We start from the raw sequence: 72,089 nt of genomic DNA, 5'->3' as shown, positions 1-72,089 counted from the left end.
AATCAAGCTTCTGAAGCTCGATTACTTTCCAAAAATGTTTTCTTTGCGGTTTATTTAGCATTATTTTTCTCGAGAATAGATGACCTTAGAAGAAATCAGAACGAATAACATAAACACCCTCCACACCGATTTGCTGTCCTATCAAATGATGCAGGCACCAGCAAATTGAAGTAACGTTAATAAAAGCAATCATGTTGACAAGCCTTTCTCCCCACACTTCCGCCCCAATTTGCGCATACAAAGGTTTACATAAATTAGTCGACTGACATGAGTTAACTAATACCCTTCGTATGTATTCGGCTTTCACATCAGATGTAGTTCAATTTGTAAGACGCGTATTAAATCATAATAAATAATGATAGCTGCAAGCGTGGCTGCGAACGTGTAAGCGTTAAGAAGCTCGTTTCGCAGAAAATCCGATGTCGCCACGGTCGTTGACCTTGAGCGAAAAATCTATGAAAAATTCCTAGGAGAGAGGTGATTCACCTAGGCTACGTAACCTTGTGGCATCATCCCAACCTACCCACCGGATTGTGAGAAACCGCGCACCGTGGCAGGTGGGGTTAAATTAGTGATTGGCTGCCAGTGACCCACTAGTGGCATGCGCCTGTCATTGCAGGGCAATGACGCATTGCTTAATCGCTGCATCGAAATGGTATGAGGGATCTTTGAATGTTAACTAGAGGATAACCAATTCTGCATATATGGGCACCGACCCATTAAAGCTGTCACGTTACACCCTTAAGGACGAGCAAAGTGTCTCCTCCAGTTTTTTACGCCTCAATTTGAATGCCATTTTTCTCCATTAAAAGGCATGCTTTATAAGATGCTATTACAGCAGGAGTTGTTAAACGCTCTGTCCGTTTGATGCTCCTCTCATATTAAAGACTAATGCATTCACTAGAACTTGTATAGGTTCATGCAAGTCCCAGTGATGTCCTGTGGCTGTAGGAGTTCAAGGTGGTGCTTTTAGAAAAAGATGAGGGTTCTTATGGGCTATGTTACAATTTTTCGTCAACTTTCACTATATGCGAAATCTAGGGACCAGTAAATGTCCTTACATGTTGTGACCAAGCCGCGAAATTCGCTGCCACAGACGACAATCTCGCCTCCTGTTCATTCAGCCTCGTAGAAAAAAAACTGTCACAGAATAATTTTCACTAGTTCCATCACGATGTCATTTTATGGGAAGAAGCAATTTCTTTACCAAATACTTTTCCCCTCGTGTCAGTCTATAGGACTGGGCTAGAATTTAAGACATTTTTAAAACAAAATGTTCCTACCTTCGCCCTACCTTCGCGTTTTTTTATTTATAAGACACACCTTACTGAAGACAAAATTAATTAGTATTTTACGAGCCACTAACAACCATGAAGCTCACTGAAGTCTCTATTTAAAAAGGGACACCGTTTTCTTCGTAAAAATGGTAACTTTAATTTTATGTTGAATGAAATTGGTATTCGCAGTCGCATGCGAGGTTTCCCGAGACCACGGAAATAAAAAAAAACCTAAAAATCATCATATCAAATACGCCCTACTTTTCAACCTGAAAAAAAAAATGCATTTCAGGATATCCTCAACGCCGTAGAATTCGTGTTGTAACACAGTAAGGAGGCAGCCGAGCGTAGACTAAATCAGCCGCATGGCGAAAGTTTTTCCTGCAGTTGCTGGTTGCTTTTCCGTGTGATAGAAACGGAGTATTTCCTGTGCTCCTCTCGGGCTAGTTGCAGCGCACACGTCTGTGTGCTTCGATATGCAAGTTCAAAAAGTGGAAGTGCGGGTGCCATTCAAAACTTTAACGAATATCTCAGTCTTGGTGCAATACCCATCTCCTACAATGGATGCAACAAGTGAAGTAGGTTTGCGTTTCGCGGAAATCAAGCTGTTTCTTACATTAGTATCATGCTTCAGTGGGCTGCCTCGCAGTTGCGGAACTAGAACGAAACATGAAATGAAATTCAAGTATCTAAACGCATGCACTTCACTCTAGTGTGCCATGCGCATTAAGGACTGGGGTTTTCCTTATGCGAGATTCAAATGAAGAGGGTATGCTGGTGGTATGCTCTATCCATCCGTGTTCCAGCATTTCACTACTTCCTTGTCACTTCTTTCGCTTCCCACTTCGGTTTCCGGTTTGTTAATGATTGAAATGCGAAACATCTTTATTTTTGCGGGCTCAAACTAAACCCTAATGCGGAGCCATAAAGGAAATTTAAAGGATTTCGGTGACTCGCAAAGCAATGCACCTACTCAAAGAAAGGAACAAGGGCAGCTCACTGAATGATGAGGAAGACGAATGAATACAAGCCACGACGTGCATTTAAAGCGAAGTAAGCCGTGACGGCCTGTTATTCAAAGCTGTGTGCGTGCAGAGCGGACAAAAAGCGTTCGTTACATCACGAACGAGTATAGCAACGCGTAAAGTTCAAAATTATAGCGATAAAACTTAATTTTCTCTTTTATTCAGCGAGTAATCTGATCTTTCTCTTGACTGCACTCGTCGTTACGTCAGCTGTGACAATACATGTGCGTAAGGAGTTTATTAAGATACGTTTTATAGATGATAACAACTCGAAAGTATGTCTAGCCCCATAAATGCAAGGATAAAGTCTCTTCATTGACAGCACAGATACATAAGCTGCGTAGAAATTAATGTGAAACACGAATCAGTATTAGCCAATGTAGGTGAAGTGCCCGGGAAGTTGCAGCGGATGTGCGAGAGAGACGATAAAAATCTGTTATTGCTGACGGAAGTTTTTACTGTATTACAAGTTGCGAAACGAATCGTATTCTCTAAAGCTGCGTTGTAATTGTTATCATGCGATAGGAGTAATGCGTTTTTAAAGATGTGCAGTGTTTTTTACAGCTACTAGTGCTTGTACGGACCTTAGCCTTAATGGCCTTCAGTGATCCTTCGTCATGTGGCAGTCTCACTACGCTGGAGCTCCTCCTGCGCCTATAGCCGAGCAACATGTTCCGATTAATAACGCTTAAAAGATATTAAACATTAAAAAAGATACTGAACCAGGGAAAGGAAAAGGCATATAATGTATAAAAGAAGCAAGGCTAGGTACATAAAATATGACAAAGATCATGAAGAGCCGCCATAGGTTTAAGTTGAAGCTGGACGAACGACCTCTGGAAATTTCTTGATGTTCAGTTTTGTGACGATGACTTCCCGCAAACTGTTCCATTGAGTACAGTGTGGGGAATGAATGAATTGGTATAATGAGTGGAGTGGTAGGTTACTAGGTCAGCTTTGAAAGGAGGATCAAGTCAAGCAAGCAGGACATGGCATAAGTAAAAGCAATAATCTCGAAGTGATGGATGGTGATAAAGCTAATAGAAACGTTTTAAACAAGCACGCTTAGGACAATGTGATAACTTGTCCAACTTGGTGTGTTCTTTTTCGACTTTGACACTAGTAAAGCGTGAGCAGTCGGAGAACATAATTTGAGTTGTCCGGATCAGCAAGAAATCGATACAGGTGATGAGCAAGTAAGGGATTACGTCAACTTCGGGCAGGTAACGACTGTACATTCGGATCACAAGACTGAAACAACTACAAGAATAAAAGTGGTGTGGAGTGCATTTGGCAGGTTCTCTCAAATCATGAATGGCAGTTTACCAGTATCTCTCAAGAGAACACTATGCAAAAGCTGTATTTTACCGGTACTCACCTATGGGTAAGAAACGTGGAAGCTAACAAAGAGGGTTCAACTTAAGTTAAGGATAACGCAGCGAGCTATGGAAATAAAAATGATACGTGTAACTTTAAGGGGCACGAAGAGAGCAGAGTGGATCAGGGAACCAACACGCCTAGTTTTAACTGAGAAGGAATGGACTTGGGCATGGTGTGTAATGCGAAGGCAAGTTAACTGATGCACGTTAAGGGAAACGAACTAGATTCCAAGAAAAGGCAAGCGCAGCAGGGGCCGGCAGAAAGTTAGTTGGCAGATGGGAACACAAAGTTTACGAGAACATGGTGGCTGCAGCTGTCACAACAGAGTTAATTGGAGAGATATGGGAGAGGAGTTGGTCCTGAAGTAGGCGCAGTCAGCATGCTGTTGATAATAATGAGGTCGGCTTGATCAGGGTGCAAAATTTTACGATCTTAGGACCTCGTGTTGCTGAATATGATAAACAAGGAGGGCTACATCAGATCAAGTTTAGCGCTCTTTTTGTTTTCTATTTCTACGTTTCGCTATTTTCGCCGCTGCTTCATTAATCAATCGACATACGCTCCAATCTACCCTGTCTGTCATTACCGCTACCTTTCAAGTACTGGAGAGAGTCTGCTCCAAAAGAAGCTTGCTTTCGTTAACGGTGGATAAAGAGCAGGACTGGTTATATTATATCTCTCAATTAATTAAACATGCCCCCTCTATCATTTGATAAGGAAATACGCGTGCTGATGCCTAGGTGTGGCTGGCAACTAATGCTCCGAAAATCGCTCAGGATGTGACTGACGCGAAGCAGCAATCGACCTGGAAGAAGTCTCGTACTGACGATGCGGAAGTCAGCCACCAAGTGATCATAAAAACAATCCACGATTCATGACGGTCGAAGTTACGCAAGGAGTTCCGACAGCTCGGGCACTGTGCCGTAAGAAAAGCTCTCTTTATCTGTGTTACCGTTGAGATTACTGCTTGCGAAAAGGTGCACTGTCAAATATCCAGGCAGAGCAGACACTTGGGTAGGCTTTTTCGCTGCTGCCAAGCTAACGAGCTCTTTTCGTTGCATAATCAATGGCGCGTGCTACCAAGGGAAAAAAGTAAACAAGAACCTGTGCATAAAGCAGCTTCCGAAAATGGCGAACTCGGGCAGCACTCTTTTCTTTCCTTCTGAGAACAGGCGGGCGAAAATATTTTCTTATATAACTTCATCATTCATTTCGTGTGCGCTGAGAGAGAGAAAGAGCGGAATCAATAGGATGTGGCGCTTTGCTCGAACAGATCACCGCGTTTCTAAAGACAGACTTTTCCAGTAACCATCCGATATACGTTAAAAGGAATCTCTGAGACATAATTCGGACTTATGAAAGATGGTGAGGCTAAATTGGGAGTCTCTTCGTTCACTACAAAATGGCGGCTTATTTTACATATCTAGAGACACGAAACTGAGCGCTGCAAACAAATCATTTCGTCAGCATTTCGAGAAGTGTGAAGACCAAACGGCTCCAGTTTATTGTTAACACGGTGTCGCTTTCGACTTATGAATACCGAAGACACCTTGGAAATTCTGAAGTGCGCTTGGCGAAAGCCTTGTGGTCAACCCACTGCCGCTTCCCCGAACCGCTTGGCGCGAAATCACTGGGCCTCTTCGGAGCCATGCGTCTCACTCTGCAACGAGGCGTCTGGCGAAGGAGCGGCGCTGTGCAGCTGCCACCGCCGACGCGCGCGTGCTTGTTCTACCGCTACTATGTGACGTCACGGTTCCTATGCACAGCTGCGCCCTCCACTGGCGCGCCGGTTGCTAAGCAGGGGTAGAGGTTGCGCTTTTACTTTCTCCTTTCGAAGCTCCCGCTCCATCGCAGCTTAAAGGGTGTCCACTGCTGGTTACAACGGACAACGGCGACGGCAACGGCGACGACGACGCCGCGAAACGCAGAAATGGGCGCCTAAGAGCTGCGCCCTAAAATAAAAAAAAGGACAACTCTTGGCGCTCTCCACAATCTGATAGTCATGACGGCTTTCTTGTCTTTTTTGCACAGGCTGAATTTAAGCTCGACGCCAAGGCTCAATGGTTTTCATTTGATTTGCTGACGCCTCTGTCAGTGTACGGCTCCCACCATATTTGGACGAGTGGCCAGCACTGTAAACATGAAGAAATAATTATGAACGGGGATTTTAAATCGTACATACAGAATGCCTTCTGCAGAAACGCAGCCTTTAATGTAATCTAGTCGTAAAAAGTAACTGAGAGCTGCCCCACTTCTACTTTACGAGCCTTAATAATCAAGCAGCTGAAGGAATAACGGACTAAGCGTAACTGTATGCTTCGCTGACAAATGTATTCCTCCGAATCCATACACTACTAACAAGCACGTAAGTGTCGCAGGGACTGGACTGAAGTTGAATGAGCCAGCGGCTCGGGTTTCGACACGGTTCGAAGCACGGCTCGAGGTTGGTTGAGAAAGTACTCGTTATATGCCTTAATTTTGCTTAAGCTACTGTTGTCGAAAGAGGAGGAATACCGCGGAAAGAGGGTCAGAAGAAGGTATGACAGGAGGATCAAGCATAAAACAAGATTGCAGTCTTAAATTGTCATTGTCATTATGGTGGGTATAATCAGTAGCAAATAAAGCTCGTGCAATAGTTTATATAAAAAAGCAAGTGCTTTGTTAGCTTGGGTCGTGTCATTTTGGTAAAGTTGCTTATATGGGCAAATTACGAAAGCGCCCAACCTGAGTCCATTTTAACCCTTAGGCAGCGCTTGAAAATCTAGGCTTTTTTGGGGGTGATTCACCATACCTTGCACAAGATTTGTGCTCAATCCCTTCGTATGACGTTCGCGCTATTTTTGAAGAACATGACTACAACGAAATCTGCTCCAAGGAACACGCGCCAATAGTATAATTTCACAGAGTTAATCGCAATGCTTTCAGGGCTGCGACATTTCCTCCATTCTAGTCGCAAAGAAAAGGCAGGGAGCTTAAAAACGCTAAGTGTATTTCATAACCACCTCAATTTCTTCAGACCATTGAGTTTGACAGCCCCAGCTTTCTCGCTTTAATGAAAAATTATTGCGATGAAAATCGAGTTTTTGCATCGCCTAGAATTTAGAATTGTGCATGGCGTGTCCGGTTGAGTCGTGATTAGAAAGCAGGCGCTTCTCACAGCAAAATAGACTTGCGCTAATGTACTCAGTTGACACCATCTTTTCTTAATAATTCTCTCAAATCTTAGTTCAATCCTACTACGAAAATATGTTTGTTTGTTTGTTTGTTTGTTTGTTTGTTCGTTTGTTTGTTTGTTTGTTTGTTTGTTTGTTTGTTTGTTTGTTTGTTTGTTTGTTTGTCTAAAGCCTGCTTTGGAACAAGCTGCCCACCTGCTCACCGGGTTGTGGCTGCTTGGGACGACAGCACAAGGTCACGTGACCTGGGTGGCAGGTGGACGATAAACAATGAAAAACAACGGCTACCAGTCGCTAGTAGACCTCATTCAGATTGCACCTAACTACGCACATCGACCGTTATTTTTTCTTACAATATGTGGAAGCCGGCAGGGCGTCATTAAAATAACTTGAAGAAAAATGCTAAAATTATTTAATGATTCAGAAATTGCGCAAGTGGTGCCACCTAAACGCACTACATCTTCATCCACGAGTTTTGTTGTACATTGTGTTTACAAGTATACCTTCAACTTTCACCATCGAAAGCTTAGCTCAAAGTGCAGGTCATAGGGCTTTCTTGTTGCGTGCATGAGCTTTGTCAAAAATTTATCAGGTGCTGTTTGCAGAAGCGAGGTCGAAAAAAAGTTAACGCGAAAAAAGAATAAAGACTGGACACGCGAGAAAATTGCGGCCACCTTTCTCCCTTTTTATAGCAGCTTTCTGAGCATGCATTCGTAATGGCCTTAGGCGGAAGTGATTGCACAGGAAAGTACTGGAGATATAAAAACAGAATAAAATGTACAATTCACTGTTCATACATGAAGTATGCGATATGCGCACAGCCGGTGAATGCCTTTGACGAATTTTTAAGTTCACGCAGACGGATTCTTTTCTCTAAGTGGTGTCAGGGCGAAGAGTAGATTTCATTTTGTAGAATATAAAAAAAGCAAGAAATGAATTTCTTTGACAGCAATAGCAAAGGACTCAAGTTCTTTGGCACAATTTCTAGTCACGTATATGTTTCATTTGACACGGAGATGAACTGCGGCAGACAAAAATGTGTGAATATTTAAAGGCTTTCTTATCAGAATAAAAAAAAAGTACCCTGTGGACCAAGCAAAAAAAAACGAAACGATGCAAACTCAACTACTAAGCACCAGGGAAAATCCTTTAGATTGAACTGTCACGAACTTTTTCTCCCACCTTGTTTATTTTTATGAATCTATTGAAGGCCGGACTTCCAATCGGAATGACAATCTTCGTGAGTTGAAAGACGTCCACTGATTCTAGGGTGCAAAAGGAACTGACCCAACTGGCAGCTGCAGCATCACTTAGTGTTAGTCTAGTAGTAAATAAACCCCCTACTTCTCTCACGGAGGCCTGCATGCCGGGTTGGAGAGGATAGGTATTGGGCCCGATTGAAACAGTAAAGTTATTCTGAATCTGAAGGCGACCATTGGATCCCACAAAGCCTCAAGTCGGTAACATGTGACACGTGAACAAATATATATGTCAAGGGCGTATGACAGCAGCTTGGTTCATAGTGCAAGTTTTGCCATCCGCAGCCGAGTTCCAGCGGGCGCATGTTTCCATGGAAATTTTTTCAATGAGTTTATTTTTTGAGCTCTCTGAAAATTTGTTCATAACACACAGTCCTCTGAAAGAAACACAATCGAACGGGCTGATGCAACACGTGCAAACGCAATAAAAACTAAAAAAAAAGAGAAAATGTCCCTTCCCCCCTAATGAAAAGAAGAAAACCTCCCCGTGGCTTTTTCTTCCGTCGGCGTATACGTCCTCATGTCGCCTTGGCTTGCACAAAGGATTCTTCCCTTCATAACGATTGCTCAACAGAAGCGGGAGACGTGCTTCGTGTTCACTGGCTCTTGACAGTTACGCAAACAGACTACTTCACCGGAGACTTCAAAGCCAAGGACGTCCGTGATCCTACGTTTTAGACAAGTAGTAAAGGCGGTTACAAAAATCAGTACTCTGGTCAGTAGTCCTGAACTTGTTTCAAACTTGGTTAGCTTTGAACGCTCCCACCAAAACCGCTGCCTTTCGAAACAGGTTACGTTAGGGTTAGCTGAGCTTGGGCGAGGCGTATGTAAGGATAAAAGAAAGAGAACTGACGCACCACTGAGGGATAAATTCAAGTTTTTAATACGTGCACGTGTTTACATTTTAAGCAATAAAAGAAACGAGAATAGTTTTTTGACGTCATCTCCTAGTAACTGTTTGCTTTTATAGTAAGAAGTCTGTGCAAGAATCAATTTATGCTACGCTGTCGTAAATCGACTAACAGACTTTACTCTTGCGTTCAAAGGTCATCGTATAATTCTGCACCGACATCATTTTGATGGTGGCGTTTTCCGAGCATAGCGCGGCCGGTTAAGCTCAGAAACATGATGATACTTGTTTGGAAATTGATGGCGCTTCAAAGTGCACTAAAGACGGCGGCTTTGTTGGTACCGGACGCGTCTGTTTGATAACCATCCGAAGCTCTCGTGCCGGCGCATAATTGAGTACGGTCAATGCAAACAGGAACGCCCAATTTCCGGCCCTCATCTGTTCGCTTCGAGGAACACAACGCCTGCAGAGATGTGCAAGTGTTGTCCTATGCGACAGCGCAAACACCGAACGGTTGCGCAAAGAGCAGGCGGCTGCAAGAAGATCGACCCTCTCTGACTCCGCGTCCGATGTGTACATTTCGAACGACACGGGCCGTAGGTGCTCAAGTGTGAGACTCTTTCTCAGCATCTAAAGGATGAGAGAGAGAGACATAGAGAAAGGGTGCATTTACTGAATAGTACAAGCCAAGCGTTAAGTAGGTACTGCGCCTGGTTGACAATGGTGAGCTGGAGTAGAAGCTACGTCGATGACTCGTGGTTTGAAAGCAGTAGATATTATGAGAGGACAGGAGAAGAGACAATGCTGCATACTGGATTAGGGAACAAGGCAGTTGTTACAGAATGGGTCCGAAATTTGCCCGAGTGCAAGAGTAGGCCAGGTGTAATGAGGGGGATTTATTTGTTACCCCTTTGAGCTCAGTGTGGACAGAATGGAGGGGGCCGAACCTAGGTTTTCTCCATGAAATAAAGGTGACTAATTTCTACTAAGTGTGTGCGGTTAAGTACTGTATTTTAGGTATTAAGTTGTAGAATTTAACATCCCGAAGTGACACATGAGCCATGACGCTCTGAGTAGTGGAGGGCTCAGGATAAATTTAGATCCCCTTGGGCTCTAGAATGGGTAGTGGCATCGCGCAGTACAAGGCTTTTTTTTTTTCTATTTCGCCTTCATCGAAATACAAGCACCGCTGCCGGCGTCGAAACAACTACCTTGCGACCAGCTGCCGAACACTAATGATACTCAGCCGCCGCAGCAGGTGGCGTGACTAGTTCTGGTATAGCCGCAGCCAAAAAAGTTTCGTGAAGCATGAGTTCCCAATGATCAACAAAGGAGGCGTTGACGACAAACAACAGGTCGCCAGGTTCTAAGCACAAAGAGACAACTCCAGTCTAAAACGGAGCTTCCATAAGCTAGCAAAAACAAAAAACATAAATGTAGGAGTCGTCGTCACCGTGCGACTTTGCAAGTAACATGCGTGGTTCAACACTACTTTTCGCGGTGTAGATACCAGAGGCTGCGCTACCCCCCTCCTATTGACTTCAAATCGGTGGTAAATCGTCAGTTTCACCATAGACGTCACGACATCGAATCGACTGGCGGGAAGATTTTTAAATTCAATTTTCTCTGTCATAGATGCGTATATTGCTGCTTGACAAATGTGAGCATAGCGAGATGGAGCACTAGAATTGATTTTTACTAAGAACAGTTATTGTACAGAGTGATACTCAGCATCACGTTCCACTGTGGTTTTTCTACAGTTACACACAAAGGTGGGTTTGTGTCTCAAATACTGAGATAACGATAAACAATCATCAGCGATCTTTCGAACAAAAGAAAAAAAAAAGAATGAAGCGCTTCTTCAGACAGGATTTGTATCTTGTACCGCTAGCGATCCTGACAATATACCTGACTAAACATGGAGCTACCTGTCTCAGCCTTTGCTGCCGTTATGGCTTAACCCCGCCCTTATCAGTGCAAGCGGTAGATGGGAGGTCTTGCTGCTTTCGGGCGCTCTGTGCATGTCGACTAAGCAAAAAGAAATCTTCGTTCTTACCGGTGGGAAAGAGAGTTATTATGACGATGATCATACAATAGATGAATGACGATCGCCTTTGTGATTTCAACCGTTCCATGATTAAAGTCCATTGTCGACAATAGCACGGAGTGCGTATTTTCTTCTCTGGCGCCGAGTATGACTCGAGGCAAATGTACGAGTAATGAGCAAACATGAAGTATCAAGACTTTCCACAAGGACATCAAATTTTGACTTTATTTACACTGTGTAACTGCCAGAACTTTCTTTTTCTATTGCGACGATCCACGTGGCCTAAAAAACCAAGAAAAATGAGGAAATTGTGACCAAGGGCAAATCGATTTGAGAGAGTAAGTGAAAAATTTGCGCTAACGGAAGAAAAATACGAGCGCCTGCCAAATAAAATTTTGACAACATGTAAAGGCTCACGTGAAGAGGCGTGTGTAGTCCTCTTATTTATCACTGTCTAGTGGTTAGGGACAATGGTTAGTTCGTAGCCATGGACAAGACGATCCGATACAACCTTTTTAAACAAAAGTATTTCCCTTACTTCCTGAAGCAGGAATAATTCTGAAAATTTGTGACAGAGATGAAATTGGGTGGACATGGCGTGTAGAAATTGCAAAGCAAACAAGAGCCGGTTGGGGACGTTTTCAGCGCCAACGGGGTCCAATTCAAATTGCCTTCTATTGTATTTACCTCGGTATGTACTTTCCCTTCCGTCGTAGTTTTGCACAGGATAAACGATAGCCATGGCTACTTACTTTCTCGCCGTACAATACCTCGACCGGTTCGAATCGTGCCCCGTACGCACTCCAACACCTCACCAGTGGGCTTTGCGTTTTCACTGAACCTACCTCTGTGCTTTACTGAGTTTTGTGCTCAAACAAGCACCGGCATTTCTTCTTGGCCAGGGCATTAGCGTAAGACTCTTCGCTTCCCAATGTAGTACGGCATCGGTTTCTCCGTGGCTACAAACTTGCCATTCACCAGAACAGCAACTGGGCTAATTAAAAATATAATTGGCAAATTTTTTATTAATTATCAGCGATTTTTAATGCTTTTCAAAATTAATGACGACTGCGAAGGCTGACAATTAGCTCCTGGCGGATTTGTTATCTATTTCGACCACTGATTTTTTTTTTAAATCTTTAAGCATATTCCATGAAAAAAAAAACCTTATATCGGCTGTGCTGATTGGCAAATGATCTGCAGGTCACTCAATAGTAGCATGACTGCGCTAGACAGGGGTTTTAAACTCTGCACTTGGAAATCTCACTATAATATCGCTATATTATAGTCAGGTTATATGAAATATTTTTCTAATATTGCTCACTATAATGTCTCACTGTAATATATAATAGCGCCATGGAAATGTGTCAGCGCCATTATTTCTGCACCATGATCGTGTAAGCTGTGTGTTACCAATGCTGAATTAACACTGAAATGCCATCGAGGACATTTCCGAGAATTACGAGCCGATAAGTGACCCTTTTCCGCCTGGGTCGACTCATGCTCTTGTGCATGGAGTAGTAAGTGTAGAGCTCCAGCCCTACATAACATGTTAACAAAGCCGCGTTTTCTGCCCAAAACATCGTTTGCCGCTCCTCACAAGCCAGCGCAGAGAGCGCCTGAAATGAAAGTCAGACATACCTTTCAACACATAGAATACCGCAGCTTGATATTCCGAGTTAAGCAAATAAACGAAGTCGGAGAGACTCGCAATCAAGGCAGTGTACGCGCACAAGCGAACGCACACCAGAATGGTTCCGCCTGCAAATTCAATGGAATATTACTAATCTCAATTACCGCACTGGCACCGTACGCCCTTCCTCCCCGGCTAACGGCGCTTCACGCCTCATCGTGCGGACCGCAGGCCGAACCCAACGCCGCATTGAAGGCTGAAGCTGCCTGAATATCAAACTTATTTTTCGTTTTTGAGGATAATTCCTTCATAAAAGAGCTACATTATAAAGAACTACATTAATAAGAACTATATTACATAGAGATAATGTCACAGTGACTACTATCGTAGGGGTAGGATTGGTGGTGATGTTAAAGTGATCTTGTTATTAGCTTCGCAGTTGTGATGTCACGAATTATTTCACCCGTGTTTCAGGCTCAAAAACAAAGAAAAATATGTACCTCCTTTCACCGCCAGTGAACGACGTGTATTGTCCCCAGAAAGGTTTCGAGAAATCTGGGAAGTGCTACCGCAGGCATCCCGTTTGGTGGTAAGTTCATTTTCCTCTTCTCACTGAAATAAGCGAACAACTTCATAAAAACAAAATTTTTGCTTGAATGAAGAACGGGCTAGGTATTACGTGTGCAACATTTCGTTCCATTATATTTTTATGAGTCCTCTTCGGAGCCTTCCCAAAAATATGACGTAGGCTCCATTGAAAAGTATTCCTCTCTCAGACTTCGCACTTCGACAATTTTGTAGTCTTCCAGAAGAGGACAAATACGGGCTGGTTGGTACATGTTTTACGATGTTTTTTGTAGTCTTCCCCACTAAAATAGAGATAACGCCGACGAATTTGGGTCATACTTCTGAGCGCACAAAGACCTTTTCGAATAGTTGGCGCAGCATGCGAAGTGTAGGAAAGGGCTGCCAACCGGAACTGAGCCGGCGAGATGTGTCGCTCCCTTTCCAGCGTGAGGCGAAAGGGCGAGGAGCACGAGGGAGAAAATGGGGAAGATGGGAAGGAGAGACACACTGCGGTTGTAGCGCGACCGGCGCGGCGCTATCGGTCGGCCAACGCACGTCGCCCGCCGGCACACTTAGGGAGTTCTCCCTAGGCGAGGGAAGCGGCAGCACCGAGCGGCGTGCGCTCGCCGGCAACTCCGGATCGTCCTCCGGCGCACTTTCTCCCGCGTGGCGCGCGCGCGTGTGTGAGCCCTCCGGGCGTCATGCCCCGCGAAGAGTGTCGTGACAACCGGAATTCCTGGTACATTGTGAGCGAGACATGGCACTCCTCAGATCCTGCTGCTGCTGGCTCTCTCTGCGGAAAGGAAGCTTCGTCTGCGGCGTCTACACTCTCGTAAGTGACAGTTCTCGCTCGGTTCCACAAAGACCTGTGACTTAAATATTTGCAGGCGCTACCCTGCTCAAGTTTTTAAGTTGTTTAACAGATTATTGCGATATCGAAGCCAGAAAAGCCTGAATGTTGATTTAAATTGAGCACTTGACATCTAACTATTGTGAGGTGCATTTTGGGAACAGTTCCTTCGAGAGCTCTGAGGCTTAATCATTTGCTGCCTTTAACCCCAGATGTTCAGGGGATGTAGAGGATAATTGCGATTGTGCATGTGAACAAATGCGAATGATGATTGAAACTGAACCCATTCATTAAGTCTCCTTGCCTACAAGCGAAAATTGATCGACTTCCCATAAGCAAGGAAAGAAAGGACAAGTTCCACATATTTGCGCTTTCAAGTGGGTACTAACAATGGCAGTACTGCACTAGCTGAAATAAGTCTCTATATTGCTAGGCTTCTACTTGCTGGCATCGGACAATTCGAAACAAGCACTCACGAAAGCACGCGGCACAAACATCAGAAAGCCAGGCTAACAGCAAAGGAAACCTTCATTCCTGGTAGAGTTTGCGCGAACATGTCATTAATTTTTACGCGCAAATTCCAGGTACCCAAACTAGAGACTGGGAGATGTGTCATGGCGTCTTCGATATGATGTTTGCGACATACCACAATTGGTTCATCGCAAGGCAAATGTTTTGTGTGAAATTTCAATGGTAAAGCAACCTGCTAATAGCTTGTTTAGTTAGGAATGAAGCTCAGAATTTTTTGCTCTTAGCGGGACAATATGAACTTTCATATAACAGATTGGTGCAATGTGTACTTCATCCTCATGGAGAGCCTAAAGAGTGTGTCCTTTTTTCTAAAACTTTAGCTGCTTTACAAAAGAAGCACTTTTTCGTTTTGTCCATTGAACGAGAAAAATAAAAAATAAACGCATGCGTTTCATATTTTATCGTTTTGTCCATTTAACAAGAAAAATAAAAAAATAAACACATGCGTTTCATATTTTAATATTGTTTTTACTCGACAAGATAATGAACTGATATTAAATAGCCACTTCGCCGCCTTCCGAACCACATTTCATATTACATGAACAAAACCCGTTATAATAAGCTTATAGAAGGGTAGCGGATCGGGCTAGTTGGTGCAGATTTGACATTTTTCAAGCGCTAAGACAACAAGGACGATGAGGGAACAGACAAGGACGAGCGCTACTTGGAAGTAGCGCTCGTCCTTGTCTGTTCCCTCATCGTCATTGTTGTCTTAGCGCTCGAAAAATGTCAAATAAGCGTATATTTGCTCCTTTGCGTTTTAAGCCAAGTCGACCGGTAGCAGTGCTCTAATAAGCTCAGAGCTTATGCAAATGAGAGAAATCGATGCAGGATATGATCGCTAGAAGCTGCTGCAGGGGTGAAATCATACTTAGCGGCCACAGCTCCATCCGTGCTTTTCCTTACATTTTTAAAAGGTTTTTCACCCCTTAATATGAGAAGAAAAACAAATAAAAACAAGCTGCTATAGCTATGCAATGGTGGCTTCTACATTTAATCATTGACAATTTCCATGCATGGTGTGATGCATAGAGAGTTGTGTCTTCCCACTTCGGTTTGTGCTGAGCCTTTCAGACACTGCAGTGTTTAACACATCTTTGGAGGAGTTGTAGGAGGGTACACAATCCCGCACACAAATTTGTCTATCTATTCGCGATACGTTAAAGGCACAATAATTATGACCTCTCTTATAATTTTCCACATGCTGAAGTTCTGAGACAAAGGAAGATATGGGTTCACCTTGTAATCGTCGCCGAGACTACTTTTACACGATGATGATAACACTGAGCTCATATTTGGAGCAGAAATTATTTCAAATCTCGCCCTTAAGCCTTAATGAATATAACTTTGAAGAAAAGGTGAAACGAGAACAGGATGTTCACCCTGGACATAGTGGTACACTACTGACTGTCGCGGAGAATTGTCGATTGCTGAAAAAACAGAACAAGTTTGTGCCTCTGTCTAGCAAACCAGCTCGATGCGAAAACTGGGAGCTCGAGGGGACATCAATGCTTTTTTCGTGGGAAGGACTTCCAGCTGATTGGCTGGCATGGCTAATATGGCCTTCCAGTAATATTTTTCTCTCCGCGAACTGCGGAAACATGACCGTGGCCGTCCTGTCAGGAGCAAAGCAATTGTTAGCATGCTTAACTCTGCTGCGTGTCTCGCTACCCTTACGACACCTTTCAGCGTTTTCACTAAGCAAGAGCGTCATGGATCGAAACGAGCAGGGTGACAGGCTTCTGGATAAAAACTGTCACCTCCCTGCTCGACGGGGGACGCTTCCACAAAGCGACACGCTGATGCAGTTATCTCTGCAGTGCGCACGCTATAAAATGGCCCAGCAAGCATTACTTAAGGATGCATTCGTTGTCTTCTTTTGTGCAAGACGGGCTATTTTTCAGCATCGTGGCAGGGACACGCTCGAAGTGTGTCAGTGTGACTGAACGATGAGCGGTGTTCTTAACGACATAACTCCGTCTTCTGGATGCTGAAGCATCCAGAGGACGTGATTTTTATTAGTTTTTGTTGCCTACATTTTTCTGAAACTCATTTGGTTTTTCTGCATGTATCCTTTGTTTACGCATTAAAACCCGCAGCTTCAATCCAACGAATACATATCTCGTTTGCGCTGTTTCCAAGCCCAGTGAAGTCGAATAAAATTGCTTTGCTTTCTTGTTAGCTTCCCAGCAGTTCAACAGGGAGGCCCGCAGGCAGTGATTGCATTAGAGATTGCGCGGTTGCTTTGGGGAACCAAATCGACTTTTTGCACGCAGATTTTCGTGAGTTCAGATTGCGATGCGACGGCCAATGGCATCGAGTCTCCCTGGCTTCAACATTGATTGTGACAAAATTAGCACTCGTGAGGGCTATTTTCTGAACGAGTTCCTGGGTTCTGACACTGCCTCTGATTGCGCTCTCGCGCAAAGGGACGTTGTGTTAACAGTAAAGCTTTTTGACGGGCTAGTTGGTACATATTCATATTTAAAAATGGTAAGGCCATGCCTTACCTGCATGGCCTTTCGCACAATTTAAAGAAAGTTGCGTCTCGTCACGGGGTTAAGCTGGTTTTTTCGGCCCCTTGCAAACTGGCGAAATTATGTCCGATGGTGACGAGGAAGCGTGTTAAGAAGGCCTGTAATATCAAGCATCAAACCGTGTACACACAATGCACTGCCAATGTTGTGTACGAGATTCCCTTGACGTGCGGCAAAGTGTATGTGGGTCAAACCGGGAAATGTTTCATTGAGCGTGCCCACAGGCACAACGTCACCATGAAGAACAGATCTTGAGGTAACCTTCCGTTACAATGCAGCAGTTGCCAGAACTGCTAACCCAAGTTTAATGAAACCAAGTTTCTAGCTAAGGCTCAGGACAAGACAGAAAGAGAAGTAATTGAGGCCTTTTTTATTCACCTCAGGAAAGACAAGTGCGTTAGCACGCCTTCTATTAACCTTTCTAGAAATGAACTTACATTGAATTCAAACTCCATCACGCAGCTCATATCTGGTTATCAGCGGATATATAAGTGCGCCTGGCATCTTTTGTCGTCACTAAAGTGGAAAGTTGCGCTTCTTTCCTGTCGTCTCTATCTTTTTTTCCTGCGAACGTCTTTTTAGCGCACACCCTTTCAAATATGAATTGTGTTAACACTGCTGGGATGAAATTTCCACCGTGCCTCACTTCCAGATTGTATTTCGAAATTACTGTGCGAGCGTTCGCAGCAATGCGGGCTTTTGTTCTCGCCGGTGAGGGCCCGAGCGTAAATGCTGGTATGGCGTAGGCACGATACAGGAATGCTTCGAAGACCAGTGTGACAATAGCAGTGTTTGCCTAAGATCTGTCGTTGTGAAAAACGTCTACAATAGCGTCGCCTTGTTTTTGAGTAACCAACTATAAAATGAAGCCATGTTGGCAAGTTGATATTAAAGTTACACTAACATTGTTGCGACAACATGTTGCGATGCCGCACAGTTACTGCAGGCTCATGCGTGCGTGCGTGTGTGTGTGCGTATATACAGGGTGTTTCACCTAAGACTTTCTGCAATTTTTAAAAATAAGCTATTTGAATTAGATGCGCGCTTTTTCTGGCATACCATTGTAAGTGGTGTAGTACATCATAATTCAACTAAGACGTGCTATCTAGCAGGCTTGTTAACCAATATTTAATAGTTAACTTTTAAACTATTATCGTTGGGCTCCTTAATTATTGAGGGGCATGTAGCCCACCGTAAGTAATGTCCATATCCGTTTTTAGAATTTCGACAACGCGATTATCCTCGGCACTGTGGCCCAACAAATTTTGGCTATTTCGACGAGTTAGGCTCACTGGAGAGGTTGCTTTGCCTGCAAGCTTCTCAAACCGCATGTATGTTGGCGCGATATAGGCGAAATTTGTTGGGCCACAGCGTCGAGGATAATCGCGTTCTCGAAATTCTAAAAACGGATATGGACATTACTTACGGTGGGCTGCATGCCTCTCAATAATTAAGGAGCCCAATGGTAATAGTTTAAAAGCTAACTATTAAATATTGGTTAACAAGCCTGCTAGTTAGCACGTCTTAGTTGAATTATGATGTACACCACTGACAATGCTATGCCAGAAAAAACGCGCATCTAATTCAAAGAGCTTATTTTTAAAAATTGCAGAAAGTCTTAGGTGAAACACCCTATATATATATATATATATATATAGATATATATATATATATATATATATATATATATATATATATATATATATATATATATATATATATATATATATATATATATATATATATAAACGTAATTCGGTTGACACACGGTCGAAAAACAACAACTTTATTCTAACGTTTCGACCAGGGTCTGGCCTTCGTCAGACTCTGACGAAGGCCAGACCCTGGTCGCAACGTTAGAATAAAGTTGTTGTTTTTCGACCGTGTGTCAACCGAATTACGTTTATGTTCTACCGGATCCATCCGATCTTCACCCCCTTCTTATATATATATATATATATATATATATATATATATATATATATATATATGAAAAGCGCACTAGTAGATGCTAGTGCGGTTTTCATGCAAAAAAAAGTTTGTTCATTTCTTATAGGAAAAGAGCTATTACATTATCGTGGGCTGTGTTTACTTTTATTCCCACCTGTACCTGTCGCTCTTAGAACTACTATTTTAAGCAGCAGGGCTTTCACTAGAGACCAAAACTGGCATGGAACTAGCGGAGCGTGACATGTGAGGAAGCATCATGAGAAAAAGTGGGCAGGGACGAAATATCGGGCACAGTTCATTTACGGTTCATATCAGACAACTCAAGAAAAAGTATCGCAAGCTGATACTGGACCTTACTACCAGATTGCACGGATCGTAAAGCGTGTTTCTCGCGCATGCAGTTGTTATAGTGCATGTTCGTGAACATCACTCAACGCATTCGACAGCCTGCGTATAGGTTACGTCTTTCAGCCATTTTCTTCGTTGACATAAGTATGCTGGGAGAAGTAGGTGCCTAATTGTAGAGACTGTTTTTTTTTTTTTTTTTTTTACAGCTACGGACGAAAGATGGAAAAACACCTAATTGCATCCTTGAAGGAAAACGGGGAACTAACGGAAAAGCAGGAATTGCATAACGCGGGCAGAGTTCCTTACAAATCAAAAGGTTTAGAAGGACTAAAAAGCAACTAAACAGAGGACACGACGTCGTGAGGAATGTGCGGATGAAACAAGCATTAGTGACAAAAACACACAGGATCCAGGAAGAGCCGTAAAATTCAGGAGTAAAATTTCATTCAGGCACCTTTTTAAATTATCTGATGGCTGCTAACAGTTAGAAGATGAGAACAATTGTTGTGCTCGATAGGAAGGAACACGTTATGAAAAGTATCACATCTGGTACATATGTGCGCAGAAGGTAAATACGGACTCCTATTTTGTGGCATAACAGTGTAGTTCGTGAAAGCGCCGAAGTATGAATTTTCCACCGGCTTTTCAATTTTCCCATCGACAACTCTAGATTAGCCTTTCCTTCACGTAAAAATACGACATGTGCGACAATGCTGCCACGGTACACAACATTTTACAAGTATTCAAAATAAATCTTAGAGCAGGAACTATGATCGTCAGAGAGATTACCATCAATCAAAGGACTGCTAACATCTTTTACCAGCTAAATTACTAACAAGGTGGTTTAAGGCACCCAAGGTGAACCTTAAAGTGCCTTTCGCTCGTGACCGTTTAGCAGTCGTCACAGTGCACAGTACCATACCGTCCATAAGGGAGAACCGCATTGCAATGGAATCTGTACCTGCTTTTCAAGTATGCATGGAAACCATATATTCTGATCACCACTGTATCAGTGCTGCCTACGTTGTCTGGTCAACCTCGTAGCAGTCCTTCATGCTTTATAAAAAAGGGGAAAGCTGTGGGCCTTGTGAGGAAGCAAATTTGTAGCATTCATATCTTCTCACACTGCACCTATTTGCAGTTTGCGAAACCGTTGACAAGCAGATGCGGGCTACGCTAGTGGGGTGCCGCATCATGCCTGTTGTGGGAGTGTATTTAGATGCAATTGTTACCAGCCTACTGCGGTCTTACAGTGGTTCGGACTTGCGCGAATTACTGCTCCTTCGGGTCTTTAAGACATAATATCTTGAGCTGAAAGCGCGAACTAGTGTCTTTTGAACAGTTCCTCAAAAAAGACTCTGGGGAAGGTTTCGTTAGCAGTGACCTGTATGTACGGCCCTCCTCTGAGCGCTCAAATATTGTGCATCTAGAACTTGCCTGTTCATACTGAAAAGAATTCAAATAATGTTCATACCTCCCTACACGCCACAATTATGCACTTTATGGAAGCACGCTTACTCTGTCTTTCCTACGCTAGCTAATACAAAAAAAAAATAGGCCATGCACTTTCAGGAAGTGTCATTGTGGATCACGTTCCTATAGTTTCGGGGGAAGTAAAAAGCAGAGTGATGGCAGTCCGTCCGAATGAAGAATTTAGAATCTTCTAGACACGTGCCTGACAAAAGGCTCTCCATATACCGTCCTCGCGAAAAATAGCGAAATCTCCACATGGTCAAGCCGCCACGTACTGTCGGCCACAAAAGTGGTATGCGTTCCATTTGAGATTTTAAAAGACGTGCCACTTTCAGGCAGCCCACACTGTCAGAACAGGGGAGGAGCGGTGACCGCTTTTATCTCGAGGCGCTTCGTTGGCTCGTTTGATCTCTGGCGCTCCTACTTCGCGAAAATGCTGAAAGGCGTTGCAAAAGTAGCGAGCCACACAACAGTGCTTGCTGTACGGCGCCCTTCTGCACCCAGCAGTGAAAGGAAGATATAAGCACTTGATACATTTGGAGTGCACGCCAAGCCTTTGTCGAAAACATGACTGCCACCGTTTATGTTTCCTGTCCGTAAAACATGGCTCCCTCTGCATCGCTCCTAATATCTCAAGGAAGAGGAAAATAGCTGTCCTCACTAATCCAGAGTGGAAAAGTTCTGCAACAGTTAAAAGAGCCCGTCAAAACAGTAATCGATTAAGCCCTGCGGCCAGAATAATTTTCCCAAAATCTGTTAATTAAAATGGATTTGCGAAACGAAGGTTTGGACGCTACGAAGCGTGCAGCTTGGTAAGATGCTGTGAAAGAAAACAGAGAGAACTACTAGTTCCGGTACTTTACTGGCCTTTCACGACTTGAGCATGCGTTTTCACCTTTCCTTTTTCGTATAAAGCTATTGCGCCAGAAGAGAGCCTTCCTCTTCAAAGACTATAAATAAAGTTTATTCTCTCTCTCTCTCTCTCTCTCAACTTTCCAGATCTTCTATACCATGTTGGTTGCAACGGGTGGATCGCACCTCAGCTCTGTGCCTTACTCACCGGGTGAGTTAACGAAGCTTTTGTAGGAAGCAGTAAAGCAACAAATAATTATTTGTCTATGCAGGATCCCAACCATCCAGCACGCATAGAGAAAGCTTTCTAAGTTTCTACTTTTTTTTTCGCTCCCAGACAGCGTGAAATTCACGATCGTCGTGAGAAAGCAGAGGCATGGGACAGAAGGTAGCGTTCTTCCTGATAATTGCGCGGCCTGAGACCCTAATTGGAAATGGGCGGATAAGAGCGCAGCAGTAATTTATGAGGCTGCCGAGGGTAACAAATTACGCTGATGCCTATCAAATGCGTACACTTTTATGTAGCACTATTGAAAATACCTAGTACTTTTACGCACTCTCCAATGAGAAAACAATGATCAAAAAGTGGGGCTATGATTTATGGCTCTTAACGTGCTAAAAGAGCTCCACGAGCCTTTAATAACAACCTAGGGTAGTGCTCCGGGTCAACCTCAACCACGTGCTGCTTTTTGTTTTTAAATCTGCAGGAATTTCAGAACATTTCTGATTTCACGCTTCGGCTCGACAAATACGGATGTCGATTCATTGGCTGTCTTATTTTCTCGATATGTTTCTGAACCAGTGAAATGGAAATGAGTGTGATTTCTGACACGTAATGAGGACGGACGGCGAATAGACTAGAAAAATGTGACGAAGATTGATGCTGGAGAAAGAGAAGCAGAAAACAGCCTAGGTATAGCGGGCAAGTCAGTGGAAGAGGGTCTAGGGGGAACGACTCTAAGAAAGATTAAGCTCATTACTTACAGGGCTTATTAGAGACAGCGACGACGAAGAAAAAGAGGAGAGAATTTTAAGCAAAATTAAGGAACCGCTCTTCATCAATGAGCTTATATGAAAGGTTTAAAGGATAAGTGCCGGTCCCTGCTTTTATGTAAGAAGCAAACGCTGAAAAGAGGCAAAAAATGTTTAAAAATGAGAGATGAAAAATGCGAAATCAATTTACAGGACAAAGCGCGGTATGTTTCACGTGAACATTAACACAATAAAAATACCGTCTACGCTTAGGTATGGTAGTGGTAAACATATATTTATGTAAACAGCAATATACAGCCCAGTGGATGCATTTCAGACTGAAACAGTCAAACAAAATATTTAGCCTTTTTCGATGAAGCTAACACTAATACTGAATTCTCCTATTTCTTTCACAGTGGGCTTTTCACTGGTGCTCCTGCTTCTGACTTTGTCCGGTCTGTGCGTCATCTTCTCAGTGGTTCTCCTCCTGGGACTCGTGTTTGTAAGTCTCAGTATCAACGCAGACGTGTCCATATTTATTTCTTATTCGGGGCTTTGCTCATCGATGTCGGAGCTTCCGTAAGTTTATTTGCAGCATCAAAACACAGCGACAAAATGTTCGTCATTCGAACGACTTACACAGATGGTGTCAAATGTAAAATGACTTTGCCAAATTAGACACAAGCCTACGTCAGTGCTCCTGAAGAAGTGTTGAAAAAAAATCAACATTGAGATGAACAACTGTGCCTAATACACACACACACAAACACGCACGCATGCACACACGCAAGCGCTCACGCATACACACACAAAAAAAAGCAAAATGGCGCACCCACTCAGTATACTTGGGAATTCATAATATTCGGGTCATGTCATAATATTCGGGTCATATCAAGTTTCTCTGCAGTGATGCTCCAGTAATGAGGTCGTTGTTTCAAGTGCTTGAAACTTCAAGTTGTTTCAGAAAAAAATCCAGAGAAATGTTTTCTCGTTGCAAGTTCAAAGCGAAATTTTTACAGAATTTAGAGATAAGTGACCGGAACCTAAGGTTGTGGCGGTGGGTGCATGCAGTATAGGGATCAAATTATTACGGGACGCGCGCTCTCGTAAAAACGCTCATTGCACTTCTAGCTCGTGACCCAGTCGATAGGTATTGTAACAAGCGGATAGATCATGCAGGTGTCCTCATACCTTGACACATTACAGGCGTCTGCATTACGTCACTGGGGCAGAAAAAAAGACTTTTTCCCAAACATTTTCCTTCTCCAAACCTTGTATCGCGATAGTATATGAAAAATTCCATGCTTGGCCCCATTACGCTGCCCACTAGCTCTGCGCTGAAAATTTCATGCATCCACAATGTAAAAAAAAAAAAAACCTCAATGACGCGTTCTAATTTTGCCCAGAATTTCACGTGATTCCCTCACAAGTGTGACAAATAAGCTAGCAATAAATTAGTATGTAGAAAATGTGCGTGTTTGTTCTAGCAAAAAGGTTTAGCTCAAACAGACACTGACCACGAGAAAAACGACACACGCGCACACTCGCGCTAGCTGGCAACTGCTTTCATTGGCCGAAGTGTTGCGTGACAAAGATGGCAAAGATGGATAATAAGTGGTTATGACACAGCCAAGATAGCAAAATGCATGCGCAGGGAAGCAAGGGGCGTAGCACATTAATACAAATTTTCTTAAGTTTTTCTTTTTATTCGATCAACGTCGTCTTTATCGCGGTCGGTGCCTGCTTGCGCTAGAACTAATATCCATATGCACCAACTCGCCCTAAAAGAACTTGTAATGAAGCGCGCTTTTGTTCTTCAATTTTTTTCGGGATAAAATATGTCTGCAATTAAAAATTTTTTCCATGCTTTCAGCGGTTAAAAATCTAGTGTAGAATGCTAAATGGTTATCAGATTAGTGTTAACAGTACTCTTTTTCACGAGATGGATAACCGTACTGTCTGAGTGAGTGGCATATGGGACATGTACACCAGCTTTTGCCGAGGACACTGTGTATAGCAGTGGACAGCTTACTTTTTCGCTGAATTTTTCTGCTTTGAAGTTCATTCCTATCTTACTCTGCATCTTTGTTTTTATTAGCATTGCTTGACCGCTGCTACGACGAATTCATGTTCAGCACTAAAACTCTTCTGCATTCGCTTTTGCAGGATAACCGACTTCTGTTACTTCCTTGGCTGAGCTTCGTATCCATGACTACGCTTCTAGACGTCGTACTATCACTCTACTTCATCAGAAATTTCGTAAGCCCACCACTTTCTTCTTCTTTTTTTTCTTCTCCTTTGTTGCGCATTATCTACAAATTCGGCAACCCTATCCTTTTCCCAGCGCAGTTTGGAAGGGCCCACCTTAATGTCCCCCCCCCCCCCCCCCCTCCCACTTTCTCGCGCTTACACTCAGCGAAGACGTCGCCTTCACGACTGACATGACCGTTGGTTCGCGATCCGCTTAATTAAAATGTAATCCTCTTTCCCCTAAATCCCTGTTTACTAATTCGATTGTGTAATTACTGCTACGCATGCCCTACTACCGAAGACGATAACCCAGAAAGCGAACCTGTTTAATATTCATTTCGCAAAATCAAAGCTAGGGATCTTTACAGCGGTGGTCAAAGCGGGAACAAAATGGCGGCTATTTTTGTTCTCTCGCGCACAACCAACACAACGCCAACAGTGTGCGTGTTCAAAAAAGGGCACACATATTTTCTGGCTTAATCAACCTCCAGCATTCGTTCAGTTTTCTGACCTCTGAATAAAAACTGCCATCCACAAGACCACAACCACAGGCAAGGTGTGTCATAAGTTCTACGCTCACATGGTGCTGTTATTATAGTATACCGTTGCTTCAAATAAAAGCCCGATGTAACTATCTTGGACAGTTTTGCAAACAAAAGATTGATTTGAAACCTTGTTCAAATATTTTTTCATTTTGGCGGCGAAAGCTTCAAAATTCATGCATTTGGTACATTTATGATGATGTGCGCGTTTTGCAAGTATGTGTTATTAATCGAAAGCATAGGGGGGAAAGCGCTTTAGAAAACAACAATGTTTAAACTAAGCGTGGGCAAAATATTCCATCACAGGATAGCCCGCATGAGTATTTTCAACTCCCCTCATATTGAATGCCTTTCAGCTAAAAAAAATGTCTGATGTATAAGCGTTACAGAATAAGATGACAATACTTGACACCGCCTACACGTCCTACTGCGTGATCCGGCATTTCCCCGTTTTTTTTTTTAGCCTAACGCTCTCTTTCTGTAAAACACTGACTGTGTTCTCAACTCTTGATTATTTTTCAGAAACTCGAGAGTTTTGTGGTCGTCATGTACATCATTGACTACACCTTGTGTTCAATCAACGTAAGTTACTACAGTTTTCTGTCGTGGTATTATATTGCTGTCGTTAGGTTCTGTGGAGAGAAAATTAAGATCACCGCGTAAAAATGTCAAGTTTAAAGAGGGCTCGACAGATTTTTCTATTCGTTTAAGTACAGCCAGCTTGCTTTGTAAGCTGTGCGTATACTGGGATTTTTCAGGGAACGGGTGTGACTGTCAGTTTGTGGGGCATTCGTTTTTTTTTTTGTTCTTCACCCTTTCGATAGTAAAACTCAGAACAATAAGGGCGTTCATTTACAAGCATTGAGGAAGACAGCAGCGTCTGAGAGTCACGGCTGTGTCCTGCTTTCAAGAAACCATACCTAAACATGCGTTAAAAGGACGAGTGGCAGCGGGACATTGATTGGGCTTGTCAGTGAGGGCGGACGTTTCCTCTTTTATATTTTTCGGCACTGCTCTTCTGTCAAAAGAACATTGCGGAAACGAGCCCAATCTCAGGGTATGTCACTCTAAATAAAGCACCCTTTTCAAATTCTAAACCTCTGCATGAAGGAATGTTATGTATACTCGTACTGCTCGAGGGGTCGGGATCTGATTACCCCTCATTCCCCCTTACGTGATGCTGTCTTGCGAAAGAATACCAGATCGAATTTAGAGGACATTTTACGGTCGCAGTGTCACCAAAGTGCCTTCTGGCGGGTTTGTTGGCGCATGTCGTCCATTTTCAAACTGCACTTTTGTGTGTATATGTGTGTGTTTGCATTCGCGTGTGCGTGCGTGTGTGTGCATGTGTGTGCGTGCGCGTGGGTGTGTGAATGTGCGTGTCCTCTCACTTTGTGCTCGTTGTTCCTCGAAAGAATAAATAACAAGCTATAAGCTGACGAAAACAAGCTCTAGCGCTGTTCTGACGGGAGGTCACCGCAAGAACGGCAGAAAATGGAAAATGAATGGCTTTTCATATTACGGCGCTTGTAAAACCGCCATTCCAAACGCATTCGGAAGCGGCTTTTTAAAGGCGTATAAACGTATGCAACTCGTAAGACGTTGCATCAGCAAGCCTTTTTTTTTTCTCTTTAAAGTGGCTGTGTTATTTCAAATTCACTTTATTTTAACTCGCAAGCACGTAAGTCGAGCTTTGTGCTTTTAAACTGTAAACCGTGTGCGGGAATTCAAAGCATCCGCAACCAGGCAAAACAAAAAAGAAGCGCGGTTTCAGGTCGCAAGCCCGAAGGCATGGCTAGAATAAAACAACAGTCAGCGAAGTTCCTGAGTGCTGAACTTGAGCGTTTAGTCGATGCGCGGCGCAACGTTGACGGCAAAAGTCGGGGGATAAAATATGGTCCTTCCCTTGTACCGACATTTGGCGTTTCACTGCACTCCCCCCCCCCCCCCCCCCCCCTTTCTTCGACCGTTTCGGACTGGGGAGCAGCACCCGCTGTCACAAGCCCATGTCGTTTTGCTTTGTTACAGGCAATTGCGCAAGCCGTTTTCACTTATCTCGTAAAGTTTCTGTCTTCACAAAATGCAAAAATATCACGGACTGCTTGCCGACCCCGACCAATAGGAAACTTTATTCGTATTAGTATCGATTTCCGAAACTTGATTCGTATTGATTATTCGTAGGAGTGTAAAAAAAAATCAATACGAAACTAAGGTTTTTCTAGCCGGTTCCTCCATCGCTGGTTGCTATACACGTAACGTGTTCTAAGTTCTGTCTTACCATGATCTCAACGATGTCTCAAGTGAAGAGCAGTGCTAACTTCTACTGATTATATTGTCGAGCGCTTCATACGTTCCATTGTTTATACCCGCAAAACTCTCCATTCTTTTTATTTTCCTTTTTACTTGCATGCTTTATTCCTTGGAGAACGGAGCGTAGAAATTAGAACATAAATGGTGTGAGAGTTGTACTGATTTAAAACCATGCTTATAGCTAGTTCGGACAGTTTGTTAGAAAAGATAAAGCGAGGAAGAGTGCTTTATTCTTTTAGTCATCGTGATGACATAGTGCGGACCATGCTTTACATTATTTACCACATTATAACGCCTTCCCTTTGTGTTATATATATTATTGCCATAATAAGAAAAAAGACTTAAATATAATTGGAAGTAGAAGGCGCCACAACAAATAAAAAAAGAAACAGCGTTTGCTCTGCTCTAGGTAACTTGAATCCCAATTTATAATAAAGAGAATATCTGCCCGAGCTTTTATCAGAATATTACTGCTCTCAGAAGTAAATGGAGACACAGGCCATTGTTTGTAAGAGTTCTTTTCGCAATATATTTCTTGCCCCTTAGCCATTGGACGTCTGCGCCTTCAATTTCAGCGCCACCGCGAAAAAAATGGTGGACATTTCTGACCGCACAGCATCAGCTACCAGTGAGGAAGTAGTAAGAAAATGAAGCGGGAACTGAATGCTACAAAATATTGCCTACGAAATGCTTGACCAGGTTATAATGTAATGAAATAAAACTGAAGCAGTTTCTGCAGTTCCTCAACGAGAACAAAAAATGCCAAAAAACGGGCAATACCGATAGGTTTATCTAAGGGCGAAATACACAAAATTATGTCACAGTTACGCTTCGTCTGTAGTGTAAGAAAGCGCTGGAAAGAAAAAGCAAAAGAAATCGGTGAAAAATTTCACCTCCGATTATAAACTGATGCCTCCAGTCTGCCGTATGCAGCAGCTTCGGAGCACTGTGGGAAAATAAGCTTCCACCACGGCTCTGAGTTCGATTACAAGTGCAGCCAGGTACCCACCGGTGATACAATGGGCACAAGATTTCCCTGGCCTGGTACTCGGCTTCTCACGAGTGAAATGCTCTTAAAACGGGTCGTTTACCCAATCTTGTGAAAGGAAAAGACATTGTTCTTTGGCGCTTTTTGAAAAATGCTGCCCCTGTGCCAATAAAATTAATCATCATCGTCACCACCACCACCACCATCATCAACAGCGGCAGCCTCAGTCCTGCATTTTGCGTGGGCTTTTAAGCAATCTCAGCTTACAGAACTTCTGAGGCGCAGCAAATGCTTCTAAAATACCGTTTTTATACTTCACCGCTGCCGTCTGGACAATTTCTCAAAATTTATCATTAACGAGCCTAGCCATTATAAACTTTCTTAGCCTCCGTCCACTGAACGTATCTAATGTTTGAGCGCTTTTTGATCAATTATGGTTTAGAATGTGGTTTGCCCTACGCATTATTTCCTTCCATCTGCCTGTTTTCTGATATTCATTCAAGTTCACACCATTTTGTTATCTAATACCTCTCCCGAAGGCTGTACGAGAACAGTTATTAATGATGATGATGATGAGAATATAAAGACAGACGGATTGAATTGAATTGAAAGACATGGGAGATTTCTGGGAATTGTTGGCTACCGGAGGCCTAATGCTTGTCTTTTCTGCCACAGATATACTGCATACTCTGCGTGCTTTCCCAGTACCAACAGTGTGCACGAGAAAGGCGCACCATTGGCCTCGCAAGCAGCGCATCGGTGAGTCTCTGGGATACGCTACTGAGACATGCAAAATCCAATATCTGCGCGCCACATTGCTCAAGTGTTCGACGGCATCGCTCCCACGTGTACACTTCACAGGGTGCTTGATGTTTGGATAGGATTAATATTGCCGCGAATCTTTGTAGCGTTTGTTTGCAGTGTTTGTTCATGCTTCAAGGCTGCCGACACGCCGCTTTATCGCTTCGTTTGTGACGCAAGACGCGCCTAGACTTATCTCGATTGATCGCATCCAGGCGGAGCCGGTTCTAGTTTGTGCCAGAATGTTCTAGTACCTTACCAAGCTTTATGTCGAATGTTCGCTGTCAGCTTTAAAAAGAGCACGGCCGACAGCGGCGGTCATTCTGTTCGACGACCGCTGAGCACGCTTGTTGCTACGCCGCCGCCGAGTGATTCAGTTCTTTGCGGGCGCAAGTCAGCCCGAATAAAGAGTTCCGTTTCGAAGACATCCTCGTTGTTTTCCTGTTCGCCGGACTGCAGTCACCACTACGTGACAATATTCCATTTGCTTTCAAGAGTTTGTTTCGAGTCCCAGGTGGGTGCTTCGACTCGTTTGAAATCCCCCTCAGAATCACGACTGATGTGGCCCTATACGACTATCGTCAAAAGTAAACGGAACAACACCGTTCCGCGATATATTTGCACTGGCTTCCAAAGCATCAGGAATTCTGGGGCGAAGAATATTTGCGCACAGAATATCTGCATAACAGCATAATGCGATGCTTCACCGAATTTTGATGTCCGAGCCATATATTTTTTAACTGACACCGCTTCTACGATCGGACAAAGCAAATGGGGAACAAGAGGAATGAAATGCTAATAAAAACACAAAAAATTGCTTCTGGAACAAAAATGGCCGCAAGGTTGAATAACAGCACTAAAGGAAAGTATTCGCGTCTTCGCAGTGATATTAGCCTGTGCTAATATTGAGCTTCAACCGGCTAAGATGTTCCAGTTTTGTTTTTCTTGTTTGAGTTGTCTTGTTCGCATTTCATTTGTTTCTGATAGTAGGCCTGTGCGGAGGACACGTGTACCTAGCGGTAAAAAAACAAGTTCTCCTTACAGACTGGAAACGCTGCAAGCATTCATAATTTTTAAGCTTTTGCTTCTTGTTATCGATATGGAAAAGGTAGTAATATTTAGTATTTCTTTCAAATTACGAACTGCGATTCTGGTTCGCTTCCTAAAGCATGGCACTATGCCTCTAGTGTTCTGAGCTGTCTGTCTTGTAACATATCTGTGACGTGGCTGTGGCCATAATGTAGAGTCGAGAACAAAAGTATCTGGACCACGTTTTTCTCAAAGCTCATAGCTCTGCTATTAGCAAGCGTCTGGAGACCACACTTGTGGAGATGAAAGAACAGAATATTGACTTTCACCTCCACAAGTGTGGTGTCCAGCTGCAGGCTAACAGCAGAGCTATGGGCTTTGTTTGAGAAAGACGTGGTCCGGAGACTTTGTCCCCGACTTGACGCCGCATGCTTTTCAGGTTATACCATTGGGCTGTAGAGTTCAAGCGCCTCTTTATTTATAGCCAGATTCGTTATATCCGGCGTAACCCACTAAAATTCATTACACCTGAATTTAGCACACGAAAGTGCGTTTTATCCAAGGTTAACAAGCGAAAGTTCATTATATACGAGGTGGCATACTAAGGTTCGTTATAACCGATGTAGTGTGCTTAGTTCTTATAAATAGCACACTAAGTTTGGTATTAGCCCGGTGGGTAGCCTGCCACCTGCCATTGTCTAGTGACAGAAAGATTCCCACTGGCTACTGACAGCTCAAAGCGATGCTTTCAAAGCACTCAGTGGCGTCACTGTCGACTTTCCGGTCATAGAAAACTTTGCGCTATTGTCTACTCACTAATGTCAAGTGAACACAGAGTCCCTTGCTGCACACTCAAGTCTTCGTACTGCAAATTAAGGCGCTCCTTCATTAGGAAAGTCAGTGCAACTTCTGTTGGTTGGGCAACGCACTTTTGTAGCACACTATAGCGTTCCATCTTGAAAAGGTCTCTTAGACTCACATGGTCGTAACCTTGCTTTCCCTAGGAAGCACTCAGTGAGAATACGTTCACTGTATGCTGCTTTCTTTAAGCAACTGACTTGTTTTCTTGTGGAGATTGCAGTGTCTCCTGTTTCGGCTGCTTTCAACACCTGCATAGAATCAGTAATTTCTTTGCTTTCGAAGCCTTAAAAGCGCTCTTTACTTTATCATGGTCGGTCTACAGTCTTTGCAGCGCGCTCCCCAGAGAAACAGCATTCATTCTGAGCCGACTTCACTTGACTCGTCCAAAACAGGCGTGAGGGAGAAAGCAGTATGCCGTTGCTCGGCAACCAGCGCACAATTCTTGTTCGTTTCTAATCTTACTTCAAGAGCAAGTTTCTGATTGCCGCCTGAAAGGTGACTTGCGGTTACATTCGGGCTTTCTCTGGCCCTTTCACAATTGGCGAATGTGTTAGGAGCCTTACCATATACAGCGCGTTGAATGCGGCCGTTTCTTGCTTGCTTCGCATTTTCCTTTTTCCCGTATTGGGTAGTTAGGAAAACAATTGATCAAATCCTGAATCTTCAGCTTCGTGGGCTTCTTTTAGTGCTGTTCAGTAAAATGCAGTGAGCATAACAAAGATTTTTAACTTTGCTTCCATACCTTCCATACCTTTAATTTCACGCCGAACTCCTCACGCGAATTTTTTTTTTGTAAGCAACTGCTTTCTCACAAACACAGATGAACTCTAAGAATGGTGCGCGGCCAGTGTTCTCCTACGCCTTCACGAATGCGTTACGGCGCGAGCCTGTGTAACTATAGTGATGTTTCATTACCTAAACGACAATTTCCTCTAATAGTCTAAAAAATTCTATTTTATGACGATCTTCTCTGCAGCACCTTGAAAACTCCCGAAATTTTGTAAAAATGAGGCAATTTCAGTTCTTAAAATTTTATGTTTCCGCCAAAATTTTACTCCTCAAATTTCCTAAAAGAGAGAAACCTCTACGTATCAATCATTACAGTGTGCAGGTTCATCCCCAATCAGAGTTCGCTTTTTCTTTCTCATGAAAAAAAAGTTCTTGAGAAAAAATACGATATTGATGGATTTTCAATGTGGAGAAGTGTACATGATGTAAGTGATTACATCTAAAGCTCTTAATTTTCGCGATTCTTGCACCACAAACACATTTCTTAAAATATGGTTAAAACCCTATTTCTCCCCAAAATTGCCCACTATAGGTAACACGCAAGGGCAAGGGAATGAGGGGCTCGTCAAGATACACGTATACTGCAGGAAAGGGTACAGAGAACGTACGCTTCCATGAACAAAGCAGAAGACAACGCACGAAAACGGAGAGATATTCTGTGCTTATTCTAGAGGAATGGTCTTTCAGCTGGTGGCCTTAAACCCCTCTGAAGCTTAATATTAATGGCGTGACTTAATCTGAGCGCATGTTCGAAAAGTAACCTTTAAAAGCGATTCGTCATAAAACGGGTAGTGACTAGACGTTGATTAGGCATCATATATCAAGCGCTATCCACGTTAATACAGTCCCGTTACAGGGTAGTTGCCCGTTTAAATAGCCTCTGTGGTCTTTAACGACTGTTTTGTTTGTGTGAAAGGCAGGCAGGTCTTGCATGGACGCGAGGTGCTTCGTGAGAGACTGACAGCTCAAGCGACAAAATAGTTTTAACAGATGAGAAAAAAAAAATTGCCGAATGGTTTCTTTCTGCGCAACCTTTAATTTCTTTGTTGGTTGTGAGATACAGCGCAAAAAAACGGGGCAATTTGCGACCTACACAAAGACTAGCGCTTATAGTATTTATAGTATTCATAGCATTTATAGTATTTACAGTATTTTGCTGCAGAAAAAGGCCACCAAAAACCAAAATTAATAAACAACCCGGACAACCCGATTTGTACAACGCGATTTGTACCCAAATTTGAACTAAAAAAAATCTTGTGATATTTACCCCCTGAGTTCTGAAAATAAAAATAAAGTCCTAAGGACAAGGGCTCTTTTTAAAGCTAGCAATCAATGTCGTTGGCTGTTTTTGCTGCCATCGGTTGCGTGTGAAACTATTAAGTAGGCTAAAGTAATGGACCAGGAAAAACAGCTTTCTAGAGTGTGGCCCAAGACATTGGTTTCATCTCTTATCTGCTCTATTTTTTTTTTTAATGCGAGCGCATTATATGGCTATGTCGCGTCAGCAAAAAGTGCGCGCAAATTTGTCCGCATGATTACGCCGTTCCCTGAAGTTAATTAATTGTGTAAAAGTGTCATTGGGACAGGTAATGTATGATGAAATGTTGCCACGGGAAACATTTGCGTGACAATGCGCAATTAGTTAATTAATTAAACACGAACAAAACGCGAAAAAATACAATCAGATGTAAAATTAGCCATGGACGTCGACATAGTACATGGACGTCAGAACAGCTCACGTACGTCGATACAGTATGTGGACGCTCTGTTTTCGCATAGCTCCAAAGCGACTCACCGCAGTGATCTCTAAGATTGCTTTTTTTTTTTCGTTGTTCTCGTCAAGCCCAAGGACCCGGCGCCGGTGATACAACGCGACGGGCCAAAGCTCGCTGGCCTTCCTCGCATCGCCAGTGGCATCAGCAGCCACAGCAGCAACCGCTGCACTTTCAGCCGCATCGCGTCGTGGCCCGGCCGCAGGATCGGACGCAAGGCGGCGCCCTTCCCTCAGAATGGGGCACGCGTCTCGCCCTGCAGCTTCGTGTCCTTGGCCATCCCTGCCGTCACGTTGACGACCACGGCCACGGGTAAACGGCTTCTCTCTTGTGCTCACTTCGCGGCCATCCCGTATCAAGAAACCCGTTCAGAGCTGCTAATGATAGAGCTGGACTCAGCTTGTCAGGGGCTGCTATATTCATCAGGCATGCGACACAGCTGGTGAAGCGAGCGGAGGTGACCGCAACGATGAGGCAAGCGGTGTGACGTCATACCAAACGGCGGCGGCAGCTCCACAGCGAGACGCGCGGTGTGACGTCACGCCAGATGGCGCAGCGAGCGCGGCGTCCGCCAGCTGCGGCGGTTGCTAGGCAACGGCTCAAGGTCGCTCTCTGTGCCTCCTCAGAGCACCGCCACAGCGAAATCGCAAGTTCGTGGCCAATGTAGCTTTCGCTACAAAACTACTCCGAAACTTGTGCAGCCTACCCTGCCCCTAGAAGGGAGTGTGCTAGAGGACATCTTACTCCCTTTTTACTCCCTTATAGGCTTATTCGTGTTTAGAATGCAACGTATAGAGGCGCCGATTTCATTGAGCTGATGCGCCAAACTTTCGGTTGCGTGTTTTACTGTATGGAATGGTGTCTAGCACCTTCCGGTACACACTGATCACCACTTGAAATTCTCCTGCTTCCAGCAAATAATTTAAAATTTATTTAGTCTCTAATGCGTTCTGGTTTCGGTTTCAACAGGCGAAAGACGCCTAGATGCGAGAGTGGGCCCAGACTACGTGAGGCAGAAAAATAAAACCAATATAATCACTGTTTTTTTCTTTTTCATTCATTGCAAACATTAATGCTATCAAGGCCCAAGAGCCTAAATGATAATGAATAAAGAAACAGTTATATATAATGCGGCTTTTTCAGGCCTCAACTGCCCTCAAGTCCACCAACACGTCACGGGCCCCGCCCAGGCTGTGGAAACCAAAGAACCCGAGAGAAGACATTAAATTATAAACTATTTACCAGGCATAAACGAATTCTACCTATCAATTGTGTTAACTAATTTATTGCGCATCAATAAAAAGAGCGAACACAAAATTAAAGTTTGGAGTCTATTTGGAGGACAATTTGGGATCTTTGAAGAGGTCTTTTTTTTATATAGTGGATTTGGTCTGGATTGTAGCAAACAGCTAATGCCGGTCTGGCATATATAATGCAGCCATGCACTTTACGTAAAAGAATGAAGTAATTTGATGATTTGTGGTCAGTGCTACGAGTTAGAAGCCTATGCCGCATGGAGACTATGGTGACGGCGTTTTAAATGCGATAACTTTAAAACGGTCATCGGGGAAAAAAATGTGTCATCGATAATAACATTCGTCCATTGGCTAAAAGGGAGTGACGTCACCAGAGCGGATAACACCCATTGGCTGGTGTGAAGTGGCATCACTTCTGGTAAAAGCATTAATAGCTTCTCATTCTATCACCTTGCAAAAGTCAATACGAGCGCCTGTAAATTTTTTTTTACGCGGCTATTTCATCAGCTGATCTGTTTTACTGACGACCCAAGGCTAAGTATCCGCTGCGATGTTGGTTCTCATAATCCCTCGGAGAAGTGGGGTCGCTGTCTTTGTGGTACCACGGTAAATTGAATGTCATCGTTAGCTGCGACAACCAAACAACCTATTTGCTGAACAACCTGTTTGTTGGAACTGTAGTTTAAGCATTTAACGTGTAACGGGTCAGTGTTAACCATTATAGGCCACACAGGAGTTACACCTCTCGACGTAGTGTGTAAAGCCGTATAGCTGAGTACATTTCATACGTCGTTCTAAGTATTGTTGAATAAGAATGAAAGAAAAAAAAAGGTTATGAACAAGGCTCCCATGGGGCAGTCGAAACGTCATCCCATCCTTTCTTTTGGTCGGCGCCTTCTATTCGTCATAAGTCACAGTAAGAGTTAAGGTTTTGCATATACATGTTTTTTCACTTAAGACCTTACAGAAGTTTTAAATACACGCTTTTTGAATTCTAATGGCACTTTTTCACCATTGTGTTTTCAGTGGCGTAGCATATCAGAATACAGCTAAGATGTGCTAACTAGTGGGCTTGTTAACTAAGAATAAATAGTTAACTTTCTAGCTATTGCTCTTAGGCTCCTTAATTACCGAGAGAAGTTTTGCCCAATGTAAGTAACCGCCATAACAATTTTTATCAATTCGAAAACGCGGTTACCCTCCGTGCTGTGGCCCAACAAATTTTCGCTGTTTTGTCAAGTTATATGCACTAGAGGGGTTGCTTTGCCAGGAAGCTTCTCGAAAGTGCATGTATTTTGTCGTGGTGTATTTTGACGCGCAATCTCCTTTAACGCCTATAACTTTGTGGCCGAAAGCTTTTATCTCCTTCTGAAGCCGAAAATGTACTTCAGTTATTAGTCTCTGCAGTTAGCATCATGTAAGAGTACTCCTCTTTGTCTATAAAAACCTCAAAGAATCTTTGCTTACAAAGACCTTTACCAACATAGCTTCAAATTTATTTAGGTAGGCTACCATTTAAGTTCCTTCACGACTGATTTTTTCTAGACGTTTGAAGTATTCCTGCTCCTTTCATGTTAGATTCAACAAGAACGCGACATTTTGTGGTTTGACAAACGGGAATTGACGTAAATAACTGGGTTTGTCAATTTTTTTAGCTGTTATAAAGGACGTTACTACTGTAATCAATTTCACATCCACCTAAGCGCCACTATATGTCTACAGCATTTGTAAGCATGTTTCTGGGCTCAGGTACATCTTAGTGCTACTTATTTCCTCATTCAAGACTTTCTTTGCTTTGCTACACCAACGAAATGAAATCAACTGCATCGAACGATTTCACCTGATCAGATACGGGCTCAGCCTACTGTCGGTCAGCCATGGCGATTAATTCAATTCCAGAAACATCTGCTGTAATTGGTCAATGGCATTAGGTCTGTGTCGTGAGACAACGTCGCTCGCACTGTGTTCTCTGCGGGCGCACGAAGTGTGAGCTCGCGGTAGCATAATGACTCTTGCAGTTTTTCAAGGACACTGGCCGTCTGTGTTAGTGGCATGAGCTACCTTTTAGTTTCGAGACATAGGCAGAGTAATTGCCGGCATAGTGAATGCAATGCATGTTTGCCTGCACGCTAACAAAACCGCACCCCATATCTAGGGGGATTCTTCGGTTGTCAAGCAGGTTTTATCAGCCTTCATTCCTTACTATATGCCTGTAAACTATCATCCATCCAGGCAGCCGTGGCTAATGCCAGGATACTGCGAGCAAATTGCATTTAAAAGGCACTCGATAAAGAAGGTTCCCTGCTTCAAAATCGTCTCCACATTGAAAGTTTTGAAAAAAAAAATTGGCAATACCATTTGTAAACAAATTGAAATGGACCAAGAATCATAACTACGAACACACGTAATGCAAAAAGAAAATCACGCCATGCTTGAGTTAGTGGAAACGACCTCGCAGACCAGAAGCTGAGAAAGAAGCCGAAATTGTGGGTCTGTGCACTGATGCGTCCTAGCGTATGCGGCTCTGGGAAACGCTCACAAAGTTCGCGCACACTCACTAATTGCTGCTTCGCTATTGACGGCGAGAAGCTGAACTCAGCCTGAACTCCGACTGACGAGCTCTGACAAGACCCCGAGGGAGCTCAGCCGCAACTTGGAATAGTCTGACAGTTCCTCCGACTTGTTCCTGATGTCAGCTCGTTAGACAGCCGCTTGACTGGAAGAAACGAGTGGGCAGCGCCCGCCGGTATCCCGCAAGGCTTGTTAGGTCTCCTTTTAGAATCACTAGCGGGTCTGCCACGAGGTGTGCCTTTATCCGAGCCCCGCACTCCCTTGCGGTCAGCCTCAGCTGCCCTTGACTGTCTCTTGCGTGTCAGCGAAACGTTCCTCTACGTGCCGCGGTTGGCATCGTAAAAGCCCGCATTTTCCTGCCCTAATTACAGTCAGTAACCCATAAAAAAGAAGAAAAAGATTGAATGTTAGCAACGTAACGTAATCACTTGCTGCGAGGGTCTCTGAGCCGCATGTACAGCAAGAAAACAGCTAATCCAATAAGCTTATTTATGCGAAAGAGTGAAGTGGCAAAGCTGCCGCGGTTACCGAGCATTAACGACGAATGAAAATAATCCTAATGAGACGGGGTAATTACGGCCTATATGATGAAGCGAAAAGCAAGCAAAGTCACAATCATGATTAATGAGGAGTTCGTGGGCAGGAAAGGAGAGGTGAAAAAATAAGCCCGCATTTAAGATTTGTTTACAGAATTAGATTGTTGCAGGTATCACCGAGGAAGAAAGGAAAAAGAAAAGTTGAAATAAACCTCGTTTGTGCGCATTCGAGCATTATAATCACCTTGCTTCGCCACCTTCGACAAACTATTTATATCACATCCCGCAAGAAAAGGGCCGGGCGTATTTGTGCGTGCGAAAACCGACACTCCGTCAGATTTTATGTCCTGTGCTCCGCGCAAGTAATAAAGGCGTAAATCTCGTACTTCCCGCGTTCTCTCTCTCCACTGTGGCAGTTCCGGATGAGCGAGCCCATTTATCAGAACGATGTCAGTGGAGGCTTTTATTTCTTGTCTCATTTCGTATGCGCGACACGGGGTTCTCTGGACGCGGCTCTCGAAGCCTGCAATTTGGGTGACCGTTAAGAATGATCCGTCTTGCTTCGCCAGAATGATAGCGACGCCACATGCAACTCTCGCTTCCTTCTCCCATTTTTTCTTTTTCTTCTTCCTGCTTGGGCACTTGCAACGACGCGTCTTGTAATGCACCATGATCCTTTCATTTTTTTTTTCCTTTGGTACGTCAGAAAGTTGTTAGTACTTTGTGCCTTTAGTTTCTGGTGCGATTCACTGTCCAGCTGAATAATAATGGCATGAAAGGTTGATTGAGAGAGGTGGTCGTTGGCTTGATGATGATGGAGGGGGGGGGCAGGATATAAGCTTCAACTGGGCGGTTTCACCGCCATGAACATCTGAACATTTTACAGTGATATTTCATATTGTTTGGTTTGGTTCAATAGGTTCTATCCAGAATCGACTCTGGATAAGATTGACGCCGTAGTGGAGGGCTCCAGAAAACTTCGACCACTTGAGCTTCTTTAACGTGCACTGACATCGCACAGTACACGGGTCTCTACTAGAGCATTTCGCGTCCATCGAAATTCGACCGCTGCTGCTGGGACCTAACCAGCGTCTTTCGGGTCAACAGCCGAGCGCCACAACCACTGATCCACCGCGATGGCTTATAGTTTCGTGCGCTATGTTTTAGGCAATAAATGGCGTAGTATGTCTTATTATAAAATCCTGCGTTTACCCATCGGCCTATTATGATACTATTCGAAAGTGCAAAAGAGAGCAGGAGCTCTCCAGAATGTAAAGTCATCTGCCACATGCCCTAATATAAATTTATTTGGACAGTCTGTAAACTGTCTGCGGGCAAATTTATAAACAGTCTAAGACAGCTTGTAAATTTACGGTCGCAAATTTTTGTTAGTCCTTCCTCTGTAGAGCATTCTTGTAACGATGGTGTCGATGAACTGGCATACCGCAGTGACTAAGCAGGCGCTTGCATCGATAGAGGGTTGAGGGAGGTCGATGGCAAAACCATCGTCGTTCTTTCTTCCTCCCAGAGCGAAGCGGAGAGTGGTTATTTTATTCGGGCACAGAAAAACTATTGGACACAACTCTACGTTACATACCTGCTACCCGCGTATAGACCACACACAAGCTAGTACAAACTTTCTACATTTCCTTTCAATAATTACTTTCTCTCTCTCTCTCTAGTACAAACAAAACGAGGAAATTATATGTGTTGTCCCTTTGTGTAGTGTATGTTCCCGTTGGCGCCACAGAATTCGGTAATGTTGAAATGAATAGATATCATGTTTATCTTAGCGGCACTTATATTGAAATTGGTTAGTTCGCACTATGATTAAAAGAGCCAATGTTGCAAGAACGCATCATGGAGTTGATCACCCTGAATGCACTAATAATTCACGTGACCAAAAAAAAAAATAAACTGCAGAACACTTCACGGTCACTGAAAAGAAATCTACTACTCACAGAGATTTTAAACACCCTGTTATTCGCATCCTTCAAATCCGTAAAGCGATAACCGATGTGACTTTCAGGCACAGCAAAGCGAGCGAATTATTCCATGCTGCCTTTTCTACCTACTAATAGTTTATTCGATTCCTGTTGTTAATATCTTTTTCCGTTGTGTTTTTAGGCAAGACTGCGAACGGCGTGAGCCAACTTGTTCAGGAAAGCTCGTCGGCACCTGAATGCCCCTGCGCGGTGGCCTGCCATGAAGAAAACACTTCCAGCGGAGTTCGCCTCTGCACCGCGGAGGCGTCGCTGTAATCCTCAGCCGTGGAGGTCGAGAAGCCGGAGCGTTCCTATAACTGGTGAGACGCCAATGACTAGCGAGAGGCCAATAGTTGCTTCATACTAAAGCCTCCTGAATTACTTTTTATAACGAAGCGGAAACACTTTCAACATCGTTGCCTTGTGTATATGGGTTGTTACGCTTTATTTGGAGAAGCTTAATTAAGCAAAAATTAAGATTTGTTAAGTAAATCAAGCGGAAACAAATATGAGTAGACGAAGAATTCCTGCTGACCAGGTAGACCAACTTAGAAGCGGTCCTCTGTAGCCGTTGTAACAATTTTAGAAGACGTCCGTGCCTGAGAAGATTGAAGCACCCGCTGTATTGGTTTGTTTGCTTTTGTAATCATTCCCAAGATCTTCATTGGAGTACCATAACTATGATTACAACAACAAAAAAAAAAAGCGATGAAGGCACGAATTACATGGGAGCAAAAGTGCACATTTTAGGGCTGTCTGAAGCATGTTGTGCGTATCTACACACTTTCTTTTTTTTTAGCAAACAGTTCAGAATGGAAAGTTGTACAGAGGGGAAAAAAAAAACAAGCGGATAGTCCACGTGCAGGTGCAATTTGTTCGCTCAAGTATAAGCTTCTGTCTGCGCTCGCATATCTCGCTGAATGTGCGTATTATGACATTTGCTGCGGTAGTCTGGTCTGGAACGAGAGGAAACACGAGTGGTGCCGGGCTTTAATTAAATCATTTGCTGTTCCCACGCGCCGCAGACCCCAAGCACGTGCGGCCGGGATTGTATTGATCACCGTTGCTCTGGACGTCACGTCGCGAACACTCGCTGCACCGCGAAAGACTCGTATAACGCGAAGGCAGTGCCATCAGCATATGCCTGATTGCGCGGCGCGTATCTCGGCTGCGAAACGAAGCAGCGCGGCTCAATATTGGTTGCGGGGCGACCGGATGCAATTTCGTTGCCCGACGACCCATAGCTTCCCTGACTGCGCAAACCGACAGAGAGAAATTCGAATATTTCTCCCGCTTGGACGTGCGTCTCCACCTGGTATTCATTGGACTTACTCATATTTATTCAAATTAGGAACCTTATGGAAACGGAACGTTCTATCTCCAGATTCTTTCAAAATGTGCTCTTGATACCCAGTTCGAGCATTTTCCCTCGAAAGAAAAAAAAGTACGAAGGAAGGAAAAAATCGGCTGAAGTGATTCCTGTGAGTTATATGTGCCGAAAGAGAGAAAGGTGCCTGAATTCAACTCAGTAGTGTACACATTGTAAAAAAAAAAAAAACGAAAAAAACTGTCTTCCCTGTTCAAGCTCCGTATGGTGCAGAAGTGGGGGATATTGAGTCTGTTGTTTTTAGTCTAAGCAAAGCTTTATTCTTTCTTTTTCTACGACTACATTTTATCTTTATTTTGTTTTATTCATCCTCCGTTTTCAGCTTAGTAGAAGAAATAAGTGCAAATTATACTAGATTCCCCTCTGCGAACCTGAGGACAATGCCGCAATCCCCGCCGAAATGTGAACGTATGAATAGTTCCTTAACTCGGCCATTTATTCATGAGCATATTTTTTTTTTCAAACATTAGAAGTCAGAACTAAAAAAAATCTCGTTTCCAAAGTAGCGTTTTCAAAAAAAAAAAGCAAAGTTTGGGGCTAAAGAGATACATTAAAAGAACATTACAAGTAAACTTAAGACAAAGTACTTTAAAACAAAATCTACAACGTTGCGTTACCATTACACACCTTGAACATCTTTCGGTCTATGCATGCCTATAGTGATGTTATATTAGGCGCTATCTGAACACTTCGAAACTTGCTGTTATTTTGTGGTTTTTCATACCTTTTATATTCGTGAATTTTTACCACACAAGAAAGAACTGTCACCATTTTTCAGTCAATACCCTCGCGGCCACCAAAAGCTCTGCGTTGGATTCCTTATGGCAGGTTGACATGAGTGAAATGCAAAGGTCAGCCCCTTAGTATAACTTAAAAATTATGCGACACGTTAGTGAGTTATGTTTTGTCCCCCCTCCTTTTGTAATAAGAGCATTGAAGAAAGGTTGAGCGTTTTATTTCCGCATGCAAATAAAGATTTGCCACAAAGCTTTACGTCTAATTACGCTATTCTTAACATCACGTCCTTGCAAAAAAAGAAGCAAAGTCTCCTTTACATATCTTTGCTAAGTTGCATAAAAGTGTTTTTTTCTTTCTTTCTTTTCTTTCACATGTCACAGATCTGGCCTCCAGCGAGACATCTCAGGAAGTTCTATGAAGAAGAAAGTATTTCTTTGGACGTTTGTGGAAGTGGAAGATTTTAAAAAGTTCCAATGTGTGTCAACAGCGTGGTTGAAAAGTACTCTGACGATAGACTCATCAGCGTGTGGATCACCCGGACTTCTCCATGTACGTGGTCTGCCAAGGAACAAAGGCGGACGCATCATATACGCTGTTAGACTTGCGCCGAAGACTTAGAGGTCTTCCTTGGTTCCAGAATGTGTATATGGGATGTCGGTTGTGACGTGGTTGAAAACATCAACAATAACCGCGTTTCACGAATAACCACGTGTCGGCTCCTCGTTATAAGTGCCTACTAAAAATGTATACTACAGATTCTCGCGAACTTTCGACGCCCATCAGAAGAAAAAAAGAAGCAGCGTAAAGAAGTTTCGCTAAATTTTTTAGACTTTTTATGTACTTCGAATGCGTTTCTGCTTACAACATAATGGTACGGAACAGAATGTGTTGGAATACTAAAGTGTTTTTTGTTCTTGACAAATTTTTCACAAGGGACCTATTAACGTTACCTTGTCATGCCCTTAAGACGGAGCTTAAGTGTTCCCTCAAGTGTGTTTTTTTCCCTCTCCCTTGCCCATGAGTTTTATCATCTGTGCATCTCTTTACCTGTGGATGTCTGGCCGGCTCCCTGTCGTTTCTCTTCGCATGCTGACTAAGCCGACAGACGCGAATGAGTTCCCACCTTTGTTCCCTGTGGTGACAATTTCTCGTTATGACCAACGGAGGAGACAGTAAGAAGAGAGTAAGAATTAAACATGGGTCACTATATTTTTGCTAGTTCCTCTCACCAAAAAAGGTGCACCACTGGGGCGTGGTGCATGAGCGCTACGAGAGACCTCGTTGTCTTCTTGGTACGAACGATAACACATTTCCAGCGCAACGCAGATATGGATCCAAGAACGTACAATGACAAGCCTCCCACACCGTCACCGTTATCCAGCAAAGGATGTCATGTTTCCAGCTGCAGGTACTGAAGCTACTTGGACCTGTTCCTATGAAAAGAAACACAGCTTGTTCTACGTAATAAACAGGGCGTGCCAAACAGATATCATTCTACATATCAATTCTCGGATGCTTTTTGCCGTACCCGCATGGCATGTTTCTTGAGAACACAATTCAAGAAATGATTCACCGACCCTATTTTTCGACCCTGAACAAATAGAGATCGCAATTTGTATTGCGCCACTGTTGTAGATAAAGCACATCGATAGGTGAGACCCACCGATCGCAGCCTGTTCAAACGAGTGCTGTGGCACTCTTCGAAAGAAAACACTTGGTAAATAAACGTTTTTGTAGCATGTGCGCAAGTGTAAAATTTATTTCAAAGCGTTATGCTCCGAAGAAAGCCATGAAAATTAATTCCTTTTAATAAGCCTCTTATCACTGGGCAGTAAAGAAGCCTTAAAACCTGACAGCGATGCATGGAGCAAGTAATTTGAATGGTTGTATTACGGGAATAGCTATGCAATGGAGTAATCAACCTATTAATTAAACATCTCAAGTGAGCTCCTTTTATATTGTTAGGTGCCGGAAGGCTGAAGAACTAGACACGATGAACGAGACATGACATGAGAGAAGTGATGATATGATTTAATGGCTGGTGGCCTAGCGCGATTGCTCAGCCCACGGGTCTGCCCTCTTCTTTAGCTTCCTGGTCCATGACACGACCGGGGGCCACCAGGTCGTCGTCCCAATCATGAAGTAGAAAGAACGGCATGGCCAGTGAGACGTGGGACATAACGATGACGATGAGGACAGAAGAAGGTGAAGGGCTTGCCGCCATGATGAAGGAGGAGAGCACGGGAAGCCTAATCCGGGAAGGCTGCAGAGGCATCAATCACCAGAAGCAAAGGAGTGAGGTCCAAGAACGCATCCAGTGGCAGGTGTGGGGTTCTGTGTTCTCACGTGTGGCTGCAGGTCAGTGGAAACTCAGTTTAGGTGGCGGTAGCCTTAGGTAAGTGGAGTCGTCGTCTCGTCTGGTCGGGCCAGATATCGCAGGTTGAGGCTATGCCGGGAGGCGCGAACCAAAGGCACTTCACCCTAGACCCCAGTGTAACACGCTCCAAAGCTCTAAGGCCGTGACGCTTATGACCTCAAACGCCTCCGCCAAATATTACATGGCGGCAAGCCGAAGCATCAGACGTCATGACGGATAGTTATGATTTGTTTTCGTTGCTCTTGTTGTCGTTGTCCTCTCGAAATGTGGCCTTACCTGCGGAGAGAGACTGACAAGAATTCTTTAATTAAAGCAAAAAAAAATTGATTTAATGTATGCGGGCATAGGCGAACGCTGAGCTCTGCGCATCTCTTCGCTTCTTCATGTTCCTAGTTTGTGACAATATGATAGGGAGTGACAGTTCACAGTGCAGAGTGCCTTGTTAGTACATCGCTAAGAAACACTTTATCCTCGAAAATGCCTAGTTAACCTGTTCTGTGCTGCTCCCGTAATACCTTGTTAGGGTTTTGTTTTCATTGCTTTGAAGATGACCACTCGAGAGGTGAGAACAAATTTCCATCTCTGTGCGCCCAACAAGCCAGACGTACAAGGTTGAAGATGCATCATAAACCTGGCGCTCAATCCTATTTGTGTCCCTAAATACTTAAAATTCTACACCATTTGCAGGCATTTCATCGCCTAGGAGGAACCACTCAAATTTATGTTCTCTTCTCATAAAAAGAAGCTTGGGCGTCAATGCCCCAAAGAGTAGAAATACAACTTCTCGGACTAACTGGTTGAGTGCGGTGCTAGATTTCATCGACGCGACAAAGACGACGAACGAAGGAATATGTATTACCCGGGCGACGCCAGATTTAAAGCGTCAGCAATGGATGCCCAACGAGAAAAAAAAAAAAAGCAGCGTCATGTATGATGACAATTGGTGATTGCTCGAAGAGGTGTGACGTCATAATGACGTCACTATAACGCTAGAGACGTCACCTTCAGTAAATGCATCAGCAGTTTCTAATGCTACCGCATTGGCATGTAATTATGTCCTCCTGGGTTTTTCAGATTTATACGAACTAAGTATGAAAACAAGCATAAAAAAGTAGTCCCGTTCATTTGCAGAATGAAGCGAGCATCTCACAAAGACAGCGTCAGATAACCGCGTGTAAAGTAAGAGATCATGCACCGATTCGCCGAAGCTGTGCCTGGTGTATTTCGTATGTCATCGTCTTGGGGTTCTTTCACTCGAGAGCATGAACTCGTCTAACAGTCCGTCATTCTGAGGTTAAAAGAATGTTGCGACGTCACAAAAGGCAACTTACGTCTACTTCATTCGACCTTCTTCAGGACTAACGAGCAGGGACCAACGTAATAAGTGTCGCAAGGGTGCAAGCGAAGGGCTCAGAGCTAGGGAGAGACATTACAACTGGGGAATGTCAGGGTGACAAAAGGTAACGAAGTGCGATGATGTAGATTACTGGGGACGGGCGGCATAGCGACCGCCAAGGTCCACGTTTTCCGCTAGAAAAGAAAGACATAACACAACCGGGTGCGGATGCTCTCTGATTGCTTTTACCGGCGCCGTGATCAGAAGCCATTCATGGACCCTCCAGCTCATAATGCGATGACGAAATGATGGCTCTTTCATGAAAGACGGCGAGCTCCTGGATGCATGACCACTCTGCGCTAATGTCTCACGGCCACTGCCAGCGGCCGAAAGGGCGCCAAGGGCAGCAGTCGAACCCGGAGTCGACAAGAGTCCAAAAATGCGCCTATTTTTTCTCCCTTTATTGTTGTATTGCTATCAATCGTCACTCGGCCACGACGCATTAGTCAAGAAAGATTTCGCGGCAGCATTGTGTCGTGCTCTAGTCATACGATAGAGAGCTAGACAGAGCATTTCTGGCAGGGCGCAGTGATACACTAACGTCGGAAGCAAGAAGGCTAATTCTTTATCCCATTCATAGTTGTTCAGTGAGGCAAGCATAATTGTATATATATATAAAACTTGGAATGCATCATAACTGACATCGATAAGATTGTTTATCGGAACGATAAATATCAGGCGCTGGCAAGGATGGACAAAATTAAGACAGTGCAAATCTCCATAAGACCAATGTCACTGTAAATCTCTATTCGCACATGAAGCCAAGTCCTAGAGCAGTTCTTTTTTTTTTTTTTGCGTACGAGTTATTCTTCTCGTATAATTTATTCTCATCTAACATGTAGACGATCCGGCTCCGGGGGTTGCTGAGCAGACTATCGCGTATGTATATGGCCTGCTACTTGACTTCGGAACCAATTATTTCTGTTGTGGTCTCTCCGAAGTGCTAAAGTTATGACTGGACGTAGCAAGACAGACCGGACTTATTGGCGGAGGGGTTAAGTTCTGACGTCTAAAAAGAGCACTCAATTACCCTGATTGATTTTTGCTAATGGTTCCTTCCGGGTTATTACTAGCAATATTCATTCACGGCATTTATCAGTGACTACATATCATCAATTAATAACAAAATCGTGTCGTATTCGAAATCTGTGGGGCTTGTTATTCGCCTGCATCAGTTCCACGTAGCTTTGGCGAGTGTTCTAGGAGTGCTGAATTTTATTTTGCACTCAGAAGCGCCAGTGAACCGTTATGAAAAAGATGCGGCTTACCCACCATTTTACTTGAGCCTGTCTCCTCTCATTTGATTCGTTCTGCGCTTGCAGGACGAATAAATACTCAAGGAGAAATCACTGAGGAAGGGAAGGTAACAAATATAACCAGTTTTATTTTTACCGTGTTGGGGGATCCGCTCTCTGAATTGTCTAGAATAAAGGTGGTGTCTTTTTGCTTTTATAAGCAATTTTACTAATAACAGAAAATTACAGTACGAATATTTTTAGTCAGAATTCTTTTTGGGGCGAGTTGGTTCATCTCTGGTAAAGGTTTTTACTTGCGCGAATAAACAGGACAAAAATAAAGAAGCATTTTGTGTCTCTTACATGTCTATGGAGTTCTTCATTTTTGACCTTTTTTTTTTGCGCAAGTATACAACTTTACTAGAATATGTTCAGAAAATCGATGATCTGTCATTGATGCCTCGGTAAAAAAAAACACTCACCACATCATGCAATGAGTGCATTCCACGGCATTATTTACACGAAATAAGAACAGTGAATTCTTTACTGCCTTTATAGCCGCGGTTATTGCTAAGCGGAGAAAAAGGAAGAAAAATATTTTGCTGGCTCCAGTTGCCCCATTCTGGCTCTGTGAAATCCGGTACGCAAAGCCACGAGAGCCATACGTGAAGAATTCACTGCAGAATTAGTACAGGAATTACTGAGTTCGAATGTATGGTCAACATTATATTTGCTCTGAGTAAAATATAGTCGGCTTGTACAGATCAGCGGCACTATCACCGAACGAGCCAGCTATGCGAACAACCAACATCTCGTACATTGTGCGACTCAAGAAATGGTAAGGCGATTGTGGGTCGCTATGAGCAGATTTAACCGATGCCCGTGTCAAATGACCGAACCTATTTTGATACTTAAATGCCGCAGAGGTTCAGTGTCTTTGGCGTCCGGCTGATGATCCCAGATTCGCGGAATCGAATTCCAACCACCACGGTCGCATTTCGATGGAAGCGAAATGCAAAACGCCTTCTGTTTTCTTTTTCAAATGATGTGTTACATTATAACACATAGGCCACTGCTTGGTGTTCACCTATCAATCCTAAATAATTTGCATTTGAATTTCTTCTTGATGCTGCTTTTGTTTCCATTCCATCAACCAAACGATGGCTTTGGCGTGTAGTCCGTGTGGTTCTTGTTTAGGTCACGTGAGGCATGGAAAAAAAACGGTATATAACGGCTTATACGTCGTTTATTCCCATTGAAACTCTTGAAGCAGGCTAGCTAAAGGTTCGTAACGGATTAAAATTATGTATCAGTGATTACATTGTAGTTTTTTTTCTTACCTCACGTGACGTAAACCTTAATTACACGTCACAGCCAACATTCCGTTGAGGAAACCGTAAACGAACCAGCTTTAAAAAGAAATTCAATTATTATTTATTTAGCGGTCGTAGGCAAACACCAGAGGTGTTACATGTATATTATTGTTTAAGGACACATCTGAAAGTAGAAAACACGCAAGCAAAAATTGGGTGTCTATACACCATCGAAGTACCCTAGATGGTCTGAATTATTTCGGGACTCTCAACTAAGGCTTTCCTCAAAGTACATTGTCGTTTCGACTTGGTAAACACCAAATTATACCAGCACTTCAAAGTAATCTTTTTTTACTGCCGCCTTTCTCTTGACACAACTTTAAAAGAGTCCTTTGAATTCTTTACAGCAGGTGTTACACAACAACATTCTTGCTGATAGTGGTAAATATATATGACATATTTTGCGCTCTTGCCAACGTGAGACCTGGAACCCTGGTGTTTAGAATGCCACTACCGCAAGCCCATAACGACCATATGAGCGGGGTAATCTTGCGGGCACTCGTAATCTCTGAGGCACCCACGAGATGCTTTGGCATTATTACACTGCAGTTACCATCGCTCTTACCAAGGAAACACACTTGATGGGTGCGTGGAAAAAAATAAGGAATTGTACTGGAAAGGTATTCTAGTTGCCAGGTAGGTTATAATGTAACAACACTATTCTTTTGTTGAATCGACTGTTTTTCGATGAAAAAAACTTGAACAAGCCCTAAAAAAAACCGGCTGTGCTATGCATTTTGGTTTGGACATCGGTGAACAAGTCTGCGAAGTTAAAACGGAAGCATGCCTAAGGAAACAAAGGTGCGAAAGCATGACATGCATGTGCTTCTCAACACTGACACTAGTGTTCTGTGCGCTGGCCGCACACCTGCGCTTCATGAAAATTTATGATAAAAATTCAAACTTTTCAGGCATGACAAAAGATCCTTCCAAAAAGTTGGACATCAATTCCAGTTGCGGATATTAGGCGAATGAATGGAGTGCTTGACAAGAAGCGGTTCTACACTTCCTTGTTTGCCGTGGGGGCTGAATTACGTAGTTTATGCCTTTAAGCAGTTCCATAATTTTTGGCATGTTTGCTGCACGCGCCCGTTTAATTTTTACAGCCTTTTTGCCTCCAGCCTCCAGAGAGCTACACAGTACTGACTGTGTTTGCGCTTCAGCGCAGAAAAATTAAGCTCTCGGTTGAAATGGAGACTTCTATTTCTGTTTATTCGCCTCTTTTTGACGTGTGGGCTATCACTGATTGACGAAGTTATACACATGGAAACAGTCTATATATGTGAAGTGACTAGATGCAGCTTAATTATAAATTCATTCGCGTCAGAAAAATGCGGCAACTCAGCGGTTGCTCTGCTACATCTACACGGCTGCGTTTTTTTTTTTTTTGCATGAAATAGATGCTGTGCCTAGGAATACAGGTAGTGTATTCGAGCGTGCATTTTGTTTTTGAGCCAACAGACGAATCATTTTGGCTATAACTTTAAGACATGAAAAGCATAGGCGGCGGTTCTCTCATCAGAGACATTTAAAGGTATGACAGTCACAAGACATCGTCATGGCTTTAGAAGCGGGCTCCTCATAAAATTGATATTAAAGAACAGCAAGTGAATAAATCTCGAGAATTTTATAATACATGCTAAATGTCTACAAGGAACAAAATTATGCGTCCCAGAAAACTTGTTTTTTTTTTTTTTTTTTCAGCTATAGCGTGATGTTCCGAGAAAGGTACTCTTATGAAGAGAGGCTGCAAACTTGCGCCGTCAAAGGGCGACTTTTACGAAAAGGCACTGTTTGCTTTTGTTGTGCTAGCGATGAGAGCTGCTACGAGTTCGCTTTCAGCAATGCTAGCAAGAAAATAAGAAAAAGAAGTGTTCTCCATCTGTCTGCTCTTATTGCACAGTTCGAAAAAAACTTCATGCATGAGTGGAAGATTTTATTCCAATAACACTAAGCATAAAAGAGCAGTACCTCATGAATCACGTCATTATTTCTGAGAATAAACTTCAGAGACACTAAGTGCTTGCAGAAGCCGCGTACTCGAGACGTACGAAGACACCCCATCTGTTTAAAGCAATTTCTCTTCCTCATTATGCACAACATTGGAATACATCGTAACTACAAAGAAAAATTGCCAAATGTTCCGGTATTTCTAGAATATCAGCGTGCAGCGTAGCGAATAAAGTGCATTACAAATTCATAAAGGCTTTACGAGCTTTCTATGTAAGTTTAAGATACCAGTAGAAAGGTCTGTACAGTAAAGCAGAAGGTGTTTATTTCTGCAATCTTTACTGTGGATGATTTGGCTTTATGCTTAGATAGTGACTGCCTAAATAGAACACAAAATTCTTTATAATTACTTTCCGATTAGCTGTATATGACTCCTCTCTACTGAACTGTAGAACTTAATAACTCGGTAACTGCGAGCGCTAGGGAATGTGCGAGCGTATGACATAAACTTTAGTTCATGGCGTGTAAGGGTGGCTGTTTGAGGCCATGCTATAAGGTTACATTTTTCTCTGCTGTCAATGGCAGCAGGTGCGAAGCAATTAAATTACTGAAATAAAACAGAAGGCAATCAAGTACATGTAGAAATGGGTCTACGCATAAACTGTAGTCAGTTAGGCACGCACCATTAGATCACTGCCTCATATGTTACGTTAACGCTGTTGTTTACGTTCATTTTGAATTTTTTACGCTGAAAATTAAACAGGAAATCTTTTAACATTTCTGCAGACATTTACCTGCAACGGGTTGAAGTAGCTGTTTTTCAGATGAGCCTTGCGTTACTCCCACCACCAATCACTCTACCGCAGTGGCGCAATAAATCATCATTAAAGCCCCGCCGCGGAGGCTCAGTGGTTACGGCGCTCGGCTGCTGGCCCGAAAGACACGAGTTTGATCCCAGCCGCGGTGGCTGAATTTCGATGAAGGCGAAATTCTAGAGGCCCGCCTGCTGTGCGATGTCAGTGCACGTTAAAGAACCCCAGTTGGTGGAAATTTTCGGAGCCCTTCACTACGGCGTCCCTCATAGCCTGAGATGCTTTGGGACGTTAAACCCCAATAAACCAAAATAATCATTAAAAACAAGAGTTCGCAAATATGCTGCAAAACGCATCATGTTGCTGAAAAACTAGGCAACAACAAAAGTCTGCGGTGTTGTATTTCTCGGCAAAAAAAAAAAAAAAATACTTATAGGCGTTGTCGCCTGTCGTTCTTCCTGGAATAGGTTTGGTTTGGTTTATGGGGCTTAACGTCCCAAAGCGACTAAGGCCGTAGTGGAGACGCCGTAGTGGAGGGCTCCGGAAATTTTGACCACCTGTGGTTCTTTAACGTGCACTGACATCGCACAGTACACGGCCCTCTAGAATTTCTCCTCCAGAGAAATTCAACCGCCGCGGCCGGGATCGAACCCGCGTCTTCCGGGTCAGCAGCCGAGCACCATAACCACTGAGCCACCGCGGCGGCTCTTCCTGGAATACGCACATTATTTGTATATGTATCTCGAACTATGTTAATTGCCACGACTTTTTTCTGGTAAAGCATGGCTTGCCAAATTCGCCTACTTAGCGACGCTTTTTCCGTACACAGCAGAGTGTAACTTTATTAGCGGAAGGTGAACGTCAGTGGTTCGAAAATGCATAGCGGCAGCACCCAGTTTTATGAGCGCTGAAATGCAAAGCAACAAGAAAGGGTCTGGGGTATTGTTTTACCTACGCTCAAGCCTTCTTCGAGCGCCGATATAGCTGGTACTGTAATCAAGGAAATACTCTCTCTATGATACCAGAACGTGTCGACGCAAAGAGCGACAAGAAATGCTAATGGCAATGGAGTGCTGATAGGAACCCTTTCAAGTAATAAGATAGTAATTAGTGATTAGCATCCATTCAAGCACAAGCACACGGCTGCAAAGTTTTTAATTTATAGCTCTCCTTTGCAGCCGTATAGCTGCGCTTGGGTGAAGGCTAATAAGTAATTACTCGCCCTTACAAATCTACTTCACCTTTGGGGATTCCTATAAAAGTTGTACCAAACTCTTCCATGGCTGGCTGTTAATTGAAGAGACACGGCTGCTCGATCTCCCGGGAAATCGAGCAGCCGTAGAAGAGCAAACAAAAATAAAACAGAAAGGTTTTCAAGCGCAATTTTCGTTTCGAACGGAGACCTGCGGAACTCATTTATAGACTGCCGTTGTAACGGGCGATGAAGTCTAAGGGCTTGAGAATAGATAAGAGTAAAACAAATGTACAGCCTTTGTCAGAAGTTTAGATTCCAGGGGGTTTGCTTCTGGTCCACACTGCATGGCTCGTAATGCGCGCTCAGCGTCCCAAATCTCCTGAAGGTAAGAAGATTTTTTGTCCTGCTCCCTCCGATGCGTAGGACTTCCATAAGTGCTACAGAAGCGCCACAATAGTGCCTTGAAGCAAACCCCCTGGGCTGTAAACTTTTGACAAAGGCTGTACACTTTGCAGGGTTACAGAATTTTAGCGCAGAGTTTACCTAAAAAAACATAGTTAATGAGGTACCGACGGGTGCAAATATGCGATATAAAGCTCACGGCAGAATGATAACAATTAATGTTCCCCTTCATGGCGACGATTTCACCGTGCTGAGGGTTTTATGCCTAGTAATCTTCACCGCAGTAGGGAACAAAAAGCGGCATGAAATCTGTCCACTTTTCGGCACGTTTCTAATAATTTGAACATAGTTTAGCAGGGGCAGACACGCCCCAGCTGAACAGTGTCTAAGGCAGAGCGATGTCAGTCAAATGTTGTCTGCTTAAAGTTTTTGATGTTACATGGTTGGTTTTTAAAGTGCCCTGCTAACGGTATGTATTGTGCTCGAGGTTCTTCGCTCTATGGACGCATTCATGGAATTAAAATTTGAATCCGTCTTTTTTTTTCACGGCGATATACTTCTATAGGGTAAAATAGCATCGGCTTCGCAGTCTCAAAGAAAAAAGGGCAAGCGGTTACGTAATTTTTCGTAGGCTAATAACTTTCTCAGAAGTTCGATTCCTTCTGCCCTCGGCTGTTTGGAAATTTTTGGGGCCATGCGTATACTTTTTTAATGATGGCATCTCCACATGTCGTTCTGTGCAGTATAAATGGATTTGTATTTCACCATTTCACCTGTATTTTCATTTTCTTGTGCCAATTTTCAGGAATTTCTCTTATTTCCTGCCTGCATTCTTACCATATCTCCCTAGTCTCCCCGGATGACCAAGCTTGAGAGGCATAAAGTTTGAATACATTTTGCTGACAAAGATCTACTGAACGTGAATTGTCAGGAAAAGCTTGAAAATAGGAAGCACTCCATCAATGACATCTTGTTGAAAGAGAATATGAACCGTGTTATTTCTTTACCTGAATTTCGTCAGATTTCCCTTAATAGTGAGAATTCAAGATGGGATTGTGGTGGTTAAAGGGGGGTTGATGGATACTGCGCCCTGTCGATTTTTTTTTCATAGACGCCTATTGGTAGGGCTCTTCACGAAGCATTAGAACATTGCACTCATCTTCATGCTGCCACTTGAGACAGCCTTGCTAGTATAGCCTTTGACGGGAACATATTCGCAGCGATCCTACTCAGTTTATAGAAACATATAGTTATTTCCCGGCCATGGTTAACTTACTCGCCATCGAAAGCACTTAGCAATGAGCTGTATCCTTCTAAATAAACTGGGCTCAAGCTTAACTATCAGCAGCAGCTTGTCTCGTGGGATCCCTTTTTCATCACCACTGAGGCTGTAAGTTAGTTTATTAGTATTGGCTCATTTTTGCTCCACTGGTTCTTTCGGTAATGGGTAAATGTTATCTAAGGTAGGACTTAAAGAACCATCAATGCAATTATTGTTGAAGACATCACAAAAAAGCAGAAACATGACAATTTTTAGCCCAAAATCAAGTGTATCCCCTTGAGACACTATTTTTTATTACTAAGTAATTTTCAAAATTTCAAATTTCTTCAAGGAAATGCTCTGAATATAAAAATTCTACACGCCACGATAAATAGTTATGAGCTTTCTTCTGTATAGTTGTCTCTCTAGTTTTGATTATTTCTTTTGTTTACCAGCTCATGAGTGTTACTTTCTGTGTACTCCCCCCCCCCCCCCCCCCCCTTCCTTATGTAATGCCCCATCAGAGGCCTTTAAGGGTCAAATGAATGATGATGCCTTTTCCTTTTCTTTTGGGCATTGTTACCTCCACGTATTAGCTCTTCTATGTCTTCACAATTTCACATATACTTCATCTGAGTCATTTCCGAAATAACGTCATTTTCCAAAAATTCCATTTGTTTGGGCGTTTTAAGCCGCCGCGGTAGCTCAGTGGTCGTGGTGCTCGGCGGCAAACCCCAAAGACGCGGGTTCGATCTCGATCCGCTCGATAGTGGCGAAGTGATTGAGGCCCGTGTACTGTGCGGCGCCAGTGCACGTTAAAGAACACCAGGTGGTCGAAATTATCCGGAGCCCTCCACTGCGGTGTCCCTCATAGTCCGAGTCGCATTGGGCGAGTAAACCCCATAAACCAAGCCAAACCAAACCAAACCTAATTAGGTGTTTTAAAGTCATGAGCCGTCGAAAAAAAGAAAAGCAGCGTGACTGCTTTCCAGAGCCACACCGTTTATTACGTGAGACGCGGAGGAGCCCCTACTAAAAGCATATGTCTTCATTTACCTCCCATGCCTGGCTTAAAATATCTCTGCGCTACACGTTGCAGAAGTTTCGTAATATAAGCTCCAGCCATTCGTGATGCATCATATCCCTGCATTAACCGAAGTCGACGTAAACAAGTTGCGCGCGCATACCGTAATTACTAACTCCTAACACGCGCCCGCTTTGAAAATGGACAGAGCAGAAATGCCGAAGCCTGTAGCGAAGTTAATGTAACCTTTGACCTTACTTCTCGTCGTTCTCTGAAAGGTTCATCGCTGTATCGCGGACTAGCGCACCTCAAAGCAACAGACGTCTAACAACATAGTAGCAAAAGAAGCGCAGTTGGAGGCAAATGGAGATGGAATCCGATTACACCGCGCACCTTTCACGAATTCTACATTTGCATGATGTCCGGCTGACTGACTGGCAGCAAATAAAAGCTGCCAATGGTCCTGTAGTTTCAGTGTTGTCCCTAGAAATGCATATTTTTCCTTTAAATACATATTTCACGGCACAATGTTTTCTGATTTCGGTACGACCCATGCTCCGGATATTACCGGAAGTAAATCACTAACAGGAAGTTTTCTTTTGTGCTACCTACCACCCGTCTCTGAAAGCGACTATCTCCGCAAGCGAGTAGGGAAATAACGGCCAGTTCAAATTTTCATTAGCAGAATTTATTCGCGAGAGAAACTGCGATGCGAGTTGGGAAATAACGACCAGTTCAAAATTTCATTAGCAGCATTTATTCGCGAGAGAAACTACGATTAATTATACACATGGAGTTTCATGCATCCTGGCGGGAGCTGGACACCGGCTCCGCCCTTCGACACCAAAATTTCGGTTGGTCCTTTCTCTAAAAAAAAAAAAAAAGTAGTTTGACCTAACGTTTCCAAAATGCCAACCATGCAAGCGGTGTCAGTAACGCCGAGGCTGTTATTAGCGGGGTTTCCGTTTTGCGTCCGACTGTAACCTGCATGCTTTTTCCAGGCTCCATTTTCGTGAAAAAAGGTGCGCATTAAAATCGGGTACATACGGTCTGTGCACGCCGTTGCCAAATGGGTTATTTGCCTGGCGTCGGCTGATAAGCGCTATATAAGGTTGGATCATATTTTGACCGTAGTCAACGAATCCATCTCACGTCAGTGCACATGAAACTCCAGACAAAATTCCTAAGCTAAAGTAAAGGACAAAACGATTTTCGACTATTTATAAAACTCAGGACGGTTGGTGTGGATGCTTGGAAACACAACGCGGCCCTACACACCTCCTTTTGAATCTATCTGCTTGGTAACGAATGAATCGTTCAAGACAAAACACTGGCAAAACCAAATACAGCTTTTTAGGATATCAGATAAAAATTATTCCTCCGCCATGAACATAAAAGTTTGAAGTCATCATGATCAGCGAAACTACTGAACAAAAATTTTGAGAATTCGGTTCACTAAATATCTTTCATGGGCATGAACTGTGGAAATGCAGAACACTGATCTGTCTCGAATGGCTGGCAGCATATGTAAAACAAATCAACGAGTGCCGCGCTGGCAAAAATTAAAAGTTATGCTATTCTTTATTATGCTCTAGACAATGTACGGCGTTCATGAATAGAGATCAATGATAAACTCAAACTTATAGTAGGTTATTGCTATTACAACATAGAATGTTAGCTATACATGAAAATAGGCATGCTAAATGGACGAGGTGCCTTATTTCAAGTTGCTACTATGGAGTCACCAACTAGAGGAATCACCTATGTAGGCCATATCCTACGTTTTCAAAAATTTGTGATAATGAATAGAGCAGGCGTAAACGTCGACTATAACCAAGGTTTTGCAGCTTTGAAAAACTACTGCAAAAACTACAGAGAAGCTTTTGATGAAGTACAGCGCAATATCATCCTGTTATACTGGTGCTGGTCATTGGTTAGTCCGAAAGTTTGTTACTGTGAATAATACAGAAAATGTTGCTAGGTTATTTCTTCCTTTGTTTTTCGCTTGCCAAGCCCTCTTCACGTTTTCTTTTAGCGGTGCATATTGTGCTGTAACAAAATATTTTTCTATGCACTTATTAGTTTTACAGTTTTGCTGTTGGTTCACTTCGACGTACGTGCATATAGCAGTAACGCGCATGGTCTCTTTACTGGCAATTATTATTGTGTTCACCTTCTTTTTCTTTTTACGCATACTTGTCCGGGTTCTGAACCGTGGCTAATGCTTGTCGAGTTGTTTACGTTAATCTTTGCGCAAAATTTCTCTGCAGGGGCCGAGGCCCAGTCAGCCGGTATTGCGCATTTAGTTCGACTCCTTTTAGATGTATTCTAAGAAATAAATATATAATTTTTTCATTAGTGTGCTCTTCAATCTTCGAATATATAAAGAAAGTTTCATTTCATTTCATTTCATTTCATTTCATTTTATTTCGGACAACAATACATGGTGTCCGCGGGGAGAGGCTAAAGGAGACTGGAGTGTCTCCTGACGAGGCCTAACACCCGCTTTACACGTCGGTGCAGATGGTGCAGAGTGACATATCAGTGAAAACAGTGGTACATAAAACACAGTGGTACAGGAATTCAACATAAGCAATTACACAAACACTGATCAGGCAGAAAATAATACTCAAGAAGTCATTAACAATGAGCGATAGTAATTGGAGTAGAAAAGAAAAACACATTCGAGCAGAACAAGAAAGAACAGTACAGAACAGTAGGTGTAAAAATGAATGCAGCAGGTATGCATAACAAAATTTCACACAGGGGTGTTCAAAAGATTGCTCATTTTCTTCTTAAATTGGTGAATGGTGACACTCTCCTGGGCACAAGCAATTAGTGTTGGATATTTGTTGCATAAAACTGTTATTTGGTGATCCGTAGTCTGGGTTCCGTAATTAGTGCGAGGCCTAGAAGCAATCAAGGAAATTGTGCGCAAGTTATGTGGGATTTCTCTATTCAAATAAGTGAACTTGTTATTCAGATTGCCTAACCATAAACATTGATATATAGCAGGCCTTACCACAACAGCGCAACAGTTATATTGTCTTGCGATTCACAGCATATACCGATGAAAACACAACGTCACTTTTAATAATTTCATGCAGACTGATTCCGCAGTTTTAGTAAGATGTTATCTTTGCTCCATTTTTAAGCAGAACATTCTTTCCGTTGGCGTTTTGGGGCATCCTGGCAAGAAAATTCACCGTCTGTGAGAGCGAAGAGATATGAAAGAAAAATTATGATGCTCCATCGTTGACTTTGTTTACTTGAAGCCTCGAGAAATGTTCCTACTCGGGTTCGAAGGAATCTCCCAAGAGGATTTGTTCCTGCCCATTTCTCAACAAGAGAAACAATTAAGCGCTGCACCCACACCTAAGTGCTTTGGAAATGACGGGGGCGAACTTCATTTTTGTTCCAGTTTTTCTTGTCATAAAATTTTGCTTAGTTCACAAGAAAGACTTGCACATGCGTGTCAGAGAATTTGGATTTCAGAGTTCGCTTTTGTTGAGAAAGTAATCTCCTGGCTATAGGACGTACCAATAGGTCTGGGACATATGAGCCTCAGTCACAGGCTTTCATTGGGACTCTATTAAATTCGCAGGCGCGGACTGCCTGGAAAAATATTTGCCTGAGATTGGAACGTTATTCATCTGTCAGCACGTGTGCACAAAATAAAAAACCTTGTAGGCCTGGAGGACGTTGTTTTTTTGTTTACATCTGTTATGGAATTAGTACTTTTTGACACATACATACTTCTATCTCCTTTTCCTTGGCGTGTTGAGCATTTTTTATTTCTGTGTGCGCCCGTCTTTTTTGGTGCCATTGTGTCTTTTTTTTTTTTTTGTGGCAGGCTTCTATCGCTTAAAACGCGTTTTGCCAATCGCTTCTTTTTCTTTTTCCGTTCTTTTCCTTTGTATTGCATTCTTTTTCGTCCACGCTCCTCTTTATCCTTTTAGAACGAAGGTGTCTGCCTTTGGATGTTGCCCTTTTTTCTGTCTGTATTTTACATTCACTAATCAAATAATAGTAATATTGTGGCTTAGATCGCAGCATATTGGCTTTAATTGGAAAGCAGTGCTTGTGAACCTACAAAATGTGATGGAAAGCAAGGCTGAAGGGAAAAGAAAACACAACCCAAGCTCCTATTTCTAACTACGCTTTATTATTCAAGCGCTCGTCTTGTTTATCTGCTTTAATGCGGCAGCATTAGAAGCGTCACTGTGAATAGAATGTGTCGTCGGAAGCTAAATTCTCTGATTGGATAGAGGTAAGTGATGTCACCAGACCGGAGCATTCCCATTGGCTGGAGGGAAGTGGCATCACTTTCGGCAAAGGCATCAATAGCTGCTGATACTATCCCCATTTCAACACTTAATGTAATAACGTGTTTCAGGGAATTTTTGTTCTCTTCTTGATATAGGTTTTCACAATCTCATAAAGTAGTGTTTTTATTCTTCTATTCCTCGGTGTTCGAGAGCTCTGGGATTATTACAAATGTCTAGTACGTGTTCCGTATTTGCACAGCTATATTAGAACTTAGGCTGTTGGCAAACGACAGTCACCTATCTCTGAGCTATAGGCCGCTATGCCAATGTACTCACAGGCGGCTGCAGTGTTTGGTGTTAGATTTTTTCCTATTTACCTTTAACTTTACTGTGAAAATATTGGAAGATATTTATAACGATTGCACAGCTACTATAGTTCTCCATAAAGTCAGCAATAAAATTCCAATACGGAAAGGTGTCAGGCAGGGAGACACGATCTCGCCAATGCTCTTCACTGCCTGCTTACAGGAGGTAATTCCGGGGACTGGAATGGGAAGAGTTGGGGATAAGAGTTAATGGAGAATACCTGAGTAATTTGCGATTCACTGATGACATTGCCTTGCTAAGCCACTCAGGACAAGAACTGCAAAGCATGATCAATCAGTTAGACAGGCAGAGCAGAACGGTGGGGCTAAGAATTAACAAGCAGAAAACCAAAGTAATGTTCAACAGCGTAGCAAGGGAACAGCAGTTCGCAATTGGTAACGGGGTGCTGGAAGTAGTAAGAGAATATGTCTACTTAGGGCAGGTAGTGACCGCAGATCCGGATCATGAGAGGGAAATAACTAGAAGAAGAAGAATGGGGTGGAGCGTATATGGCAGGTTCTCTCAGATCATGAATGGTAGCTTACCAATATCCCTGAAGAGAAAAGTATACAACAGCTGTATCCTACCGGTACTCACCTATGGGGCAGAAACGTGGAGGCTAACAAAGAGGGTTAAGCTTAACTTAAGAACAACGCAGCGACCTATGGAAAGGAAAATGATAGGTGTAACGTTAAGAGATCAGAAGAGGGCGGAGTGGGTGAGGGAACAAACGCGGGTTAATGACATCTTAGTTGAAATCATGAGGAAGAAATGGGCTTGGGCAGGGCATGTAATGCGAAGGCAAGGTAACCGCTGGTCCTTAAGGGTAACGGAGTGGATTCCAAGAGAAAGCAAACGTAGCAGGGGATGGCAGAAAGTTAGGTGGGCGGATGGGATTAAGAAGTTTACGGGGATACAGTGGCGGAAACTGACAAAGGACAGGGCTAGTTGGAGAGACATGGGAGAGGCCTTTGCCCTGCAGTGGGTGTAGTCAGGCTGATGATGATGATGATGTTGACCTTTAACTTTCATGGCAATGCTTAATCACCGCCAAACGATGGCTCCATTTGATTTTCTACCTCGGTGTTCGCCCTGCCAAGACAGTCACCGCGCGTTAAATAGCATTCCCCATGAGCGTGTAACGTTTCCGCAAGAATCGCTTGTTCTTCAAGCCGGATACTTGTTCACAGCGCTACTCTCCGAGCACTGCCGCCAGCATGATTGTACTCTGCGCCGTATAGCCCCTTCTCCGATAGTGAGAAACCTCCAGGAGGAAGGTAAAACCGCACATACTAAAACCAACACCTCCAAGGCCAACTGTTGGAACTGACAGAATAGCGATATTCAATTTTCTCACCGATATAACACTTTTTTGCGCTTTCTCTTTCTTTTGAGTGATGTTTGCGATTTCCTTGCAAAAGACTGTTGCATATAATGTCACCTACAAAGTTCGGCCCATAAGAGCTGATTTGTGATGAAACAGAACGTGCCAGCTACAAGCGGACAGATAGTCTCCAGTATTCTTTCGTACTAGCACAACGCAGTGTCACCTGCCTTTGGCCTTTAATAAAATAGCCTACCTAAGTTTGTTGAATCCATTTCGGAAGAGTACGAATAAACTGAGTTCATCTGCTTAATTCCTCGGCACTGACATATCGGCAGTAGAAGCGTTGGTCAGTATTCTTCCCTTGGCTTTCCGTCCACACCTGCTGAATTTAGCTGCCACAAAACTAAGCTTTGTACAATCTGCGCATTACGTAATCAAAAAGAGAAATCTATTCATCGCGCTTTGCGTTATTGCCATCATAACACAGTATATCCCCTTCGGGACCGTAAATCCGAGAATAAGAGCTTTTTATCGCGTTCCCGTCCTCAATTCCTCTTTGCTTCCGTGCTGTACTCGGCCCATACACCGAGTGCAGCACGAAGTACAGCGGATTCCCATGTGGGTAAGGACGACAGTCCAGTTTCTCAAAGGGCGGCTGCTGAGGTGCAGCAGAGCAATGACGTCAAACTGAAATGTCACCAAGCAGTGACGTCAGAAGGGAGCAAATGAGATCAGCGAGACATAAAAGGTAAATGCGGTGTCGTAATCCACAAAGAGGAAGCTCACAGACACCAAGTCGAGCAAGCGAGTTAAAGACAGAAGGGAAAGAGGCTTCCCAGCTGCTTCCTCTCTGCCCTTTCTCACTGCGGTTCCAGCCGCAGCACTTGAGCAGAGACCACCTAATAGCGGTGCAGTGAGGAATGCGCTGGCGGCAGTATACGGCTTATTTACGACGCCGGCGCCGGACGGGCTGCGCATTGTAGTCACTGGCGACGCCTCCTTTATCCCCGGTTGTTGACGCCGTCCCAAGGACATGCCGTAAAGCCAAGGTCTCTGGAACGTCCACAACACGTCCCGCTCTGTCTGATTGGTTGTCGCTCTTGGCAGACATACCCTTCCTCTTTAAAAAAAGAAAGGATCGCCCAAAAATAAAAGTCAAGGGAAAGATTAGTAATATGAACGTATTCAGTTTTCTTGCCCGAGTAGATTGACGGTTTTAAGCTGTGCCTAAATAAGATAAACCTGTGATGGTCTCGACAATGGTTGACGATAGTTCGCTCTGTATTTGTTTGTTCCTACTATTTTCATTCCTTCGCTTTCGCAATTATTTTTTATGACGCACCGACAACCCCTGCATGCCACATTGGTCATTTCGGTAAATGTAAACGCAGACAGATATTACGAGGCTATTCGGCGGGATCTTCTGCGTGGATGCCGCTAGGGCGCCACGGAGCGAGGGATGCGTCGGCGCGGTCTGCATAGATCGGTTGTGCATCTGGGTGGTCTAATGTACGGACAGGACTCCATACTAGACACTTAAATAAATATAATTCACTAAGAAACTTTTTCATTCTTGATTCCAGGCTGAAAGGTCCTAACCTGAATTCTAAAGCCGGCAAAATTGAAGGCAAGCGAAGTTTTTAAATATCTTAATTCTGGATGCCAATGTGTTTCGAGATATCAAACATCACATATACGCATTTGAAAGCTAATTTGGTTTTCCCGCTTTGCATATTTATCAAACGGCGTCGCATGGTACCGCCGCCGAAAATAACTTAGCTTCTTCTATATTATAAAATACACAAAGAGGGTCTGTATTTGATGCATAAGAACTCTGAGCAGCGCCATTTTGTAAATATACACCGAGAGAAGGACGACTCAACGTTCGTTCAGTTGTGAATTTTTGATTTTCAATATTTCGAACCATGTTGCCAATTCAGAAAATTAAAAAAAAAAACCTGGCATTCCCTATTCACGGCCTTCAGTATTCAAGTATAATCTTGTTCCCCAAAACACAAATGAAAACGGTGATTACCTATGTAAATTTTAGTTAATCGTCTAATTATTGAGCATTATCACGTACACAATGTTCGCCTTTCTGTACAGTCCACCTGCACAGACCGCACTGACCTATGTCGCACAGTTTTTAACGCGATAACGTTAAGGAGACGTTGCTGTTATTGTTGTTGTTGTCGTTGTTCTTGTTGTTAGCCTTTCAAAAGATGGCACATACCCACATTGGAGGATGGGTCAAGAATTGGCAAGCAGAGGTTGCTATTCACCTGTTCACCTGAGGTTGCTATCCACCTGTTGTTGTTCTGGTTGTTAGCCTTTCAAAAGATGGCACATACCCGCACTGGGGGATCGGCCAAGAATAGGGAAGCAGAGGTTGCTTTTCACCTGTACATAACAAAGGCAAAAGAAAAGCACCCGGAAGAGCAACACCGGTGGATTCTACCTCAAGTAGGGTATGGACTGAAAAGGGATAAGAGTTTGGATCGCGTCGCAAAAAATCCGGCGTCGTCGACGTCATCGGCGTTAACATCGTTCACTGCGAGCGAAAAATTCCGAGAGAAGCAACCTATAGAGGCAGCTGGGCTCCCTTGGTCAAGTAGACTTGTGGCGCCATCACAACCTGCCCACCAGATTCTCAACAAACTCGCACTGTGGCAGGTGGCAGATCAATCAATGATTGGTCGCTAGAGCTTGCTCGGGAAGAGCAGCCTAGGTTTCAAAAGACCCACCGGTGGCAGCACCTCCCACTGCAGGGCATTGGCGCATCGGTTAACCGCTGCACCGCTTTGACAGGAGTGGTATGAGGACTGCCAGGGATCTATGAATATCAAGTAGAGAGTGACCAATTCTGCACATATGGAAATTAACCCTTAAGCCATCGCGTCATATCAGTAAGGCTAAGCTTAAGGTCCAGTATAACTTTTTAAATCACGAACTGTAAACTTAAAAAAAAATCACTCTCTATACAAGTACACGTCTAAATTGGCACCAGAGGGAATAAAGCAAAAGCCCGTTGTATTCACAATAGAGGCTACTTACGGCAGCCTACGCTAAAAAAGCGGCTTGAAAACGGAACGAAATACGAAGAGAGAAGGCAATGTCATGCATAAAAAGAGCTTGTTGATGTTTTACCAAACAACTGCGCACAAACAGGCCTGGTTATACCTGTAAGCTAAACCCCTGACGTCACATGGCGATGAGCATCTTTCGATTTTCAACAAAGAGAACTTCCCTCCAGCCGTTATATAAGTAACAATTACTTTCAGTCTCATTTCATTTGGTCCTCTCCCTTTAGTCGCTGCTGTGGCGACGCACGCCGTGGGAAAAGATGGCATGCTGAACATGGCGGAAACACTTCCATGATGCAAATTATTTGCATAAACGCGTCCCATGCCCATGCCGCAACGCAGGACTGGCCTCGGAGTCGATGAAAAGCGGAACACGACGGAGAGGCGAATTCGGCACTCGTGACTAGCTTTATACGCGCTTGTTGTGCAAGGGGGAAAGAAACTGTGCGTTGCCTGTGCGAAGAACAGGCGGAGTATGTGGTTCACGTGATGTAGCCGGACTGGACGCGGTGGGAGTTGGGTGGTTAGCGTCTGCACCGTGACCAAACCGATCGTGCTTATGATTGGTCGTTTGATCTCCTCTCGTCCTGTTGATGTCGTCACGATTGAAGTCAGTACAAAATGAGATCAAAAATAAATGAACTGTTTCAAAATACGGTCCCTGGTTGCTCCTGGTCGTTCTGTTACGCGAGCAAGAAAGCAACTGAAATGCTTATAGGTCGGTCAAATGTTTAGGGGAATCCCCCAAGGTGGAGTAGATTTGTAATAAGGGAGTAATTACTCATTGGCATCCACCCAAGCGCAGCCATACGGCTACAATGGAAAGCTAACAGCTTTCTCAGAAACTTCGTAGTTAAAGAAAAATTCGTCCTGGTCCGGGGTTCGAACCCGGAACCACCGCCACACCGGAGCAGTCGCTCTACCAATTGAGCTAACCGGGACGGCAAGCTTATGGTAGGGCGAGAGCGAATTGATCAGTAACTCGAAGTGGGAAGAGTGTTGGTCAAATGTTTAGGGGAATCCCCCAAGGTGGAGTAGATTTGTAATAAGGGAGTAATTACTCATTGGCATCCACCCAAGCGCAGCCATACGGCTACAATGGAAAGCTATACAGCTTTCTCAGAAACTTCGTAGTTAAAGAAAAATTCGTCCTGGTCCGGGGTTCGAACCCGGAACCACCGCCACACCGGAGCAGTCGCTCTACCAATTGAGCTAACCGGGACGGCAAGCTTATGGTAGGGCGAGAACGAATTGATCAGTAACTCGAAGTGGGAAGAGTGTTGGTCAAATGTTTAGGGGAATCCCCCAAGGTGGAGTAGATTTGTAATAAGGGAGTAATTACTCATTGGCATCCACCCAAGCGCAGCCATACGGCTACAATGGAAAGCTAACAGCTTTCTCAGAAACTTCGTAGTTAAAGAAAAATTCGTCCTGGTCCGGGGTTCGAACCCGGAACCACCGCCACACCGGAGCAGTCGCTCTACCAATTAAGCTAACCGGGACGGCAAGCTTATGGTAGGGCGAGAGCGAATTGATCAGTAACTCGAAGTGGGAAGAGTGTTGGTCAAATGTTTAGGGGAATCCCCCAAGGTGGAGTAGATTTGTAATAAGGGAGTAATTACTCATTGGCATCCACCCAAGCGCAGCCATACGGCTACAATGGAAAGCTAACAGCTTTCTCAGAAACTTCGTAGTTAAAGAAAAATTCGTCCTGGTCCGGGGTTCGAACCCGGAACCACCGTCACACCGGAGCAGTCGCTCTACCAATTGAGCTAACCGGGACGGCAAGCTTATGGTAGGGCGAGAGCGAATTGATCAGTAACTCGAAGTGGGAAGAGTGTTGGTCAAATGTTTAGGGGAATCCCCCAAGGTGGAGTAGATTTGTAATAAGGGAGTAATTACTCATTGGCATCCACCCAAGCGCAGCCATACGGCTACAATGGAAAGCTAAACAGCTTTCTCAGAAACTTCGTAGTTAAAGAAAAATTCGTCCTGGTCCGGGGTTCGAACCCGGAACCACCGCCACACCGGAGCAGTCGCTCTACCAATTGAGCTAACCGGGACGGCAAGCTTATGGTAGGGCGAGAGCGAATTGATCAGTAACTCGAAGTGGGAAGAGTGTTGGTCAAATGTTTAGGGGAATCCCCCAAGGTGGAGTAGATTTGTAATAAGGGAGTAATTACTCATTGGCATCCACCCAAGCGCAGCCATACGGCTACAATGGAAAGCTAATACCATAAGCTTGCCGTCCCGGTTAGCTCAATTGGTAGAGCGACTGCTCCGGTGTGGCGGTGGTTCCGGGTTCGAACCCCGGACCAGGACGAATTTTTCTTTAACTACGAAGTTTCTGAGAAAGCTGTATAGCTTTCCATTGTAGCCGTATGGCTGCGCTTGGGTGGATGCCAATGAGTAATTACTCCCTTATTGAAATGCTTATAGCTAGCACGAAGACGAAGGGTCGCTTAACATTTTCTTGGGGCCTCACAACCTCTGTCACCACCTTGCTTCATCACCACCGCACATCGTGTACTATCCTTGCCTAACATCATTCCCCGAAAATTTAAATAACCTCATGTCTATCTACTACACTACTTGGCTTCGGTGTCTGTTGGCTTCCTTTGTGTTTATTCCTGTCTATCTAATATACATGAGACGCTGTTACTTTTCATCCTTTTTGTGGATTCCATCCCTTTTGGCAATGCCACCATGAGAGGTCTTTAATTAAGGAAATAAAGTAAATGAAATTAAGTAAAACCATCTTGTGTTCTAGTTTGTGCCATGCGGTTAAACCCCAACTTCATGCGACAAGTTTAAAACTGTGACGTCAGCCCTTATATCTATTGCGACTTAGCTTTTAAAAGTAGCAGTAACTTAATTAAATTGCTCTACACCGGTCCCTAACTCCTAGCCTTAGGCCTTTATGCCTACGTTGACATAAGAAAAACGGGATGTGTTTTTGATACGCTTCTATTGTGCATCAGTGAGCCACTAATGGGACTTCTGCTGCACTGAATTTGAGTTGGTAGTAAATCAGACGTGAACTTTTAAGTCCTCTTACGCAAAATTAGTGGTGCGCTCAGCTCGAACAAACTGTCTTCTTGCGCCGAGTGGTCAGAAAGTTGTGTAGACCCACTGCCCTCCCGAAATGAAAGGGGCTATTTTGTAACTTCAATGGCAGCGAGCTATGAGGCCATCAGCCCGACAATGTGAGGGGTTTTTCTCTAAAGCTAGCTTGCACCTCGCTAAAGCACCGGTTCTCACAGACAAAGTGCATTCCTTTTCTTTGTTTTCTTTTTTGTGTGTTTTACAACTGGACTCGCGTTGCAATATGTACTGTTGTACGCTTTTATCAAGCCTGACATTTTTCATCATGGAACATTTTCCTAAAGCTACGAAGAGACTCTAATTCTTTGCTCAAAATCTATGGATGGTGAAGCGAAAGCAAGAACTGTATGTAGAGCCCGTTATGAATCACTTCACCTCATCCGTGACGTAATAAAACACGCGCAATGGCTTTATATGTCAGCGTGTATTTGAACATGCGATGCTTCTTTCTGTATCAAAATTTGTAACTAGCCCTAGCGTGTTATGCACAAGTAATTATTTCATTTCACCCTCGTGCAAAAATTAGCACACGAGCATTCACATTAAAAGCAGGGAAGACAGTATTTCACACGTTTGTTCCTTTGCAACGATGAATTAACGTCATATAAAAGCTTTCTAGCATCACAGGGGAGCATCTTCTTTGGCAGGTCGAACGCAACAAAGTGCGGAGTTATTCAATTTTGCGCCTCTTTTAGACAATTTTTGAAGCACGTATGTAACATGAAGTGCCTGATAGATCCATCACTTGCTTTTCTTAATCGTACCAAAAGCCTTACGTATACATTGGTAATGATCCCAGATATAAGCCTCAAAGCTTCCACCCTCTACAACTGTAGAAATGGCTGCAGAAAAATATAACCACATAACTATCTATTGCTCGTCTTGAAACCGAACCCATATTTTCCAGCCGATGACTACTCTGAGCCATGCTTCACTTCCGCTAATCAAATTATGCCCGGCCGCTCCGCCAGTGAGAGTCGGATGCTCGGGCTTCAAAAAAATAGTTTAAAAACACCTTTTGAACAATGCAAATTTGCAATTTGCAAATCTATATATAAAATAAAAGTTTGCTTTGCACCGTATTGTCGGTAAGCGTTAGTACTCGCTGGAAGGCTACAGTTCAATGTAAGCATCCGTTCTTTAAAAAAAATCCAAATTTTGCGAAAGGCTTAGGTGAGCCGTTCTTCAAAAGGTCTTTTGTTGTTCCAATACGAGGATTCTACCGCGCGAAATACATCTTGATTGTTGATTGAGAGTACCGTTTTTCTAGTTTCTAGAAATATAGACTTCATGTGAGCAAAATAATCACAGACGGACAGACTGCGGGATCATCCTGCCCGAGTCATCAATAGGTGCGGAGTTAATGAATTTCCAACTGAAAGTTCTCCGACTAGAAGGTCTAGAATCCGCTTGCGCATTTCTACAACATAAACTGAAATGAAGACGTTATTTTTCTATGTCGATCCCAGACTACGCAGTCACGTGCTTTGTCAACCACAACAGAAAAATCTAATCAAAATCGAATTCATACCTTTTAAAGAGTTGTAAATCTTGTTACACTGGCTTGTCACACCGTGTGGATGGAAAAGGTTTCGAGTGCGTTATACTTGAATGAAGACCACTGTTGGAAAAGGTGACTAAAAAAATGCACAATACATTTACCCAGTGGTTTTGCTTAATTAAAATCATTAGCTAATCAACTTTTATGAAGAAAAAGTGCACAGTCCTACCTAAATGGCTGCACAAAACTTAGTAACTATGACGGACGTTGATTACGCGTCCGTGCTGCGAAACAAATATTTGTGCTCAAATTAAATATCCCTCATTTGAGAACGGCTTTGCGATAAAACTTTCATCGCGCTAAACTTGAATGAAGCCGAGGAATAAAATTAAGTTTATGCAGTGACTTAAAAATCTATTTTTTGCATAAATGTTGCGTAAGCTTTAAAACCTAATTCACATCGTGAAACTGTGATCCATGCAAATTCCCCTAAATCAGCGAGAAGAACTTGTCGACGTTCGACCCCAAACAAACAAAATTGTTCGGTGTAATCTTCAGAAAATAAATATAGAGGAGGGTAACAAAGAAGCCCACATAAATAGAAGGCCTCGTTCATTGTTATTTTTGGAACGTAAATCAATGTCACAAAGGAAGACAAGATCACACGCCACTGCCACTTGGGACCTGCGCGCCCACGGCAAGAAGGACTGAATGATGCAGACTGCCTTGCACTTTTTATTTCGTTCATCATAAATCGAGAAGAATCGTAAGAAAACAACACAAGGATGTCATTATACATCGTGTATCCTGAAAGAGTAAAAACTGTTTGATCTGAGAAATTCAATGCCAGAAGCTTTCTTTTACCTCTGGAAAAAAAATTGCTAACAACGCTACGAAAAAGCGTCTTTCGGTAGTGTAATCACTGCAGTGACCGAAACCATATGTCTGAAAATAGTACGAGTAGTGTTTTCCGAGTCTTGTCCGTCTGATCAAATGGCGCAGCTCATTATTTCTGAACAGCGGACGTATATGACAAAGTGACTTGCACCGGGCGTTTTACCGCCCTTTATGCTTTGTTGTTCGGCAGGAACAGAAGTGAATTGTATCATTCCCTTTCTAATTTCAGGTCGGTGCTTGAATCCGCTCCTCTCATATGTCCCGGCAAGAATATTTTGAGGGGCAATTTGGACAGCGAAATTCCTGTAGTCATTTTCTATGTAATATTATTCTCTCTGATCATGCTTCTCTCTTGAATTTTATGGTACGGTGTTACATCCACAGAAATTTATTTATCTAGCACACAATCAAAGCTAAGAAGTCTCAATGCCTGGAAGAATGCGTTTGCTTATTACCCTGCGCTTTAAGAAAGAGCTACCAAATATGGCTAAGGGTTCTTGACATAACGATCAATAAAAATAAAGGCGTAAGTACCTTTATGATATAGCGTGTACAAAACACTGCGCGCTAGATTTCAGCCAGTGTTCGTATACAACGCCACTTAAACAGAGTGGCGTTTCATGCTGGAAATAAGTTCGAGATCACAGTAGAGTTGCTCGCGTAACGTTATAGATGAGTCGTGAGGTAGGTTTATTTACTTTCGCATAAATTGAATCAAGCTGCATGAGGGGTTTTATGCAATAGGCTCCCTCAGTACACTTTCTGTGGGGAGCCAAATGTAGTCAGGGTAGGGAAGCAGGGGTAAAACAGGGATGACAAGACTACACAGGCATCATGCACCAGCTATGCCGTCAAAAGCCCTTGTTTTAGAAAAATGAGGACCACGTGGCTGATTTATTTCCTTGTTTTTGTTTAAAGTTTCGCTCTAAAAGCCTATGAATGCTTTCAGCCTACTTCCAAAGTTCGTTGGTTTCACGATCTTTGAGGGATAAAAACTGAATGCTTGCATCTTAGATCATTCCCCGAAATCAGCGTGCGCATAAAAGGCTTGTTGGCGGGAGATACTCTTCTTTTTCCAGGACCCCGAGCTTACGTATCGACTTCTGTTGTTACCTAGATTCATATCACCGTTTTCGGCGTATTTGTACTGAAGTCGGCCACAATGCAATATATTGCTTCTCAGGAACCATCGGCGTATTGCAGGCATTTCTCCAGAGAGTTGCAGTATATTGTTGAAGCATGTATGATTTTGTCTTGTCAGGGAGCTTTAAATACCGTTGAAAAATCTCCGGAAAGTAGAACTGGTGGCTATATATGCTTACTGCTTCTCCTGCATCACAAATAAGCACACGCTTTTCCGGGTCTTATACCAGTGCAGAAAGTTGGGCGAGTTGGTAATACATCTTGAACTTAGCAAAGCGCAATTAAAACCTAGAAGAAGAAGCACACAGGACAAACGCTTGTCCTGTGTGTCTTATACTTCCACCCAATGCACTGCTTGAGAGGTTTATGAAGAAGAATTTGAAACATAAGTGAAAAGCAGAAACGTAAATTGTAAATTTAGTGCGGAAATTTATCGCAGCTAATACAATTTACTGAGGTAGAACTGGATCTGCTTATTTGCGAAGCACGGGTTGCATCTTTCATTCACACAAAATGCCACGCGAACAGAGTAAATGTCGGGTGTTTCTTTTTTTTAGAAGGTCCAAAATTTTTAAAGAAAGGTAAATTCCTAGAGATTTATTTTAACCCTGGGGCTTTACTGAGGGCTACGGCGCACGCCATGTAAGAGGCAAACTGCTTTAATTAGTTCGCTGATTAACTGAATACGTTAATTAACTTTTATAATTTTTATTTTAGGGGATATGTTGCGTTAGCAGAACTGGAGATCGTCTTCCAAACAGTCCAGCCCAAAAAAAAATTTTCATGGAAAAATTTTTTGCGCGCGTTACGAGGCGAGAAAAAGTCACCCTGGTAG

The 72,089-nt window shown here is 43.4% G+C and overlaps 1 protein-coding gene across 1 annotated transcript; it reads left to right on the top strand.

The window, feature by feature from the left end:
• Positions 1-13,820: 13,820 nt before the first annotated feature.
• LOC149372390 (uncharacterized) lies at positions 13,821-43,126 on the top strand. The gene is made up of 9 exons (XM_089586254.1): positions 13,821-14,043; positions 21,900-21,963; positions 23,141-23,226; positions 24,891-24,983; positions 26,039-26,098; positions 29,490-29,573; positions 34,138-34,378; positions 40,557-40,734; positions 42,920-43,126. Exons 1-8 carry the CDS (start codon positions 13,969-13,971, stop codon positions 40,688-40,690), a joined length of 837 nt encoding a protein of 278 aa, XP_089442380.1. The 5' UTR covers positions 13,821-13,968; the 3' UTR covers positions 40,691-40,734; positions 42,920-43,126.
• The last annotated feature ends 28,963 nt before the right edge of the window (positions 43,127-72,089 follow it).

Source organism: Amblyomma mixtum, chromosome 1 (genome assembly GCF_055824585.1).
Source record: "Amblyomma mixtum isolate Tamu chromosome 1, ASM5582458v1, whole genome shotgun sequence".
NCBI lineage: Eukaryota > Metazoa > Arthropoda > Arachnida > Ixodida > Ixodidae > Amblyomma > Amblyomma mixtum.
The sequence above is the reverse complement of the archived record's forward strand: the minus strand, read 5'-3'. Positions and strand labels throughout refer to the sequence as shown.

Coding starts and splice junctions, on each gene's coding strand:
- LOC149372390 (XM_089586254.1), top strand. CDS start 13,969: ATGGCACTCCTCAGATCCTGCTGCTGCTGGCTCTCTCTGCGGAAAGGA. Junction 21,964..23,140: donor CTCTGTGCCTTACTCACCGG/GTGAGTTAACGA, acceptor TTTCTTTCACAG/TGGGCTTTTCACTGGTGCTC. Junction 34,379..40,556: donor GTTGACGACCACGGCCACGG/GTAAACGGCTTC, acceptor TTGTGTTTTTAG/GCAAGACTGCGAACGGCGTG.